At 37.0% G+C, this 72,089-nt stretch overlaps 2 protein-coding genes across 2 annotated transcripts; both read right to left on the bottom strand.

Moving 5' to 3' along the window:
• Positions 1 to 22,237: 22,237 nt before the first annotated feature.
• Positions 22,238 to 24,240, bottom strand: LOC104115601 (transcription factor bHLH118-like). The gene is made up of 3 exons (XM_009626271.4): positions 23,668 to 24,240; positions 23,026 to 23,367; positions 22,238 to 22,795 (listed from the first exon to the last, which is right to left on the bottom strand). Exons 1-3 carry the CDS (start codon positions 24,058 to 24,060, stop codon positions 22,724 to 22,726), a joined length of 807 nt encoding a protein of 268 aa, XP_009624566.1. The 5' UTR covers positions 24,061 to 24,240; the 3' UTR covers positions 22,238 to 22,723.
• An 8,753-nt stretch (positions 24,241 to 32,993) lies between these two features.
• Positions 32,994 to 34,844, bottom strand: LOC104115600 (transcription factor bHLH118-like). The gene is made up of 3 exons (XM_009626270.4): positions 34,266 to 34,844; positions 33,697 to 34,032; positions 32,994 to 33,418 (listed from the first exon to the last, which is right to left on the bottom strand). The coding sequence occupies exons 1-3, from the start codon at positions 34,623 to 34,625 to the stop codon at positions 33,344 to 33,346; spliced, it is 771 nt and encodes a 256-aa protein (XP_009624565.1). The 5' UTR covers positions 34,626 to 34,844; the 3' UTR covers positions 32,994 to 33,343.
• Between the last annotated feature and the right edge of the window lie 37,245 nt (positions 34,845 to 72,089).

Raw genomic sequence — 72,089 nt, 5'->3', positions numbered from 1 at the left:
TAGAGCAATACTGTCATAATTTTTACATCAATATATTATATATTAAATCCGATAGACGCAGATTAATTTCCTTGGATAGAGCACCTAAAAGACAATAATCTCCTTGATTTCATCTTTCTATTTTATTATATTATTTGCTTTCAAACACATTTTTTAAATCATACACCTTATATAGCATTTTAATACAATGATTCAAACCGTTGTAGAAAAAGAAAGCACAAAATAGCGACTACACTATATTTTTCTTCAAAGTCGCAATTCATTGTCGTTGCTTTTAAACTCACGAAGGGAATAACTTTTACCAATATTTCCACCTCAAAGGATGACATGATGAAGTTTATTATATTTCCCCGTAAAAGTTGTCAAAATCTTCGACGGTCCATCCAATTAATTTTAATCAAAACCTATTGGAAGCTTAAAAAGATTTAAGAAATAAAAAATAACAGTGGAAGCTAGTGGTTGGCATACCCTCACCAACCTTAGCGAAAAGTTGAGCCAACTGATTATTTTTTGTTCATTATTATTGATCAAAGTTCTGTTACTCTAACGGCTCATTTTATTTAAACTTTCCTAATCACCATGAATATATATTGCTCTTTAAATGATGCTATATATGCTTATCAATATTGAACATTAATTTGATTCAAGTCGTCATAGCATGCTAATGTCCAATTCGCTAGGGGAACTGTGTTTCTAATTTATTTTGAATAAGATAAAATTCAAGATAGTTGCTTATGGGAATGGCCACATTGCAGGGTATCTTTTTTATATTTTGATATTAAAGATTTCTCATCTTTAGTGTAAATTTTAGCAGGACTAGCGAGTTAATATATGCGGCATTACATACAAGCGGATGCTTAATTTTCTTGCTTATTGAATAATGAAAGTCATTCACTTGTTTTTTATATTCACCTATATTGGGCGCACATACACATCGTAACTAGAAAAAGGAATCATTATATCTTACACTACAATATATAGCGGATGTCAACCGGTAGATCTCAGTAAATTTCAATGATGCAAAATAACTAATTACTTCTTATGTGCCAGAAAAGATTCTGAGCAATAAAATGGAGGAAATGAATTCAACAAAAAAGGAAAGAGAAGTGGACAAATCAATCAAGGAAGATGGCAGAATCAATTAAAAGAGATATTATAGGAAGGATCTAAATCAAAGGAGATTACGGGCACGAAATCATCCGTTAAAGATTCTCCCACATAATGACATCAATCGAAGGCATCAATCATGGGATTTGGCAACAGGAATATTCTCTCATTTAAGAAAGAAATCACTCAAGCCCGCGAGTCAAGACAAGTCAACAGAAGAATCAATTTCGGAAAGAATCAATCTACGAGTCCGCCCGAATAAAACTCCCTTGGGTTCGCAATCTCTCAAAAAGATGTACAAGACTTGAAGGCCTCGAGAAGTATAAATACCTACTGCACTAGCTTTGGAATGATATACTTTGATCAAACCAACTTCAATCTCTTTGTTCTACTTCAAACAAAATATTGTAGTCTGCTTTAGATTCCTTGTGTAACAAAGAAGAGAAGGGAGAGAGAAAAGAACAATGGCGAGGCGTTGTATCAATTATAGAGAGAAGAACGAGTGACATGAGCTATTGGTGCATAACAATATCAACTCATCTATACTAAGCCACTTCATACTTGAAAGAAATCACCCTTGCAACCCAAGGGGACTGGACGTAGGATTCACTCTGAATCCGAACCAGTATAAAAACATACTGTATCATTTACTTTCTGTAATTTATTTTTTACATTCTATTCCTGAAAAGTCCAGTTGACTAGAATTCAAATTAGTTGACTACCTGGAAAATGAAAAGAAAAATTATAATTCACCCCTCACCTCTTGCACTTTCAATTGGTATCAGAGCCGAACTCATACTTGTGCTTAACCATTTGTGAGAAAAAATCATGGCCAATCAAATAACTATTGGAGTACTCTTTCAAGAGGGATCGTCACAATTCAGGCCACTGTACTTCAATGGACAATACTTTTCTCACTGAAAAGTGCGAATTGAAATCTATACAAAATCTTATTATGTGAAAGTATGGCGTGTCATCAAAAAGAGAAACTATCCACTACCAGTAGCAGCTCAAACACCCGCTGATCCTAAAAATATAGATAAAAACACAGACGAACAAATGGAGGTCGTTCAGGTTAATGCTAAGGCCCGAAACCTGTTGTATAACGCTATAAGTAGAGAAGAGTATGAGAAGATTTCAAGTTGTGATACGACTTGTTAGGAATATCATAATAGATAATACATAGGTTTGAATTCAGTTTTATCTTATCAGATATTATAGTTGTGATAGGATAGATACATATCTCTTTGTATTTTATCTCCTAGTCTTGTATAGCTAATACAACTCTAAGCTATAGAATGTATAACTTGTATATAATGAGGGATTCCTCAATGAATGAAAGCAAGCAACCTTTTATCTCAAGATCAATTCCTTACATGGTATCAGGCGACCAAAGACTCACGTCAATACTCATGGCTTCTTCCTCAATAACCAATGTTTCAACCAATCATTCTACCATTAGTTCTCCCTTTTCAACCAATGTTTTACAATCTCATATCATCAAACTAGATTGAAATAATTACGTATTATGGAGATCTCAGGTCCTACCAACATTAAGAGGACATGATCTTGAAGGCTATGTGGATGGATCATGTGAATGCCCACCCAAATTCATCCTGGATAGCAGCAGTGATACAAATACTGTTGAATCTATGATTAACCATCTCTTTCTTGTGTGGAAAAGGCAAGATCAACTACTCCTTAGTTGGCTGCTCTCGTCCCTAACAGAAGGTGTATTAGCCCAAGTTGTAGGCTGCACCACATCTCAAGAAGTTTGGGTCTCTTTAGAGACCATGTTTGCGTCACAATCTCGTGCAAGATTAATGCAGTTGTGATTGCAATTGCAGACAATGAAAAAGGGTTCTTCCACCATGGTTGACTATCTACAGAAGATGGAGACTCTTATAGACAATCTAGCCGTTGCTGCCCAGCCCGTTACAGATGATGACCTAGTTTTATACATTCTAGGAAGACTAGGCCTTGAATATGATGCCTTAATTGTGTCTATTACTTCGATCTGATGGCATCACGTTGGCTGACCTTCATGAACTTCTTCTCAGCCATGAAAACAAACTGGAATAGATGAGTGTCTTGGAATAAGGTTTGGGACAAGTTCATATCACTATTAAGAACAGTAACACTCCAAAGCAAGAGTCTAACTTTAAAAGGAACAATAATCAATCCCAAAATTCTTTTGGAAGGTATGGTCGTAGACGAGGTCGAGGTTCTGGTTATCATTCACACACTTCAGGAACTCAACAAATCACAGGTTCAAATCAGTGTCAAGTTGGTTCAAAGTACGTCCATACTGCTCTAACTTGTTATCACCGGTTTGATCATGCATATCAATCTAATTCTAAGCAAAACATGGTTGCATTGATTATTCAACCATCTTCTGTTATTGATCCTTTGTGGTATCCTGAATCGGGTGCTACGAATCATCTTACAAATGATGTGAGTAATATGGATATTCGAGGTGGCTATAATGGCACTGAGCAGATACATGTGGGAAATGGCACAGGTTTGAAAATTGCTCATGTTGGTTATTCAATTTTACCTTCTTCTGGTAGATTATTACGCTTGTGCAATATTCTCCATGTTCCTGAAATAACTAATAATTTGCTTAGTGTTGTGCAATTTAAATATGATAATAATGTGTTCTTTAAATTTCACCCACGTGATTATTTTGTGAAGGATCACACAAACAGGAAGGTGCTACTGGAAGGGAACTTTGAACATGGCTTGTACAAACTCAAGTCCTTGACATCTTTAAAAAGCAAGCCCAACCATCCTCAAGCTTTTCATGTGTCTAAATCTCGATCTTCATTTGCTATTTGGCATAGCCGCTTAGGGCATGCCTCAATTAATGTAGTCAATAATATCATAAAATCTCTAAATGTGTCAATTTCAGGAGATTCTTATATTTTAGTTTGCTCGTCGTGCCAATATGGCAAGAGTAACAAGTTTCCTTTCCCTAGTTCAAATTCAATTTCCAGTGGTCCTTTAGATTTAATTCACTCTGATGTATGGGGTCCTTCTCCCTATCTTGCTGGAAATAAATTTTATTATTATATTATTTTTATTGATGACTATAGCAGATATACATGGTTATATCCTATGGTCTCAAAACATGAGATGTACACCATCTTCTTATGTTTCAAATCTCAAGTTGAAAATTTCTTGGAACGTAAAATTAAAGTTGTTCAATCCGACTGGAGAGGAGAATATAGGAAGTGTTCTAAGTATTTTGAACAATTTGGAATCATTCATCAATTGTCATGTCCTCGTACCCATGAACAAAATGGGTTTGTTGAACGAAAACATAGACATATTGTTGAAACATGCCTAACTTTACTTGCTCATGCTTCTCTACCTTTAGCATTTTGGGATGAAGCTTTCTCTTCTGTGACTTACTTGATCAGTAGACTTCCTACTCCAGTTCTAAATAACATATCTCCTTTCAAAAAATGTTTTCACAAGTCTCCGGATTACAAATTTCTAAAAGTTTTTAGTTACGCTTGTTATCCGTATCTACACCCTTATGATTCTCATAAGCTTGCTTTTCATTCTACACAATGTATATTCTTGGGGTATAGTAATCACCATAAAGGTTACAAGTGTTGGTATATCTCTTCTGGGAAACCTTACATATCTCGTCATGTCATATTTGATGAAAATTTATTTCCATTTGCAACCTTATCTCAAGTCTCAACCTACCCCAAGTAGTCCTTCTCCATCTAGTGTACCCTCCAATCTCACTGTTATTTCACCTTGTACACAGGCTGCTTCATCAAGTGCTTCATCCTCGCTTTCAAGTCAACCCGGACTCACTCTAACATTGCCTATGGCTAATGAAAATATTTCTGGGCAGCAGCTAAATGGTACTACTCAACCCCCTTATCCAACTTCATCTTTACCTCAACAAACAGAACCTAATTCTAACATTAGCCCCAACTCTCTCCTATCCATTGGCCTTACAGTTAGCCTCCTCCTTTACCTTTTCAATCCACAATTGCTTTATCAAAGTCCATTGACAAGTCTCTATCTAAAACTCCCTATGTTCCTCATCACATGATCACTAGACTAAAATCTAAGTCCTCAACTCCTCAAGCTAATTCAGTCATCGAGTATCCTTTACCAACTAGAACCTTACCTAGTGAACCAAATTGTTTTTTCCAAGCTAATAAAGATGTTAATTGGAAGAAAGCTATGCAAGAGGAGTACAATGCCTTGATTCAAAATGGTACTTGGACCTTGGTACCTTCCGCAAGTGCTAAGAATCTTGTGGGGTGTAAGTAGATTTATAAGTTAAAACTTAATCCAAGTGGAAACATTGAACGTTACAAGGCTCGTTTTGTAGCTAAAGGATTTAGTCAAGAGGTTGGCATAGATTATCATGACACTTTCAGTCTTGTGGTGAAGCCTACCACCATTAGAGTTGTTCTCACTTTGGCACTATCAAAAGGACGGCCTCTTCGCCAATTGGATGTCAAAAATGTATTCCTACATGGTGAAATTCATGAAGAGTTGTATATGACCCAACCTACTGGTTTTGTGGATCCTATATTCCCTCATCACGTTTGCAGGCTTCACAAGGCGTTATATGGCCTTAAGCAAGCTTCGCGAGCTTGGTTCGAGAGACTTAGTTCCAGCTTGTTTGAATTTGAATTTACAGCTTCAAAATCTGACTCTTCTCTTTTTATTCATATACATGGTAATAATCTCATTATTCTTTTAGTGTATGTTGATGATCTTATACTAACAGGCAGCTCCAAGAGCTTTATTGCTAATCTTATTTTGAAGTTATCCTCTACATTTGCACTAAAAGATTTGGGGTCTCTTCATTACTTTCTTGGTATAGAAGTCTCACGGGTGTCTACAAACTTGATTTTATCTCAAACCAAGTATATTCGTGACTTGCTCACTCGTGCAAATATAGATGGTGCTAAGCCATTTTCTACTCCTATGGTGGCTGGTCTTCAATTGTCTCAACATGGTAGTCCCTCATTCTTTGATATTTCTAAGTATAGAAGCCTCACTGGTGCTCTTCAATATATAACTATTACAAGGCCTGATGTTTCTTATGTTGTGAACAAACTATGTCAATTTATGCATGATCCTAGAGAATCTCATTTTCTATCCTTGAAGAGATTACTAAGGTACCTTAAAGGTACAATGGAGCTTGGGTTACACATTTGGCCTTCCTCTTCTTTGGCTATCACAGGGTTCTCTGATGCAGATTGGGCAGGTTGTCCCGATGATAGGAGGTCTACTCATGGCTACTGCATTTTTATTGGTCATAATTTGGTGTCCCGGTGCTCTAAGAAGCAAAAGGTTGTAGCTAGATCAAGCATTGAATCTGAATATCGAGGTCTAGCTGTTGCAACTACTGAAATCACTTGGATTCAACATCTTCTTAGAGAATTAACTATTATTGTTCCTGCTGCCCCAAAACTTTGGTAGGATAATTTATCTACAACTTATCTCACTGCTAATCATATTTTTCATGCTCTCACTAAGCATATCGAGCTTGATTTTAATTTTGTTTGGAAAAAAGTTGCCTCTAAAGACTTGAAAGTGCGATATATCATCTCTACAGATCATATTGCAGCTATTCTAACTAAAAGTTTGTCTACTAGATGGTTTCAGTTTCTAAGGAACAAGCTTACCATGCTTGCACCACAGCTGCGCTTGCGGGAGATGTTAGGAATACCGTAATAGATAATACATAGGTTTAAATTCACTTTTATCTTATCAGATATTATAGTTGTGATAGGATAGATACATATCTCTTTGTATATTATATCCTAGTCTTGTATGACTAATACAACTCTAAGCTATAGAATATATATAACTTGTATATAATGAGGGATTCTTCAATGAATGAAAGCAAGCAGTCTTTTATCTCAAGATCAATTCCTTACACGGCTAAATAAATGCAGGACAAATTGGAGGTCACCTATGAAGGAACCAACAAAGTGAAAGAAACTCAAATAAACATGTTGGTTCATGGCTATGAACTCTTCCAGATGAAAAAAAGGAGAATCTATTGAGGAAATGTTCGCAAGATTCAGCAAAATCATTAGCGATTTGAAAGCTTTTGGTATATTCAAGTAGTGATCAAGTTCAAAAAATCTTAAGGAGTTTACCTACCACTTGGCAAACGAAAGTAGTTGCACTCGAATCTCAAGATCTAAACAAACTTTCATATGATGAACTCAGAGGAGATCTTATAGCATTCGAGAAAACCCTTCTCAAGAAGACAAGTCAAGAAGAAAAGAAAAAAATGGTTGCCTTCAAATATACAACTGAAGGACCTGAAAATGATATTGATGATGATCCAGAAGCCCTTAAAGAAGAAATTGCTATGGTATCAAGAAACATGGATGGGTTAATGATAAGGTATAGAAATACAAGAAGGGGAAGGATGCCATCTAGGCGAACCGGGCAATACAATGAACAAGACAAGAATGATGGAAAGTGTTATGAACGTGGAAGGTATGGGCATATTCAAGCTGAATGCCCAGATCTTAAAAGAAAAGTCTCTAGAGGGTTCAGCAAAAACAAATCCTTCGGAAGTTGGAGTTATGAAGATAGTTCAGAACACGAAGAAATAGCTAATCTATGCTTTATGATCATCCTAGAAAATGACATAAACAAATACACTAGTTGGTGGACTGATGAAGATACATCAGATGATGAATGCAAGGAAAATACTGAAAATTATTTCATGGCACGAGGTGAAACAAGCGAGGTAAGATCTTATAACTGTGATAGATGTAATGAATTGCAGGACATTCTTGACCTTACTCTAAAAAAGTCTCAAAAAATGTTGAATGAATTAAGGAGACCTAATAGGGAAAAGAAAGACTAGGAACTTAAGCTAGAAGTCTGTGAAATCGAAAGAGATTTACTTCAAGATGAAGTTCAGGAATTGCTAATGCAACTAAATAGCATGCGCAAATCCACCGGTCACAGTTCAGTCAAGTCTAACCATGCGACTTACAATTCAACTGGAAAAAGGACTTTCTAGAGCTGAGTCTATGGGTACTAACACTAGTGGTAGATCAAAAACTGGATCAACCCGTACGTGTCATTACTGTAGTAAAATTGGACATAAGTATTCCTTTTGTCGATTTCGTAAATCTAATGTTTCACGATGGATTTGAAAACCCAAAAACAATCATGATCCTAGTAGAACTAACCAACAAGGACCCAAGCAAGCTTGGGTACCTAAAAGAAAGTGATAATTCTTTTTTGCAGGAACACCACAGAAAGAGCTGCAGAAAAATGGTATTTAGACAGTGCGTGTTCCAGTCAAATGACGGGTGACAAAAATCTGTTCAAAGAAGTCATAAAAATAAATTGTGAAAATGTCAAATTTGGTGATGATTCAAAAGGAAAGATAGTTGGTACCAGTACAGTTTCATTCGGAAATAATTGTGATATTACAGAGGTATATCTTATATATTGACTCAACTATTGTAACGACCTGACCGATTATTTTGAATATTATAATCCCGTTCCCCTATTTACTGCTCAAATTATATTTTTCAACTGATTTATAACTTATCGGGTTAGTTGGTTTAGGTCTGGAAGGAATTCGGAATGAAATAAGACACTTAGTCTTATAATTGAAAATTTAAGTTACAAAAATGGACTGGATATGGACCTATGTGTAAACGACCTCGGATTTAAATTTTAATGATTCCAATAGCTCCGTATGGTGATTTTGGGCTTAGGAGCGTGTCCGGAATATTATTTGGAGGTCCATAGTGGAATTAGGCTTGAAATGCCGAAAGTTAAATTTTTGAAAAGTTTGACCGGGGGTTGACTTCTTGATATCGGGGTCATTCTGAAAATTGGAATACCTCTGTTATGTCATTTATGACTTGTGTACAAAATTTGAGGTTAATCGGACGTGATTTGATAGGTTCCGAAGTCGTTTGTAGAAATTGGAAATTTCAAAGTTCATTAGGCTTCAATCTATGTGTGATTCGTGTTTTAGATTTGTTGGATGTGATTTGAAGGCTCAACTAATTTGTATGATGTTTTAGGACTTGTTGGTACATTTGGTTAAGGTCCCGGGGTCTTCGGGTGAGTTTCGGATGGTTAACGGATCAAATTCGAACTTAGAAGAAATAGCTGAAGTTTCTGCCCTCTGCTGCAATCGCACCTGCGGAAATTCCATCGCAGGTGCGAGCTCGCAGAAGCGAGTCTGGCAAGCGCAGATGCGCAAATGGACTGTGGGGCAGTGGTCGCAGGTGCGTGGGAAATTCTGCACCTTCATGAGCGCAGATGTAGAGGGACACGCGTAGAAGCGGCTTGTGCAGGAGCGTAAATAGGCGCGCAGATGCGGGCAAAGGCGCAGATGCGGGACCTTTTCCGCACATGCGGTTGGCGCAGAATCGGCCAAGTTGCCGCAGGTGCAAAAACCTCTGGGCAGTACAAAAACAGAGGGGTTCCTAGCTTTTGCCATTTTTAGGCATTTCAAGCTAGGGTTGGGAGATTTTGAGCAAGGGTTTCATGGAAAAACTTGAGGTAAGTTCCGACTAGATTACATGTTTTTGAGGTGTAAATCGGGGGTTTTGAACTTAGGGATTTGAAATAAGATTTGATGATTTGGAGGTCGAGTTGATGTCCGATTTTGCTAAAATTAGTATGGTTAGACTCGTGGTGGAATGAGCTTTCGGATTTTGTAACTTTTGTCGGGTTCCGAGATGTGGGCCCCACAGGCGATTTTTTAGCTAATTTTTGGATTTTTATGGAAAATCATTATTTTCTTATGGAATTAATTCCAATAAATTTTATTTACTGAAACGAATTATTTGTGACTAGATTCGAGAAATTCGGAGGCCGATTTGCGAGGCAAAGACATAACAGAGTAAAGAATTTCACGCTCTGAGGTAAGTAACAGTTTTAAATCTGGACCTAAGGGTATGAAACCCTGGATTTTGGTATCATGTGATTATTTTGGAGGTGACGCGCATGCTAGGTGACGGGCGTGTGGGCGTGCACCGAAGGGATTGTGACTTCGTCCATCCCGGAAAACTGTAAAGTTGAATAATTTATTGTTAGCTATATGCTCTCTATGTGTTGATAAAATTTGACTGTAAATCATGTTAGAAATCATGCCTAGGCTATGTGATAGTACTATTGGGACCCACAGAGGTCGCGTACTTGTTGAATTGCCTGCTAAATGCTATATGTACTCAGTCTCAGCTTTTACTTGCACATTTTTTCTCAGACTCTATTATTATTATTGATACATCATATCATTGTTGTTTGGGCTGATTTCATGATTATTAAGAGCCCGAGAGACTGGAGAGATTTATGACTGAGTGAGGCCGAGGGCCTGATTGTGAGATATTGATACTATAGCACGTGAGTTATCCGTGCAGCACGTGAGTTGGCCGTGCGAATCCTTATATTATACTATAGCACGTGAGTTGGCCGTGCAACACGTGAGTTGGCCGTGCGGATCCTTATATTATATTATAGCACGTGAGTTGGCCATGCAGCACGTGAGTTGGCCGTGCGGATCCAGATATTTATATTATGGCACGTGAGTTATCCGTGCAGATTATAGCGCTTGGGCTGTAGGAGCCCCTCCGGAGTCTGTACACCCCCAGTGAGCGCGGGTACCCATTGAGAGTGAGTGATGAGGGCTGGGAGCCCAGGGAGTGATAAGGGATGGGAGCCCAATGAGTGGTTGTTGTCCTAAGAGATTGTACTTGATTTTTATTTGTTGTTGCATTTAGTTGCTATCTGTATTTGTTGTGAAATCTCCTTAAGATTGTTGATATATGGATTACATGAACAGGAACTGTATAAAAATTGATTTGACATTAAACTGCCAGATTTGATAGCATGTCTATTCTTTGCTGGAATTACTGGAAATGAACCATAATTGTGTAGCTCGTAACTATCTTCGGTTCCTTATTTATTATTGTTACTTGCTGAGTTAGTTGTACTCATACTACACCCTGCACATCGTGTGCAGATCCAGGTGTTCCCGGACATAGCGGGTATTGATCCTTTCGCACGGTTGATTTTCAGGAGATTTTGAGGTAGCAGTCGTGTTCCGCAGACCTTGTCTCTCTTTCTCTATTTCTTTGTTCACTGTATTTGGCCTTAGACTATTATAGACTATATTTTCCAGGCTTGTATTCATATTAGATGCTCATGTACTCAGTGACACTAGGTTTTGGGGAGTGTTTGTATTGTATTTAAATATTATATTTTCAAACTTGAGAAAAATTGTGGTTTATTGAGATTTTTGACTTGCCTAGTATTGAGATAGGCGCCATCACGACGGGTGAGATTTTGGGTCGTGACAACTACAATACTTTGAGCATAAGTCAGCTATGTGATTCAGGATATGAAGTAAAATTCAAGAAAACAGGATGTGCCATTGATGATGAAATAGGTAAAATTATCCTTCCAGGAAAAAGGTATGGAAATATTTATATTCTTGATGGCATTGAAAATCTAGACATTCATATTTGTCTAGCATCCATTTCTGACGATCCATGGCTTTGGCATAAAAAAACTTGGTCATGCAAGCATGCATCTTATTGAAAAACTGTCCAAGCATGATTTAGTTATTGGTCTTCCCAAACTAAACGTTTCTAGAAATCATGTATGTGATACATGTCAGATTGGTAAATAAACTAGAAACTCTTTAAAAATCAAGGATATTGTGTCTACTACCAAGCCATTGCAATTACTTCATATGGACCTGTTTGGACCCACTAGAATTGCCAGCATTGGAGGTAAACGTTATGCTTTTGTTATTATTGTTGATTACTACTCACGTTTTACATGGGTAATTTTCTTATCTCATAAAGATGAAGCTCTGAAAAATTTTGAGATTTTCTGCCAAAGAATTGAAAGAGAAAAAGGAGATCTGATCACAACCATCCAAAGAGATCATGGAGGAGAGTTTGAAAGCAGGTCCTTTAAAGAATTCTGTAATGATTAAGGGTATGCCCATAACTTCTCATCCCCAAGATAACCCCAAGAAAATAGATTAGTTGAGAGTAAGAATAGAACTCTACAAGATATGGCAAGAACAATGATATTAGAATATTCACTGCCAAATCACTTCTGAGGCAGAAGCAGTCAGCACAACATGTCATATTCTCAACAGGTGCCTCATAAGACCTATTTTGAAGAAGAATCCATATGAATTATGAAAAGATAAGAAGCCAAATATTGGTTACTTTCACCCGTTCGGAAATAAGTGTTTCATTTACAACAATGGTAAGGATAACCTTGGAAAATTTGACCCAAGGAGTGATGAAGGTATTTTTCTTGGTTACTCTATTAAGAGTAGATCATTTAAAGTTTACAATAAACGTACACTATCTGTAGAAGAATCAATGCATTTTATATTCGATGAAAATAACTCTATGGTCGAGAAAGGAATCATTGCAAGTGATGAAAACACCAGCCAAGAAGTATCACAGACAAATAAACCACAGAAGTCAGTTAATATCCCAGCTATAGTCATGGAGTCAACTAATGAACCTCTGATCAATCCTACCGAACAACAAAATGAGTCGACTATTATGCAGTTGGAACCTGACCGAATGAATGGAGAAGTGAACCTGAATATCCTAAAAAATTCATCATAGGGGATCCAAGCGAAGGGATGAAAATCAGAGGGTATCTCAAAAAGAAAGAAAATATTGCACTCATCTCTCAAGTAGAACCAAAGAAAGTTGATGAAGCCCTAAAGGACTCCAGCTGGATACAAGCTATGCAGGACGAACTTGACCAATTCGACAAAAATCAAGTTTGGGAATTAGTTCCTAAACCTACAAACGCTACTGTAGTCGGAACAAAGTCGGTATTTTGAAAGAAGCTAAAAGAAGAAGGAAAGGTAGTAAGAAACAAAGCCAGACTAGTAGCTCAAGGCTACTCACAGTAGGAATGAGTCGACTATGATGAAACCTTTGCACCGGTAGCACGGTTAGAATCAATTTGTATATTGCTTGCCTATGCATATTTCAAAGATTTTAAACTATTTTAAATGGATGTAAAAAGTGCTTTTCTAAATGGTTTTATTGATGCGGAGGTATATGTAAAACAACCTCCTAGTTTTGAAAATTTACAATTTCCTTATCATGTGTACAAGCTAACTAAAGCTTTTTATAAACTCAAACAAGCTCCTCAAGCTTGGTATGAAAGATTGAGTTACTTTTTAACTAATCATGGGTTCACCAGAGGTAAGGTGGATACTACTTTATTTATCAAGAGATCTACTGAAGGTAATCTTATTATTCAAATCTATGTAGATGATATCATATTACTAATCTTCTTTTGTGCAAGGATTTTTCAAATCTCATGCAAAGTGAGTTCGAAATGAGTATGATGGGAGAGCTGATATTTTTCCTTGGACTACAAATCCATCAATCAAAAAGAGGAATATTCATCTTCCAAACCAAGTATACAAAGGAATTGATTCAAAAATTTGGAATGAGCAATGCCAAATAAATTAGAACTCCTATGAGTTCTTCTACAAGTTTAGACAGGGATAAACATGGAAAATCAATAGACGAAACCAAGTATCGTGGAATGATTGGGTCTCTACTATATCTAACGGCTAGTCGACCAGATATCAAGTTCAGTGTTTGTAAATGTGCCAGGTTTCAATCAGTTCCTAAAGAGTCTCACTTAACAGCAGTAAAGCGAATTATTCACTATCCCATTGGAACCACCTCCTACCGACTTTGGTATCCTTACTCTAAAAATTTTAAACTTGAGGGTTTTTCATATGCTGATCTTGCAGGTGACAAGGAGGACAAAAAAAAGCACAAGTGGGACTTGTCAATTACTGGGAAAAGCACTAATCTTCTGGAACAGTAAGAAACAGGGATCAGTGACTCTTTCCATAACTGAAGCAGAGTACATTGCAATTGTACAATGTTGTGCTCAATTGATATGGATGTCTCATTAATTGGGTGATTATGAATTATTTTTTAAGCCTGTTCAAATATTCTATGATAATTCTAGTGTTATTTGTCTATCAAAGAATCATGTGCATCATTCTAGAGCTAAGCATATAGATATTAAGCACCACTTTATTAGAGATCATGTTCTTAAAGGCAACGTAGAATTATTATTTGTAAATTCCACGGATCAATTAGCAGACATTTTTATAAAACCCTTGCTAGAAGATAGATTTTGTGCATTACGAGACTCTCTTGGCATTATTTCCATAAACTCATAACTTAGGGCCTTTGTGGTGTTTTTAATTAGTATTGTATCTTAGTTTAAATATTTCCTTAAGTGTGTAAGATACATTAATTGTGTGTCTATTACTTTTCCTTTTTCACACCTTTTCACACCCTTTCAGACACCGGTCAATCATTGCGTCAAATCTCTCACGCCTTTTCTTTTGTACTCAATCGCCGTTTATCACCTTTTTAAGTTTAAAGCTTATTATGTCTCTATCACATTGTTTGTATCTCCAATTTCCTGTTCCAAACCCTACCATGGCAAAGCACTCCAAAAGTTCATCTGCTTCTGCCCGCAAAAGCACTCGCTCTAGGGCAAAACCCCCTTCTCAACCTCCCGAACCAGTCAATCTAGGATCAGCCACTTCGAGGACTTTGCCTCCTCTCAAGATCTCTCAGATGATGCTCGCAGTCTCAACGAGAAGGCCCTAGGAAAACGACCCATGGCAGACCTTCCTGAAACCTTCACTCCCCAAAAGCCAAAAACAGATCTCTCCAGTTCTCTTGAGTCTGACTTAAATTTCTTGGATACTCCAAATAGGGATGCCTTCATTGCTTTCAAAGACATGCCTATTGCTCATGGAAGAGTTGTCGACTTAAATGTCATGGACAACATCAACTGCAAAGTGCAGGAACTCTTCGACTTCCAGGGTTGGAAATATTCTCTCATTGCCTCCTCCAAAGGTATATGAACCCCTTATTAGAATGTTATATGCTAATCTTCGCTCTAGCAAACCTGATAAATTAGAAACCTTGCTTCTTGGTAAATGTATTGTTCTGGACTATGCTCTGTTTGATACTATTTTTCAATATAGTTGTTCTGGTTTTTCTATGCTCTTTAAGAATACCTGGCCTGAGGATTTTGAAATCTCTTTTGATCAAGCTAAAAGGTGTATAGCTGAACCTCCCTCTGACTCTCTCCCTAGTCAACTAAGACCCAATGATGTTTGTTTTTAAACTCGCGTCTTAGCATATATTGTAGCAACAAATCTTCTTCCAAGAACAAGATCCTTCTCTACCTTCTCCCAGCGTGATACCTTCTTAGTTTACTACCTTCTGACTAAGCACAAGGTCAAGTTGTCCTCTTGGGTCATCAATTTCACGATAGAAAGTGTAACGACTCGATCAATCATTTTAACCTCTAGTGCGTCATTCGGCGGTTTGAGGCCTTGAGTAGCTTCACTTCAGGTATTATGATTTGTACGTATGGTCGAAATTGAATTTCGGGAAGTTCGGAGTTGATTAGGATGGAAAATTCTAAATTCAGAAGCTCTAAGTTGGAAGAGTTGACTAAGGTTTGACTTTTGAGTTAATGACCTCAGAATTGGGATTTGAAGGTTCTAATAGGTTCATATGATGATTTCGGACTTGGGCATATATTTGGGTATCGGGTCGCCCGAGAGCATTTCGGTGCTTATTATGGAAAGTTAGTATTTTGAAAGTTTTAGAATTTCATAAGTTTGGTTTGAGGTGGAATTTGGTGTTATCGATGTCCGTTTAGGGTTCCAAGACTTGGAATAGGTTCGTATCGTGATTTATTACTTGTGCATAACGTTTGGCGTCATTACGAAATGTTTAAATATGAATTGAACGCGTTCGTCGAAGTTTGAAAGTTTAAAGAAAGATTTCGATCATTGATTTGTAGTTTTGATGTTGTTTGGTATGATTTGAGGCCTTGAGCAGGTTTGTGTCATGTATTAGGACTTGTTGGTGTGATTGGACGGGGTCCCAGGGGCCTCGAGTATGTTTCGGAGGGTCTACGGGTCATTTCGCCATGTTGAGCTATCATTTTCTGAGGTCTAGTGCTCCCTTCTTCATGTTCGCAAAGAAAGGATTGTGTTCGCGAAAAAAATAGGGAAAAGGGGTCCGTGAATCGCGTTCGAGGAGGCAGATTCGCGTTCGCGAAGAAGAAATCTTTGTTGCACATGGCTGACTTTGGAAGCTTATAGCTTGCAATTTATAAGGAATATGGAGATGATACAAAAATTAAAGCTGTAGCCTGGCGTCTAGTGTTCGGAAAGTCAAACTATTTATCATTTGGAGTTTTGTAAAAAATGTTATGCCCATTATACTAGAGGTTGTCTGGAGGAGTTGGGCAGCTTACTCTTCGCAATTGCAATTGGTTTTCCGCGATTGCGAAGGGCAATTTTCAGCTGAGAAAAAGTTGTGCTTCACGATCGCAAAGCATTTTTCGCGATCGTGAAGGATTAATACCTGGGCAGAAGCTATATTTCGGGGTTTTGGCTCATTTTAACCTCATTCCATGGGAGCCGACTTTGGGGGGATTTTGGAGTGCCATTTTTATCATCAATATTTAGATAAGTGATTTCTACACCGTGTGAGTTAAATACAAGGTTTATATGTGAATTAAAACATGAATATTTATGAAAATTATGGGATTTTAAGAGAAAAATCTAGAATTTGGTATTTTTGGATGTTTACCACAAAATTGGACATGAAATTGAGAATAAATCATATATTTGAATTCGTAGTGTTATGGGTAAAGTTTATCTTTGAAGATTTTCGAAATCCGGGCACGTGGACCCGAGGGTTGACTTTATTGACTTTTCGAGCGGAGTTGAGAATTGTTTGAATTCATTTATTATGAGTATTAGAGTATATTTGTATTGGTTTACACATTGTTTGACTAGTTTTGGAGCGACGGGCATCGGTTTGAGGTGTTAGAGTGGCGTTGGAGCCGGTTTTAGAACTTCGGAGCGAGGTAAGTCTCATGTCTAACCTTGTGAGGGGAAAACTACCCCCTAGGTGATATAATTTTATGTGATACTAGTTATGGGTGCTACGTACGCACGAGGTGACAAGAGTCCATACGTAGCCAAAACATATTTATGTCAGGGTAGACATAGGACCTTATCCTGTAACAATTGAATCATTTGAACTCATTATGATGGCTTAATTATTTGAACTTATAATTGAAATTTATTTAGAAATAAATATATGTATACTAGGCCAAGCCTTATAACCTGGAGTTGTTGGCTAGTTATTTGAGAAACGGTAAAGATTATATTCTCTTTGTGCTCATGTACTGTATTGTAAGCACATGTCTCGTAATTCAATAACTTCCTTCCTTTCTTGTGGAGCGGACCGAACGCCTCGGTAGTATAATAGATGCATCTATGATTCGTTCTGCTCGACCCTCAGCAGTGTACACATTATTTTGGATCGAGCCGAACGACCTCGGCATAATCATGCATTATATTGCTGGTAGCTCAAATATTCACGAGATTATCTTTTCACTGATGCCCGGCATTTTATATAGTATTCCTTATTCATTTGATATTGGCACTTGACATTTTCTGAGTTGTTAAGGTAGAATATAAGATTGAGAAATTCATACTTTAAAAGAAATATTTAAAAGATTATGTAACTTACAGATTTATCCCATTATTATTGTGTGCTTCATATCTGCTTATAATTTATATATTGCTTTATTGTACCTCTAGTAAGTGTCGATATCGACCCCTCATCACTACTTCTCTGGGGTTTGGCTAGATACTTACTGGATACGCATTGATTTACGTACGCATGTTGCACTTCTACACTAATTGTACAGGATCTGACATGTTCAATTGGCAGTTATTTGGGCGCGTAGGTGCAGCTGTTGAGGAGACTTTATGGTGAGCTGCATTCCAGGCTACGTATCGCAGCCCACAGAGTCTTCATCGTTCTATTTACTCTATTCTGTCTTATTTACATTCTAGACAGGTATTGCATTGTTATTGTACTCCTTAGTAAATGCTCATGCTCTTGTGACACTGGGTTTTAGGATATTCTAGATGTTATGGTGATTTTACTTAACATTTACACACTTTTATTATCTATTCTATTATTCATCTAATAAAATACACGATTTCGAAAATAATAAAATGTGTAATCAAGTTGGTAGTTCACTGTTGGCTTGCCTAACGATGACGTTGAGCGCCATCATAGCCTATAGTGAGTTTTGGGTTGTGACAGAAAGTGTCAATGATCTCACAAGTCTTCCTTATGGTATGGTTATCACCCATCTGCTAGAAGCCAACAACATATCCCTTGTTGACCATCCCTACATCATCGTCACCAAGTCTTACATTTCTAGGGGATTTGCTAGCATGAGTTATATTTCTGTAAAGGGTGCCTGGGTCAAGAAACAAGAAGGTGAAACCAAGAATGTCCCCTCCGATTCCAAGGCAAAAGCTTTGATGTCTCACCCTAGTACAAGTGATTATGACCTCTTAGAAAAGCTTGTCTCCATCAATAAAACATTGTCTGTCATCAATAACTGCTTAACCTCTATGCAAAGCAAGATTGAAGATATTCATGGAATGGCAAAGGAGACAGGGTCCGACGTATCCAAGATTCGAGTACAGATTCTCAAGACTGTAGAAAAAGCAGTAAGGGCCTTCAAAGAGATGCACAACAGAATTGATGGGGGTCTCTGTCACAGTGAATGCTAGCTTTGATCACCTCAAGGAGGCAGTTTGCAACATCCTTACCCACTTTCTGCGTCACTGATGCTTGGTTGTTTAAGACAATGTTCTTTTTGCCTTATATTTGTGACTGATGATTCAGCAATGTGGTGTACTCTTAGGACAAATACTTTTTATTTCCCTTCTTTTATTTTATTTTTGTTGATAACAAAGGGGGAGAAATAGTAAGCAAGCTTAAGGCCTGCGTTTCTATGTATTCCATTCTTCTGTGTTCTATGTTTTATGCTCTATTTCAAACTTGCAGGTACATCATACGGTAAATAACTGAGGGGGAGTCGACTACAAATGAGGGGAATGAGGCACAACAGAATATCCAACTGAGGGGGAGTCGACTAGACAAATCTACTGGGAAACGCGGATTAAAGGAGAGTTGACTACAACACACTCAAGTCGGTTGATGAATAGGGAAGTATTTTGTTATTTTGTCATCGTCAAAAAGGTCGAGATTGTTAGATCTCAGTAAATTTTAATGATGCAAAATAATCAATTACTCCCTATGTGCAGGAAAAGATTCTGAGCAATAAAATTGAGGAAATGAATAAAATGAAAAAGGAAAGAGAAGCGGACAAATGAATCAAGAAAAATGGCAAAATCAATTAAAAGAGATATTATAGGAAGGATCTAAATCAAAGAAGATTATGGGCATAAAATCATTCGCTAAAGATTCTCCCACATAATGACGTCAATCAAAGGCATCAATCAACGGATTTGACAACAGAAATATTCTCTCATTTAAGAAAGAAATCACTCAAGCCCGCAAGTCAAGAGAAGTGAGTAGAAGAATCAATTTCGGAAAGAATCAATCTACAAATCCATCTGAATACAACTCCCTTGGGTTCGCAATCTCTCAAAAAGATGTACAAGACTTGAAGGCCTCGAGAAGTATAAATACCTACTGCACTAGCTTTGGAATGTTATACTTTGATCAAACCAACTTTAATCTCTTTGTTCTACTTCAAACAAAACGATGTAGTCTGCTTTAGATTCCTTGTGTAACAAAGAAGAGAAGAGAGAGAGAAAAGAATACCGGTGAGATATTGTATCAATTATAGAGGGAAGAACGAGTGACATAAGTTGTTGGTGTATAACAACATCAACTCATTTGTACTAAGCCAATTCATACTTGAAAGAGTTCACCCTTGCAACCCAAGGGGACTAGATGTAGGATTCACTTTGAATCCGAACCAGTATAAAAATGTATTATGTCATTTACTTTCTACAATTTATCTTTTACATTCTATTCCTGAAAAGTCCGGTCAACTAGAACTCAAATTAGTCGACTACCTCATAAAAGAAAAGAAAAATTACAATTCATCCCCCTCTTGCACTTTCACCAACCACATTCATGTGGTGGTTTCATGTGATATAATACAACGGATAATATACTTTTCCGAAGTTGGTGTACACACAAAATGATCCCTTATGTTTGGCATAGGTCTAAAATAGTCCATTAAATATATTCTTGAGCAATTTTGGTCCTTTAAAATTATCAAAAGTAAGTACTTTGTTAAATTTTTAATAAACTCTAACTACTAGATTTAACAGGAAGTATATAAAAAAAATCTAAACAGAAAAAACAAAGAAGTCATTAATTTCAGGAACTACAACAGTGAAAACTAAACGAGGAACAAAAAATATACAAAAAATAATAGAAATTAAGCTTTAAAAGATGCGACAAACACCAAAAATAGATTTAAAAACAATAGCATAAACTACAAAACTGCACCTCCAAATATGAGAACTCATTAATATTTTTTCAAAATTCTCGTTAAATCTACCGCCAGAATTCATTAATTAGATATTTGACGAATACCAAGAGTAGTAATTTTTGAAAAACTTGAATAATCAAATCTACTCAAAAATATATTTGACAGATTATTTTAGACCTACCCCGAATATAGGGACCATTTTTATATTTCCTCTCCGAAGTTGCATTTCATAATTATTGTCATTCCTTTTTAAACTGACCAAGAAAACTTTTACCATTTTTCCGACGTCAGGGATGACTTTGACGCTGTTTACATGATAATATATATAAATGCAAAGTGTCAAACGATGAAAAAGAAAACAAAAAGAAGTGTCACTTTATTGGTGCCGTCCAATGATTTGAATCAAAATCGATTGTATTTCTAAAAAAGTTAAGAAAAGGGAAAGAAAGAAAAAAACAGAAGCTATTCTTTATCTTATTCTCCCCAACCTTAAGAGAACATGTGTTATTCATTTGTATTGATCACAATACTGTTTTTCTAACGGCTCAATTTATTTAAATATCCAAATGCCCATGAGTTCAACGTGAAGCATGAGTATACACTGCTTATGACCGCAATTTGATTCAATAGCAAGCTAATTTTCAATTCGCCAATAAGGGAACTGTTGCAAAGCTCTAATTAACCATGAGAGTACAACTCCGATGATTTAATTCTAAATGCATGCTTAAGATAATCTTAATGTAAATATATAGATTTCAAGTACATGAATGCAAAATGGAATTATCAAGTAGTATTTTCATAGTTCATACACATCATCAACTGTATTCACAAGATTTTTACTCTGTAGTATAGCAGTACTAAAGTAACTGAGTAGGGTGAAAATGGACCAAATTAAAATATTATCTCTTTGAAATATTAATTGTTAACTGTAAGATGGACCAAATTCATTTCACTCAAACTGAACTTCATTTATTTGATTCTTACATATATAAAATTTGAACAGAAAGCTGAGTAAAATGAAATCGGGAAAAAAATTACAGGCATATTGCAAATTAACTATGATAACGTTGATTTAATCATCTTCCTTCATGTCTCTCTTCCAACAAATTAATAGCAGTCGATAACCATTAACGTTCTGGTGATATAATTAAGGACTTCACAAATAATTTCCAGCATTATTATATATAAGGGGCAGATAATGAGAAACAAGGTTTTGCTGGCTTGACTGTAAGTTCCAAGAGTTCAAAAGTTCAGTTACAGCTTATTTGGATGGTTGTTATGTATCATTTCATAATGTATCGTACATTGTATTCTACTGTATTGATTTGATGTATACAATATTTGGATAGATTGTATTGTTTGCCGTCGTTTCATGATGTCATGCATGTACCAACAATTTAAAAAATAAACTTGCAATATTATTAAGAAAAAGTAAGCTACTAGGTAGAATTATTATATAAAAAGATAGAGTAAAAGATAAAATATGATTATTTAATAATAAGGAAGGGCAAAATGAGAGAAAAACATAAGGAAACAAGGCGACCATACCAAATCGGTCGTTCCATAAAGTGATATTTTTCGTCGTTACGTAATGACAGATTTAACGATACAATAAAATTTAAATAACAATTAATCAAAACAAACATTATATATGTAAAGTAACAATACGATACAATACAATAGGTAACAATCATCCAAACAAGCTGTTAAGCTAGATGTATTATTGACAGAATATTTTGTGAGACATTGCAACGCTATCGAATTGGGAGCAGAGGTACACAGTAGAGGAACTGCTGATGCTAATGTTTTCTTCTGTCTTGGTCTCTGTACAGTGTTTAATTGATGTGTCTTTTACTGCCTGTTTGTGTTAACAAGAACATATAGCTGAAATGCATACCTGCCTACTATTGCCAGCATCACAACCACAACACAAACGAAGTTGCAGCTAAAACAACCATGAAAAAAAAGTTAGCAGCCAATTTGCTACTTTCCTTTTATACTCATTAGGCAAACATTGAACAGAAATTGCTAAGGTTATAAAAGAAATATGTGGAATATGTCACATTTCAAGAAAACTCTCAGGAAACCTGCAGTCGATATATGAAGAATCCATATCCTAGTGCTGCGCTAAATTAACAAGATCCAACGGAGAGTTACTTGAAGCTTAATTATATCAGTTTGAATTAACCGTAGCTGCCAATTTTTGTTGGAGCTCATAAGCATCAATACTTGAGGGAGAACAAACCTGCAAGAATATTCACAACACAAAATCAAATGAAAAGATCTTTGTTCAATAGAATCCTACTTGTATATTCTAGGGAGGTTAGGTTTCTGTGTCCCCCTCCTTTGTAATTTTAATTGGGATAATAACAAGGTAGGATCAATACCAAACTTCCCACGACCAAGGGTTATGGTCCCCCTCCTTCTATGAGTTGATTTTATCAATTTGCTAGCTAGTTAGGGTTATATATATACCTCAGTTCGGATAGTGTGAAGTAACCTTCCATTAACTTTGTTGCAGCTGCAGCTCACAATACTAAGACCTTCACGAAGTAGTACTTCAAGAACCCTTGATATATAAAACCCTTCGTTCGTAACACTACAATCTGTCAATATTTCCATGCCATCCAAGCATAGCCTTACTGTTATAATAATTGCTGCCGATGACGAGCATCCACTTTTGGGGTGTTCAACATCGCTTGAACTTAATGCCTTCTTTAATTTATCTCTATTATCTTCCATTTTCCTAACTTTTTTCTGCAGGTGTTCTATATAATTCACAGCCTCAAGAATGTGGTCCGATGTGGAACGTTTTCCCTGGAAAAAAATTCCAAAATATTACCTATCTGCTTAGAAAAAGTTGGAAAAAAAAAAGTCAATCCGGTGAACAAGGCATCCCGTGTTTACACATAATTTGAGGAAGGGCCCCACCACAAGAGATGTGACGTAAACAACCTACACTATTGACCTATAGGTAACATGTAGGCAAATTTACGCTCTCCTACCTTAGGGAAAGTTAGTCAGCTTCTAATTAAATAGAATGGCAGCGGGAGATCTGAGTTTTAGAAATGCAAATAGAAGACGATAATAACAAAAAGAAAAGAGTAATATTTGGACCTTGAGATACTCAAGAGGAAGTAGTTGCCGAAGAGAAGCATAAAGATTAGACATTTCTTGTCTTCTTTGCCGTTCGATCTCCCTATGTATTATTTTCTTCTGCTTGCAATCAGCAGTGTTTTCATCAACTTGAAGAGAAACAGCTGATGATGAATTCTGCGACTTTTTGCGTCTCTTGTTAATTTTGTTGGTGTTGTTCAAGTCAACATTGTTTGAGTCCACCTCCAATGAATGGAATGGAGTAAGATCTGTAACCCGATCTTGCAGCTGGGTACTGTTTTCTTGATAATATAGAAAAGAAGAAGAATTGGTGTTTGTTGGTGGATAAAGAAGCTGGTGATGATCATTATCATCATCTTGTTGAAAAGGAACATTTGAGTGGAAATTATCCATAATCAGTGCTTCCACTAATTAATTATGTAGAACCCATTTGAATAAATAAAATAAAATAAAAAGAGAAAGCTGGCAACAACAAGTTGGCAACTTGCAAGCTTGCAAAAATAGCGCATCTCATTGATTAAAGAGGGTTCTCTTCCTAGGAATAGAAGTATGATTTGCTTCTTAGATCAAACACACCAAAAATAAGAGTGATCGTAATAGAGCTTAGAGAGAGTAATATACATATTTTAGTATGTGAGATAAATAAAGAGCGAGAGTAATATTGTTATTTGGTGTTTAAAATAAAGAGTGCTATTTTTTTTTAAGTTGTAATAGTTTCTTGACTCTACCAAGTTGTAATATTACAGTGATATTATATTGCTCTGTTTGGGTATTGTATTTTATCCCGTAAAAAGATTTGATATCGTTGTTATTCTCTTATGTTATTGTTATATACCGTGGATATTATTTTTGGACGGGATATTATTTTTCTAACAAATTATACGTTTCAAGCTTAACAAATACACGCACTAATTAAATGACGGAATTGGTAAAATTTGAAGAAGATAAAAGAGGTTGTTTGCTATGTTGTGACTTGGGAAATCTTGAGGGGAAAGGAGCTATCAAATCAAAGAGAAAAGATACGAATCTTACTAGTAATTTAACCTTCTTCTTTTTTTTTGTGCAGTGCTTTGGTCACTGTACTTGTGTACTGCCTTTAAACCAAATCGGGCTAATTAAGTTCATTCACACAGGTGGACCAAACATCATACCTGGAGTATCTTTTCAACTAATTATCAATATCTTTTCCATAGCACAATGACCAAACACTTTGATTTAATTAATACTGTTACTTGACCAACTACTCCAAGCAGATGTTATATGTAATAAATAGCATATCTTTAGCCTTTAGGTTTGCGATCTGATTACAATGTTGATAGGGATATTGTCTGTATTAATTCTATTAGAAGTTGGTTTGACCAAATAATTGCGTGAAAGTTTATAATTGAGATATCCTTTTCGCACTCTGTGCATGTCACCCCTCAGTTCATGTATATTAAAAATAAATTTTTATTTTTACTTATCACTTTACGCATATAAAGAGAAAAAAAAAAATTGTTGTACCCACAATATTTATTACTCATTTCAAATCCTTTTCTCAAATCCAATAAAATATGCATCAATTAATATGAGTATCATGATAAATTATGCGTTTCATTTATTATTTCTTAAGGGGCATGAAAAGTCAAAACGTGTCAAGTAAAAGTGAACCGAGGGGAGTACTCTTTTAGAATAGTAAGCCTTACTCGAAAATTCGGGCTTAGGATTTCTTTTCATTATCAGTCTTTCTATTATTAGGCACAATCTACTTTTTAATTTTCTGGAAGGGCAAGCATAGAGTAATTTTAACTTGTATTCCTCCAAACAGACATTAAAACAAGAATAAATACGACAATGCAAAAGACATCTATGTTATATGTTTCCAAAATCCTACTTAAGATAGAATCTGTCCTAGAGAAGCAAAACAGCATAGTCCAATTTTAACTTAATAATTTAAAATAAAGTGAATAGCATATTATAACTGGTTAAAATATATTAATTGTATAGAAATATATTACACTATTAGTATGTATAAATTAAAGGAATCTCTACAAAAATAACCGGTAGAGTTTAATAATTACTTTTTCTAACTGGTCGGTATCCATAAATAATGTATTAATTATACATAATTAAATAAAGATTATATCCCCTAGCTTATTTTAGTTAAGCGGTTGCGTGGGGACTATTTGGGTTGATTCTTTTAAATTTAAATTAAAATATAAAGGGTTGCTATATACGATGCCCTTTTGATGGAGGACAGAGGAGAAACAAGAAAAGGTTTGAACGTGTTTGTAGGGTTTAATAGCCTTCACTGGACTGGGTGTCGAATACCTAATACCCTAGCTGTTACTTTACAACAATAAATTATTTAAAAAAGGAAGAAAAAAACATAAAAAATATGAAATCCGGATCTCTTTTAAGTGGGAGCAGATACCATGCTGTTAATGATCTGTTATAAACTACGGAAGAAGCATTGCTTTATCCCTTATTTGATACTTATATTCTTTCATACTAAAACCTTTGGCACGCCAATTTAAATACGTAAACCTGCATTAAAGTTCAGTTGTAAAACTAAAATCATGTAACGCCTACGGCAGGACCTTAACATCCTACATTGGGTAAGATTGCCATAGCCCATTAACAATATTATTTAGTTATATGGCTTTTTTTTTTACAGGAGATAAGTAACTAAAGTACATGATATATTTGTAATGTCAGTTTCTTTTATTCAAATTGTAATTGAGATTATTTTCTCTATAAAAGGGCATCCAAAAATGTATATGGAAATATCTTGACCACTTCACTTCTTTGTCAGAAAATTGGGAAAAGAAAAATTGAAAAAAAAATGATCGGAATTTTTTTTCAACCAAAAGCTATTAGAGAGTTTTCAGCTTTTCTAAAACTTGAACACTACTCTCTAAACGTGTTTGGTTGAAAAGTCTGAAAAGTGAAAAGAAAAATAATCATTATTTTAACACTTTTTTCTTTCACACAAATAACTTAAAAAGCTCTTTATCTTTTTTGGTAGATTGGCCAGAGGGGTTAGAAAAAAAATAATGCAAGCATTAGCTTTGTGCTTGCTTGCTATATTTTTTTAATTATACAAGTAAAATTAATACAAGTATTTGTATAACTAGTACACGTATTAGTTGCACATTCTATTTGATATTATCCAATGTATAACTAATACATAGCAAACTATGGTATTAGCAATGCAAGAATTTTTAATAGTTGCACAAATATAGTTAAAGACATAACTACCCCTCAAATCTCTCAAAATCTATTCCAATTACTTTTCGTCATATTGTGATATTTTAATTAATTTTTTTCCCTTTGGCATTCTACTATAATCAAAATAATATCATATTTAATACTAAGTATGATTTTGAATTCGGTCAAAATATAAACTGAAGTTTTCTTTATTTGTTAAAAATCTACCCATTATTTTAATAATTGGTATTTTGTATTATATGTCATAGCAATTAAGTTTTCTTCTCTTTTACCTTTAATATTCCGATTAATTTTCTATTTTATTTTTGCTCTCCTGTAAAACAATGTTGTGTAGTGTACAAAGTTAAAGAATGTGGAGGGCATTTTTGTAAACAACTTATATTTTAAAAATTATGCAATGCTTTAATACACCAAATCAAACAGTGAATAAGAAATAATCTTGGCATAACTAATGTCAGTATTACTAATACCAGCATTACTAATATATCCGATTCATTTTTTTATATATAATTCACGCCTTTAGGTGGCGCTGGCCTTTATTGCAAACCAAAAGATTATACAAAAACATAGGGGGACTTTTGAGCCAAAACCTCCAGCAAATGCAACTGATTACAAATGGACAACATAGTAGAGACAAGGAAAAGTATATCCTGCTATACATTGTCTTGTAATCTAAGATAGATACAGCAAAAAATACCAGATCACTTAAAGAGGTTTTTCCTTTGTCTATGCCTTATTGACGCAATTTGAGCTTTATCAAGAACATAAGGGCCTATCGCATTCCTGGAAAGATTTTAGGATCATAAAAAAAATGTAACGACGGTCGTTTTGAGCATTTGCATTCCGTTTAGCTATTTAAAATTTTGAGCAGTATCGTATGATGTATTATTATTTGTGTGAATTGCCGGTTTTGATTTTCAGGTTTTCGAAAGTGATTTGGAAGAATGAATTTTATGTTTGAAGCTTTAAGTTGGAAAAGGTTGACCGAATGTTTACTCGTGTGTAAATGGCTCCAGAATGGAGTTTCGATAGTTCTGTTAACTCTGTTGGGTGATTTTGGACTTAGGAGCGTGACCGGATTATGATTTGGAAGTCCGTAGTTAAATTATGCTTGAAAATGCGAAAGTTAAAAATTTAGAAGTTTGACCGAGAGTGGACTTTGTGATTACCGGGCTCGGATTGGGATTCTGGGAGTTGGAATAGATCTGTTGTGTCATTTGTGACTTATGTGCAAAATTTGGGATCAATCGGAAGTGATTTGATAGGTTTCAGCATCGGATGTGAAAGTTAGAAGTTCAAAGTTTATTGATTTTGATTTGAAGTGTGATTCATCGTTTCGATATTGTTATGCGTGATTTGATGCCTCGAGTAGGTCTTTGTTATGATACGAGACTTGTTGGATAGTTCAAACGTGGTTCCGAGGGGCTCGGGCGTGTTTTGGATCAATTTCAGACCATTTCTCCTTCATATCGCATTGTTGGTTTCTGCTGAAGTCTGGTGCACTAAAGGTTCTTCGCGATTGCGGACTTGGAGGTGAGATCGCGTAATGGAAAATTTGAGCACATTATTTCTTCTTCTTCGCGTTCGCGAGTCCTCAGACGCGTTCGCGTAGGCTGCTGTTGTTTGTGCATCACGTTCGCTCAAGAACTCCCGCGTTTACGTAGTGGTTTGGAATGAGCTAGGAAGTGGCTGTTTCTTCTTTGCGTTCACATTGTATTTGTTGCGATCGCATAACTCAGATTAAGGTAACCATAGAGTTCACATGGGCTATTGCGCGATCGCGTAAGGTATTTTGTGAGGCTGCTGAGTTTGTTCTTCGCGATCGCGAAGAATGTCCAGCGATCACGTAAGGTATTCCTGTCCAGTGAATATAAAGTACACTATTACGGGGGTTTCGGCCATTTTTACATATTTGGAGATATGGAGCTCGGATTGAGGCGATTCTTGAAGCAATTTTTACCTTCTAGATTGGGGTAAGAGTTCTCTACTCATTTTTGATTTTATATCATGAATCTACCTTCGATTTTGGTATTTGATCGAGGGTTTCAAAAGAGAAATTGGGGTTTTTTGTCTAAACTTTCCTAAAGTGATTTTTGAGTTTAAAATATCGATTCAGAGTCGGATTTGAGTGAAATTAGTATGGTTGGACCCGTAATTGAATGGGTTGTTGGAATTTGTGAGTTTTTTCGGGTTTCGAGGTGCGGGTCCCTAGTTTGATTTTTTGGTTGACTTTGAGTTAATATGTAAAGATTCGAATTTTATCGATTGGGTTTGATTCCCTTGGCATTATTTGATGATTTTGAGTTATTTTTTTGCTAGCTTCAAGCTGTTCAGAGGATGATTCGAGAGGGATGGCACTTCTAGTATATCGATTTGGCTTGTTTGAAGTAAGTGTCTTGCCTAACTTTGTTGAAGAAATTTTTTTAACTAATTACTATTATTTGCTACATGCAGGGGTGATACATATATGAGGTGACGAGCGTATATGTATGTGCCAGGGTTAATCATGTTCGGGGGTAAATTATACTATAAATTGTGCCATGTAGAATTACGTGACCTTCTTGCTTACTTAACTTCTAGATTACTAAGAATATGGAATTAGATGTTAGGAACCAAGATTTAGTTTATTATTATAACTTGATTAAAATTTGACGGTATTTTGAGAAATATTGATGTGTCTAATTCGGTAATCATTATGCTTAATCACTAATACATTTCTACGACCGTTATTCTTGAGATAATAGATTCTATGCTTGAGTTGTAGATTATTTTTTTTTAGATTTGATGAAATACTTGGACAATAAGGTTCTTGAGGGTTTATTGAACTATTGTTGGCTTGAAAGTTGTGATTGAGGTACATTTGGAATATTCGTATAACCACTCTCCTTGATGTTATTTATGCATCCTACCTTTATTGTCTTTGATATACATATGCTTGGTGAGGAAGAGTGTAAAGCACGAAGGGTGATGCCGTTCCATTACATATATATTATTATGTGAGGGAGAGTGTAAAGCACGAAGGGTGATGCCATGCCATATCATATATTTTATCATATGAAGAAAAGTGTAAAGCACGAAGGGTGATGCCGTGCCATATCATATATTTTATCATGTGAAGAAAAGTGTAAAGCACGAAGGGTGATGCCGTGCTATTTCATTTGAGAGTAAAAGCATGAAGGGTGATGCCGTGCCATTTCATTTATATTATCCTAATCTCATTTACATTATCATGTGAGGATGAGAGTAAAATCACGAAGGGTGATGCTGTGCCATTTTATTTATATCACCATGTCTTTATATTATCATGAGTTCATGGCGCAAATGGTGTTTTCGTGCAGGCGAGGACGAGGGACATGTCATATGTTGTGATATCCTTTCCTTGTGTGTACATTCATGCTTGTACCTAGAGTTATTACTGTTTCACCCATGTTATCTACGTGCATTGTCGTTGTTGTTCTGTCTTTGTCCTCTATCTCGATTGTTGTTGTGATGTCCATGGCTTCTATCTGTTTAACTGCAAATATCATGCCTCATTTTCTACTATTATATCTACATCCATGTCGTTTCTATTTTGTTACACTTTAGTATAAGCCTTCTACCATGTTAGTCATTCATGCATCTATTTTTTTAGCTTATAAAGATCACGCTTTCCCTTCTTATTTGTTATATCTACATCTATGCCTTCTACTATGCTAGTTAGGTGAAATTATGTTCTTCTTTTCTAATTGATATCATCATTCTTATGCCTCCTACCTAGTCTATTACTGTTGTCCATCTGTACTGCCTTGTTCATCATTGCTACCTGTGTATTTCCTACCTTGTCATTATTGTTATTGACATTTCTTTCACCTGGTGGTTCTGTTATACGTATAGTTGGTGAGGATGAAATAAATGTACAAAGGGTATTGCAGTGCCATTTGATTTGTTGGTTATCGCTCTAAGAAGAGGATTGGTAGTGATATTGAGGAATATTAATTGTGGTTCTTCTAGAAATCATCTACCGCTTCACATATTTGTTTCTTGTAATCTATTCTGTTATATTCTAGTATTGTTCTATTGCTAGTCTTCTGCACATGTTATATCAGTGAGTATCTTTTAACTAAAAAGCCTCGTTACTATTTCACCTAAGTTAGTCAAGATACTTACTGAGTATGTATGGTCGGTTGTACTCATACTACACTTCTGCACCTTGTGTGTAAATTTTGGAGCGGAGCTGCGGTGGATGTCGGGGGCTGACTCTGAAGATGTTCGTGCCTTCCAGATGTGGCTACCACTTGTCCCTGGGTAGTTCTAGAGTTGAATTCTGTTTATGTACCTTTCAAACATAAGTTGTATTTATTTCATATCCGTTTTTGCAATAATCCAGTCTTAGTAGCTCATATCTTGTACTACAAGTCCTTGGAATATTGTATGAAAAAAAATTCAAATATATCATTTGTTGATCACCTTTATTTTATTAGAATTGTGTTAATTGTTATTGGCTGACCTAACATATCGGGTTAGGTGCTATCATGACTAGTGAATTTTGGGTCATGACAAAAACCGCTACTATGTCTTCAATATTGTATTTGGCAAGGGCATCGGCAACTTGATTTGCCTCTCTATACCAATGTTGAATAACACAATTAGCCTGCAAAATAATTCTTCTAATCTCCATGATAGTTTCCTGCATTTGCCACACGAATTTTGCATTGCCTTTTATCATATTAACCACACAAATTTTGCATTGCCTTTTATCATATTAAACACTATTCTTATACCCCTACCAAACGACCCCTACATTCTCTACTTGGCACCCCGTCCCTTTAAAAAACTAGATTTGATATCTACTTGGCACCCCGTCCCTTTTTTGCTTAGTCTATTTAAAAAAGAAAAGCATTTTTCTATAATTAGTTAGTTTATCCTTAATGACACATCCTTATAGGAATAACAAAACATGTTTAATACCACATATGATTCAACGGGTACTTCATGCCTAATATGTCTTCTTTTTTTTGTTAAAAAGGAGTAATATATTACTCAAATAACTAGTTATTAAGACTATTACAGACTGAAGTGTTCATGTTACTTAGAGCATAATTGCTTTCAAAGCGGGCCAAAATATTACAAGTACTAGCTGAAATTATTCTAACAAAAGTTGTTCTAATCTTTTCTGCTTCTAAACTAAGATAAATAAAATGAAACTAAGCTAGGGATAAATGTTTAAATATACCATTACTCAAGATAAAGAAAACTTCAAACCAAACATATAGCTGGTTACAAGATAGAATAGAGATAGTAGTATATTTACTATTACTTGCTTAGAAACACACAAGCACAGGGGGAGATTGCTAATGATTGGAGTGCCTTCACTTAATAGTTCTTGTTCCTTTTCTCCTGTCAAAACATACTTTTAAAAAAAAGTCTACTCCTGCATAAACCATGGAATTCATATTGGTGGAAACAGATAAGTTCAACTGTTGAAGTGTGCGTGCTACGGAACAAACACTCCACAGATGTGAACATCGTCGTCCCCCCCCCCCCCCCCCCCAAAAAAAAAACCCCACGCTAGGTTACATTGAAAAGAGCACTAATTATAACTAAAAGCTTTTAAAACCTTTCGTATGTAAAGTATATCAGTATAAGCTAAATCTGATTGGAAAATAAACTTCATTTTCTTGAGCACAATTTTTTGGATTAATTAACCAATCTTCTTCGGATGGTTATGACCAATTATTTGTTAGAAAATCTGTACATCTATTTGCCTCCTTCCAAATGTGTTGAATCGTGGTTGTATTCACATCATACAGATATTTGTGGTCTTCAACAATTGTCCTAAGAGGATTACATTGCATATCTTAGCTTCTTCTTTGACTAGTTTGACATTCAACAATATACATGAGCATCTGCTTATTAGTTAAGTTATACTAATATTTTTTAGAGGAACTTGGAAATCAAAACAAGATTAATTGCTCACTTCATGTCTAAAGAAGATCATGAGCAAATTGGTGAATGGTCAATTGTGACATGAGAACAAAGTACATTTAAGTATCCATTAGCATCTTCTATATATCTGCATACTGATAGATTGCATCAAAAATAGTATAAAGAGCTCAACTGATAGTCAAATTCAGAAGTAAAAGCAGAAAATCTTTTTTTCTCAATGCTTTATTGATCAACTGATTTCCGACTTTTTGTTATAATAGTATAACATGGAAATCAGAATTTGTCTAAACTACAAGAAGATGGATTTTTTTTATTGTCCGTCAAGATATTTTTCCCTTAAAGAAAAGATATATAGAGGAGGGAGGGATTCACCGCATCACACTATTAATTAAAGCTGCAATAATGCATTCTCTACAAACAATACAGTCTTATATGGCAACGGTTCTGAGTATTGAATTCTGACCATGTACGTGTTAAATGCTAAAGCATTGTAAGATGAATGCAGCTGCATGGTTTGTTACTAGTTGTAATAACTCGAGAACTACAAGTCCACATTGATTAAATCAATCACTTTTTGTTGCAATGCCTGGTGATCAATGTTGTTCTTATCGCACACCTGCAGGAGGATATATGCATGATTAATTTATTAAAGAAGGTAATTAGATTACGAAACCAATTTACAAGAAACATATTAAGAAAGCATGAAAGAAAATTTTCTCCAATTATCTGAGTTTATCCTATGCTAATTTATAGGATAAAGAACTTTTACATTATTAAATTTAACCGGTTATTACATATGTTACAGGTTAACCAAACCTGATAGTATAATTCCTTACACCTAATTCACAAAATATGATTAGATCTTTATTTCAATACATATATATACAGTAGTACCTCGATCTGAATTGTGTGCAGTGACCTTTGATTCACTTTTGCAGAGACACAACTGACGACATTAATCCCTTGTTTCAGAAGCTCCCTCAGCACTCTTGAAAGGGGAAAACATTGCGCTTTACAGTCAACGCTGATCAAGATCTCTATGCCACCCTGCAGGCAGGGGCTTACCGTGACACAATCTGGAGAAACTGTGAAATTATTTGATCTTATTGAATTGGGTAAGGACGACTTAATTAGCAAGTCTCTCCGTTTCTCCAATTCCTTCATGTTTGCTTGCATTTCTTTTATATAATTCACAGCTTCATGCATGTGGTCCGATACCGAACGCTTGCCCTATATATATATATATATATATATATAAACACAAATAACTCAGAATAGTTTAACCAATTCCAAGATTAAATTTAATTAATCCCTTAGAGCATACAAGATATCCCAAGGTGGAATTCATCTAGAAGCTAGAACAAATGATATTTTCATTATATTAAGAAGACTAGTTAAGGTTATGATATAGTAACTAACAAGAAAACACCATATATGTGTGTCTGTGTGTTTAATAATATTACCTTGACATATTGCAGAGGAAGAAGAGAACGGAGGGAAGAGTAAAGGGCAGACATTTCTCGTCTTCTTTGACGTTCGATATCTCTATGCATAATTCTTCTAAGCTTGAAATCATCAGGAGTAGCAGCAGCGGCAGCAGTTTCATCTTTCTTATCTGGAATATTATTATCAGTAGTACCTAATATTCTTTTGGGTAGTCTCTTATTGACCTGGGAATTATTGTTAATATAATTTAAAGGATCATGAGTACGTGTCTCCAGAGAAGCATAATCCATAACCAGATCTTGGGAGATCTTGCTTTGTTGGCAAGGATTAGAGAAAATCTGAAACATCAACTCATCACTTTCTTGTAAAGAATACATATTATAACACTATTTATCCTTCTTCTTCTTCTTCTTTCTTCAGTTGAAGAAGTTTTCCAGCTCTTTTCTGCTAGAGGTGATATGTATTTATATATGAAGTAATGGAGATATATATAATTGTAATAATAAAGAAGGGAAGATAGGTTTGTTAGGATTGCGTGATCTTTTAATGGTCCTTAAGAAGCCATGATTGTCTGCCTTGTCTCCATAAACAAGTAGAGGTAAGGACTGACCTCATCAGTACCAAATTTTTATTAAAGCTATATTTTGGTCCTATAGTTTATTTATTTAATCCATACTGTCTACTGTAAATTATTTATAATTGCAACCCCACCATTGTGGTCTCTGTGCACAAATTCAGGAATTGTCTCCAAAGTTAACAAGAAATTGTTTTGTGTCCCAAATGCCCTTGACTAGAAATATATTAACTAATGAAGAGTCTTTTTGTTTTATTGCTAATAAATACTTTTGATCGAGTACGAAGTTTAAGAAAGAATGAAGAATTTTTTAATTTGTGATCTTAAACAAGTCAAAAAAAAAAATTCAGAGTATTTGTGTGGTTATTAAAGTTTCTCATTAATGGTAGAATTGAAAGTTTAAGCTAAATTGTTTCTAAATTTAGAAATGGGTCATTTTTTTTAGATCAGACCAAAAAGAGAATAGGTTCACATAAACTGGAACGGAGGGAGTAGTAATGAAGAGTCGAACAATTCCATTTACAACAAATCTAAATTAATTTAGATGAACTAAATTGGGAACAGTTTTTATTCTAGTATATATGTGGCATATCATAACTTAAGATTTCACATTAGAATGGAAAGTATAATTCTCTAACCGCTAACAGGTGGGATATATACGATGATCATATATATATATATATATATATATATATATATATATATATATATATATATATATATATATGTTCTTTCCAAGAATGAGTGTGTATACTATGCGGATACTTTTACTAAATAATATTATAGTCTTCACATTTTCTACAATATGTAAGTCAAAACAAAGAAATATAAAAGCTTAACGTACTTGAAACACTTTTTTTTTCCAGCCTAGGTAAATTTTCAGAGAGATTATTAATTAGAGCTGCAAAGATATCTAGCTTTTGCTATGGGCTTCTAGCTATGTTTGCATTGAAGCACGTTTTAACCATCAGCGACAGCTTGAAAGTGTCCTTTTAAATGACACTCCTATACTTTTTGTTGTTGTCCTCTTTCCTCAATCAGAAATGTGTACTCAGTCCTTGAAATTTTATATTTTTGATACAGTAATATTTGGAAAGTATCGAACGGTAATGGGTACACGTTTTCAAAGATTAGACCAAACACATGTTTTTACCTAAGGAAGAAGAAAGTATAAAGGGGCATTCTATAGGCATTGCACAATTAATGTTCTACCACATGGCAAACTTTCAGCTTTTAATTTAGTTTAGTGGGCGCATATTTTATTTACCTAAAAATGTTGACAAAAAACTCACAAATCGTTAACAACTAGATTAGGCCCCTTTTTAAGATTAAAATATTTGAATTTAAATACATATTTGATTATTAAGTCTCTGAAATATGAACAGTGGACAATTTATTACTACTATTAATAAGAGAGAAAGAGAGGTGCCTCCGGATAAAAATGAGGTGCATCCGCTGCAATTCGGGTCAGAGGGTATTTTTATAATTATATAAAAATAAAATGATTCGATTGGCTGACAAATATAGTTATTGTAGCTGCCGTTTAAATTTTTGTGTGTGTTGATCAATATGTCTCTGGAATTAACTCTTTGAAAGTAAGGTGTGTCATAGACCAACTTAGCCCTTGATTCTGACACGCGTAAAATTTTTAACTTCTAAGTGGACCCCACTCTTTTCAGTGCTAATAAATGGGCATGCTTTCCTTACAAATTCATTTTGTATTGTGGCTAACGGGGTACTACTAAGGCTTAAAACCAATTAGAAACAACTTTAGGAAATAGGAATCCAAGAAAGCTTTTTGCAGTCTTTTGAGTCAAATTCGTAGTTCAAACTTGGAAATTAAAACATGGAAGCTTTTAAACAAGTCCCAAAATTGTGTGCCAATCTTGACAACCTATAGATTTGACTTCTCCGATTTATTATACAGATATTTTTCTTACTATTCAAATTAAAAAGTAACAAAATCTGGATATGTTACTGGGATAACTATGCAAATACTCATTGGACTTCAAACCAGTTATATATTATTTTAACAAGAATTCCAGTTATATATTCATTTAACAAGAAAATAATAGTATTTGTTAAATGAATGGGATAACTGGTTTCTAATATAAGAAGTTTCTAAACGTAGAAGAAGAAGAAGAACTCTTCAAGATGGATAATTTGTTAGATGTCAATTGTCATGACCTGCAACTAAATAAGAAAAAAGCAGATTCAAAAACTCACGAAAAACACAACATATTGCTGGTAGCCATATTACGCAAAAAGGTACAATGATAAGAAACTTTACAATCATTTGAGCAACATGTGTAGCACACCCTTGCACAGAAAGTTTATGTGTAAAATAAAAAAAAAATCTTAGTTTTACCATAAAACTAAAAGAAAATTTGGTGTAAATGTACAATATGAATAAACTGTTGTAATGCTTTTTTTAATTAAAAAAAATATCTGCTAGCTAAATTTTCTATGCATATATACGTGCAACAAGTATAAAAATGTTTAAGTTAAACTTTAATAGAAATGATACTATGTAAAGATTTGGGGTTGCTAATAGGAATATAGTTTGTAAAGTTGTTAAAAAATAGTTACAATTAAAAAATGCAACAAGGCAATTGAAAATAGGCCACATAAACTCCACAAAATTTTCATTGAAGCGCGCAAATAAAATTTTAGGACAATGTCTTGTGAGAAAAAATTAAAAGAAGTACCGGATTTTCTTAAACTTTTATTGTATTTGTATGGTGGAGGAACATATTCTAAAAGTATCAGATTAAAGTGTTAGAATTGTCTGTACAAAATTTGGAAATCCAATATTCCCTAGCCAAATTAAAATCAAATATGCATAAAATTTTGATGAATGAAAAATGACATTGTATAAAAGGAGGAATTGCCGAAAAATATGACAATCTTAATGTATTAAATGCTCATTTACATTTCTCAGTCATTGCCTACTTGCGTTTAGATAATGATGCTTAGAATTTGCTTCAGTTAATTTGATAAATTGTTATGAATAATTAGTTAATATAAAAAATTATTTCCCTCACCACATTTTACTGAGTAGCTTTAAAAGCCTTTTATATTGTACTAGAGGATTATTAATTATAAACTATTACAGTTAGAATCGAAAGGATAACACAGTGTATAATAAAATAATATAATTTTGTTTACGTTGTGAGTTCGAGTCACCCCAAGAGCAAGGTAGGGAGTTCTTGGAGGGAGGGAGCCGGGGGTCTATCGGAAACAATCTCTCTACCCCAGGGTAGAGGTAAGGTCTGCGTACAAACTACCCTCTCCAGACTCCACTAGTGGGATTATACTGGGTTATTGTTGTTGTTGTTGTTGTTGTATAAATAAAAAATTAAATATTATCTATATATATATATATATATATATATATATATATCTATATTAAAAGCACGAAAGCTCTATCGAAATATCGTTCGCCTTTTATATATATATATATATATATATATATATATATATATATATATATATATATATATATCTATATTAAAAGCACGAAAGCTCTATCGAAATATCGTTCGCCTTTTTTACCCTTTAATATTAAATTTCACGCTAGACAAAATCGTAATTTAATTATTTCTTTAATATTTAGGACTTTAAAATCAAATAAAATTTTGATTTTAAGATCTTTCCTTATTTTAATAAGATTTTACATCCTTTCCTAGAATTTAGGAGTTTAGGAATTTAAAGTTTTATTGCATTTGTCGTAAGCTTTCAAAGTTTATTAGGAGTTTAAATAGGAATTTCATAATTATTAGGACGAAAATATTCTTAATATATAGAGGTACCAAATTACTGCACTTTGGAATATAAAATCCTAATTGGTGTAGATATTTGCTCCAACGTCAAGATTTCAAGTGTTTGTTTTATGTATCGGTTTGGTTATAAGAGAGGATATTTTGATGGCTTCATATTAGTTGGAAGAAAATAAAAGGAGGTGTTAACGATACTTTTTGAAGATTCCATATATATATATATATATGTTAATACTAATAGGTCCAAGAAACATGAATTGGAATTAGATAAGAAATTTAACACCGAATATCAAAGAAGTCTTGCTAAAATTTGTCAATTGTTCATCAAAAACTGCAGGCTAGAAGTTACGACGAAAAGGTCCTGATAAATTGGCTCTTTTGTTGTTCCAAGTATATGAGCATCTAGTAGATTATACAAAAAAATTCTAAATACTGTCTGAAATAAAATAGACAGAATACAAATACAAAAAGAGGCACTAGTTGCTGCAGAACGACTCAGAAAGGCAGCTCACCACTAAGCCTTGAGATAACGTAGGTACGCGCCGGTAGGACCACCTATAGCACCTATCTCAGGTCCTGCACAAAAAGTACAGCAAGCGTAGTATGAGTACGTAAACAATGTGTGCCCAGTAAGTATCAAGTCTAAACTCGAAGAAGTAGTGACGAGAGCTCGACTTTGACACTCACTATGGGTCAATAATATTAAAAATAGAAACATTTAAATAGACATGATTTATATGAACAACAATAATTTTCTTAACAAGCAGAATTAATTAATTCTTTAAATTTCAATAATTTTCAATTTATCGATTAGCTTCACAAGCTGCAACAAAATATCAAGGTATCGTGTAATTATTCTTATTAGGCACGATTTCTTCCGAGGTCGTTCGGCCCAGTCCAGAGTGTCGTGTACACTACCGAGGGACATGTGGCACGATCCATAGATGCATCTATACTTCCGAGGCATTCGGCCCGCTCCACAAGAAAGGAGGACATTATCTTATGAACCTCCGAAATGAGAAGTTATTATAAATCTAACACATAAGGATGTACAATTTCTATTAACAGTTAAATAATTTGCATAAAATTCAAGTATGTAAAATGTCGGTCTTTTACTGTTTCCTCTAACAATTTACAATATAATTCCAGTATTTTAATTAAATAGGGGATACAATTATCACAAGTAATTCATGATTTGAGTCCTAAACTACCCGGACATAGCATAATTAGTAGTTACGCACGGACTCTTGTCACCTTGTGTGTATGTAGTCCCCCATAATTAGCAATAATTATTAATTTAAATCATCTATGGGGTAAATTCCCTCTTACAAGGTTAGACAAGAGATTTACCTTGTCTCAAAGTCATCACAACTTCGCGTTAAAGTCTCAATTCGATGCCGAAAATATGAAATTATCCAAATGTTATGCAAAATAATTAATACATGCTCAATAATTCAAAATTAGACTATTAAATTAATTATCCGACCCAAACTTGTAAAATTCCTAAAATTTACCCCGGACCCACGTTCTCGGATTTCGAAAATTTTCGGAGAAAATCATTACCCATAATCTCAAGAACTCAAATATACAATTTTCATCCAATTCCATAACTATTTTCATGGTTAAAATCTTATTTTTATAAAAATCTAGATTTTTCATCTAAACCCTTGATTTTCGCGATTTACAGGTTATAATATATGCATAGTCTATGTATTTAACTCAAAGTGTGTAGAATTAACTTACCTCCAAGTTGCTAGTTGAAATCCTCTCTCGGAAAGCTCTAAAATAGCCCAAAAACGGAGAAAAATGGGCTAAAATGGTTGTTTTTCCGTTATTTAAACGATCTGTCCAAACAACCCTCTCGCTTTTGTGACTCGTAAGCCATTTCTGCGGCTCCGCATCTGCAGAAATGCCCTCACAGATGCGGCTTTCTCCCTTAGCCGGCTCGCCCGCTTCTGCGGTCAGCAGTTCGCACCTGCGAGACCGCTTCTGCGGTCAAACGCAGCACCTGTGCCCTTCCCCGCTTTTGCGGTCCGTGCCTTCGCACCTGCGCCTTCGCAGATGCGGTTCATGGCTCACTTCTGCGGTGCCCAATGACCCCTCCTCTTCTTCGCACCTGCGACTACCTCTGTACCAGAAGCAGAAAGCTTCAGCTTTTCTCCCAAGTCCAAAATTGGTTCGAGCCTCGTTCGGTTAACACCTGAGGCCCCCGGTGTTATCACCTAGGCTGATGGGCTGTGACGAGTGCCCGAGTGCTACCTATCGAATACCCCTAAGCATATGTCTAAGATATAAACATGAAATAAGTGTAGGTCATGCCTAACGTCTGGAAATAAACTACTGATTCATATGAACAACATACGTGAGAAATAATGCCCAAAAGACATACATACATATATATACGGTAGGGCGAGCCGACAAGGCCACATACTATCTAACTATACATGACTGTCTACAGACCTCTAAACTGTATAGAGGACGGGACTGGACCCCGTCATACCCATATGTATACAAAAGTATCGTACCAAAACTCAATAGCAGCTCCGGATCAAATGGAGCACACCAACTCTCGCTGAGCAATGATCCTAAGATGGAGGACCATCAGCATGTCTACCTACAACTGCAGCATGAAACGCAGACCCCAGGTAATAGGGGCGTCAGTACGAATAATATACCGAGTATATAAGGCATAAAAATTAGTATATAATAGACATGAAAGAAACATGGAGTAAAGAACTCAACCTGTAAGACTGAATAGCTTTGTGAATCATGAAAATATTTATAATGTCATGTGTATGCGTATAAATGTCATATAATGCATAGGTATATGCGTACATAACATCATCAAGCCTCTGAGGGTATCCCATCATATCATCTCAGCCTCTGTAGGCAAAATCATAAACGTTAGGTGGTGGTGGTGCGTATATAACGCCATAACCTTTCTCCATATCCCATATATATATAATATACACGTATATAACACCATGTGATCATGGGTCAATGTACATGTATAAATGAATGCAATGCATAAGGAAGTAAGTCAATAAGATCTCTTGGAATGTCATAAAATCAATATGCCTTCGAATAAACTTTAGCAACTTACGTATTTTTCTGAGACCCATGAATAGAAGATATAATAATATGACACATGGGGAATCAAGAACATAGGTACCCCTAGTATTTCTATGAATAGAGTCATTTATGAAAGTTGTACGTTTGCTCGTTTTGTTTGTATCATATGGATCATGCCAAAAAGAAAGAATGGATAGCCTTAATATACCTCAAGTTGTCAATGCAACTCAACAACAAGCTTACGACAACTAGCGCGCCAACCTTATAACAAAGAAATACATGTACAACTTAGATGGCGGTGGTATATCATGTATCTCAAATGATAACTCGATTCTAAAATAAAACGGGCAGCATTTTCCTGATTTCACTGCTCCCTTAAGCCTACTATAGGCGAGATACAAACACAATACAATAAACAGTTCAAAAACAACCCAACTACAATTCGGGACCTTCAATACAACAAAACCCCCAATTATACCATAACATACCCAATCAATAAGTTATCAATTAACCTGAAATTGCAACAATAAGTGACCAGCCTACTACATGTGGTATTTCTCCACGCCCTTCATCCTTCCAAACTCCATAAATCAGTAGCACAGTAAGCTAACACGAGGGGACTACAAAATAGTCCACTAAAAGTGAAATAAATCGAACTCGCGACTTCTGATCATCGTCCCGCGAGTTCTAAATATTCAGAAAAGAATTTGTCAACCTTCCTTGATATTTAGACACTTAAATACAGAAATTAGAAATTTTATTAACTATTAAATACATTCCAAAACTCAAACTACAAATAAAAAGAGAGGCTATATAGTGATACTTACGTCGTAGGGATCGTTCTGATGTTATCGCTTCTCGATTTCGTACCCGGGATGTTAGTATTCTTTGAAAAACACTACTAGAGAGCTCAAGGACAAGTTCTATGGTCGGGTTCTATGTGAAAATGAAGATAGAGAGGCGAGTTAAGACATATATATCAACTTTTGAAAAGTCAAAGAGGTGCTAGCTTGGCACCCTCTCATTCGCCCATCTTCTGACACTTATATCTTTTTATCCGAATGTTGTATGAAAAAATAGTTAAGAGCGCTGGAAACTAAATTCCAAGACCTTAAATGTGATATATAATATGTCGCAAAAAGACCTCATATAGCACACGAAATTTATTTCTCAAAACGCTGTGTTACAAGGCAAATCCTTAGTCGGTTTTTCCGCAACTTAAATCCGATTTTTCCCAAACTTTATATTTTCTATCCAAACATCATATATAATCATATTATGACTTTAAAATAATTTAAATAATGATTAACAAGTCTCATATTCATTATATGTCACCTTGGGACGCACAGGGTGTAACAATCTTCCCCCCATAGAAACATTCGCCTTCGAATGTTAAACTCCCAGAGATTTAAAGAAATTTTTAGCAGAGTCTCCTCTATAACGGTACTACTACCAACCTGTAAGACAGAAAACCCAACAACACGAAGCCACACAAGGCCACAATCATTAATAACACCAATGGCCTCACATGACCATTGACAATAACTAACATAAGAATCAAGTACCATATACATACATAAAGGTTTTGATGACTCAATCCAATCCTCTTCTGGAAGCGGAAACAAGTGAGGATACCTAGACTTCATATCTTCTTCAACTTCCCAAGTCACCTCCTCCACATTCTTGTTTCTCCAAAGTACTTTAACTGAAACTACGTCCTTAGTTCTTAATCTTTGAACTTGTCTATCTAGTACAACAATGGGAGCTTCCTCATATGATAGTTGCTCTGTGACCTGAACATCGTCAACTGGAATGATTCTAGAAGGATCTCCAATACACTTGCAGAGCATAGACACATGAAAGACTGGATGTACAGACTCCAATTTGGAAGGCAAGTCTAACTCATATGCTACTTGGCCTACTCTGCGTATAATCTTATAAGGTCCAATGTACCGAGGGCTAAGATTTCCTTTCTTACCAAATCGCATAACACCTTTCATCCGTGATACCTTTAGGAATACCCAGATATCTACCTTAAACTCCAAATCTCGGCGTCAATTATCTGCATAGGACTTCTGACGAATCTGAGATATTAATAACCTTTCCATTATAAGCTTAATCTTCTCAATTGCCTGCTGTAGCAACTCTGGTCCTACTAACTTAGTTTCCCCAATCTCGAACCATCCTATAGGAGACCTATACTTCCGTCCGTAAAGAGCTTCATATGGAGCCATCTGAATGCTGGAATGATAACTATTATTATATGCGAACCCAATAAGTGGAATATGATCATCCCAGCTACCCCTGAAGTCCATCACATAAGCCCGTAGCATATCCTCCAGTGTCTGAATAGAACATTCAGCCTGACCGCCTGTCTAGGGATGAAATGATGTACTAAGACTTACCTGAGTTCCCAATCCTTTTTGGAAGGACCTCCAGAAATTAGCTGTAAACTGAGCACCTCTATCTGAGATAATAGATATAGGGACACCATGAAGTCGTACTATCTCCCTAATGTAAAGCCTTGCATAATCCTCTACTGAATACATAGTCCTGATAGACAGAAAATGGGCTGATTTTGTAAGTCTATCTACAATAACCCATATAGAATCGAACTTACGTTGGGTACGAGGTAAGCCTATGATGAAATCCATATTAATCACTTTCCATTTCCATGTCGGAATCTCTATAGCCTGCAATAATCCAACGGGTTTCTGATGCTCAATCTTAACCTGGTGACAATTAGGGCACTAAGAAACAAACTCTGCTATATCCTTCTTTATTCCGTCCCACCAGTATATTCCCCTGATATCATGATACATCTTCGTGTCTCCTGGATGAATAAAATAACGAGAATAGTGAGCTTCTCCCATAACCTGCTAGCGCAACCCTGCCATATCAGGAACACATAATCGACCTTGATATTTGAGGACTCCATCTCTTGTAATCTCAAATGGTGTCTTCTCCTTTTGAGGGGTTGCATCTCTATAGTGAGCTAGTACAGGATCTTCATACTGGCATTCCTTCACTTCAGTTACTAGAAAGGATGTTGTCGTGTCCTGAATAGTAACTCCGGTATCACCTGAGTCCAGTAATCGAACTCCAAGACTAGCTAGCTGATGAATCTCATCGGCTATCCCACACTTCTTTGGCTATAAATATGACAGGCTACCCATAGATCTACGGCTGAGGGCATCGGCTACTACATTCGCCTTCCCCGGATGGTATAAAATATCAACGTCATAGTCTTTCAGTAGCTCCAAACATCTCCTTTGGCGCAAATTCAATTCCTTTTTCTTGAAGATATATTGAAGCCTCTTATGATCCATATAGATATCAACACGAATGCCATACAAATAGTTCCTCCACATCTTTAGTGCATGAATCACCGCGGCTAATCGTGGGTCGGGTAATTCTTCTCGTGGTTTCTTAGTTATCTAGAAGCGTAAATGACAACCTTACCATGCTACATCAATACACAACCCAATCCAACGCCCGAAGCGTCACAATAGATAGCATAACCATCGGTCACTTCTGGAAGTGTCAGAATTGGTGCTGAAGTCAATCTGTCCTTTAATGCCTGGAAACTCCGTTCACAAGCATCAGTCCACTGAAACTTGGTTGCCTTTTGAGTAAACTTTGTCAATGGTGCTGAAAGAGAAGAAAAAACCTCTACAAATCTCCTGTAATAACCTGCCAAACCTAGGTAGCTACGAACCTCTGTCGGTGTCGTGGGTCTAGGCCAAGTCTTATCTACCTCAATCTTCTGTGTATCAACCTGAATACCCTCACCTGAAATGATATGTCCAAGGAAAGCTACAGAATTCACATTTGGAGAATTTTGCGTACAACTTCCTTTCTTGTAGAACTGTGAGCACAGTGCACAAATGATTTTCATACTCAGCCTCTAAACGAGAATAAACCAAAATGTCATCTATAAAAACAATCATAAATAGATCTAGAAAGGGTTTGAACACAAGGTTCATCAAGTCCATGAATACTACTGGGTATTGGTCAAACCGAACGACATAACACGAAACTCAAAATGCCCGTATCTGGTCCTGAATGCTGTCTTCGAAATATCTTTCTCTCTAACCCTTACCTGATGGTACCCCGGCCTCAAGTCTATCTTTGAGAAACACCTGGCTCCTGTAACTGATCAAATAAATCATCAATCCTCGGGAGCGGGTACTTATTCTTGATCGTCGCCTTATTCAACTATCTGTAATCAATACACATCCGCAAGGAACCATCTTTCTTTCTCACAAATAACACAGGTTCTCCCCACGGTGATGTACTGGGTCTGATAAAGCCTTTTTCAAGCAAATCCCTCAGTTGTTCTTTCAACTCTCTCAGCTCTGCAGGTGCCATTCTATAAGGAGGAATAGATATCGGTTGAGTATCTGGTAATATGTCAATAGCAAACTCAATCTCCCTCTCTGGTGGAAGGCCTAGAATCTCATCAGGAAAACATCGAGAAACTCATTAACCACCAGGATAGATTGAAGAGTCGGTGACTCTGCTTTCATATCCTGTACCCGAACTAAGTGATAAATATAGCCCTTTCTGATCATCTTCCTTACCTTGAGATAGGAAATAAACCTACCTCTTGGCGATGCAGTATTACCTTTCCACTCCAGAATTGGCCCCCTTGGAAACTGGAACCGAACCATCTTTGATCTACAATCAATGTTAGCATAACAAGCATAACAAGAAGCCAACCAATCCATACCCATTATAACATCAAATTCCACCATATCTAACTCAATCAGGTCGGCTATTATAGAACATCTTTGAACTACTACTATACAGTGTTTATATACCCGTCTAGCTATCACTGATCCCCAACAGGTGTAGACACCTCAAAAGGTTCAATCAACTCAGGTTTTATCCCAAGCTTACTAGCAACCAACGGAGTGACGTATGATAAGGTGGAACCTGGATCAATTAATGCATATACATCATATGAGGAGACTGATAATATACCTGTAACAATATCAGGTGATGACTCATGATCTCGTTGACCCGCTAAGGCATAAATACGGTTCTGAGGATCGCTCGAGCTAGATGCTCCACTTCTGCCTCTACCACGACCAGCTGGTACCTGTGAACCTTGCCCGGGGGGTGTACTGATGATGACAAACTGGCTACAGATCTCGCTGGCTGAACTATACCTGCACCACCTCTTGTCGGACAATCTCTCATAACGTGGCCTGGATAACCACAAGTATAACAAATACCCAACCCCACAAGACACTACCCGGCATGGTTCTTACCACACTGAGCACATCGTGGAAAGGGTGGCCTCATCTGACTTGACTCACCCCTATATTGAGAACTAGAGGCCCTGGAACTCTGACTGGGCCCTGAATGTGTGGAACGATCAAATCTCCTACCAGGAAACTGAAGGGGTGCACTAGCCGATGGCTGGGCTAGATACCTCGGGTACTGCTGTCTCTGACCACCTCGAAACTCACCAGAAGGACCTGGAAATCTCGCTCTCTTACTCTGGCCCCTATCATGCTCATGATCGGCCCTCTGCTTTTGCATACGATCCTCTACACCCTAAGCATATGCCTGAATACGAGAAATATCAATGCCTGGATGAAGTGAGACCGACATATAGTTATTAAGCAGGTGCGACTCCAACCCCATCACGAACCGGTGAACCCGATCCTCCATCTTAGCTATAATAGTGGGAGCATACCTAGACAAAGAATCAAACTGAAGGATGTACTCCCGAACACTCATATTACCCTATCGAAGGGTTAAGAACCTATCAACTCTGGCTCGTCTAAGCTCTGGTGGCAAATAATGACGAAGAAAAGCCTCTATAAACTCCTGCCATACTGCTGGAAGGGCATCCTCACCACTATACAACTTCCAAGACTCGTACCAATTAACTGCAACATCCCAAAGTCTATAGAAAGCTAGCTCAACTGACTCAGTCACAGTGGCCTTCATTACCTTCAAAGTCCTCTGCATCCTATCGATAAATACCCGAGGGTCCTCATTTGGATCTGCTCCGGTGAATATCGGAGGGTCCAAATTAATGAAATCATGAACCCTCGCACTGATGGCCCTGTCTGCATGACCAATACGTACCTCCTGGCGTCAAGCATGTGCGGCCACTAATCGAGTCAATAGCTGAATAACGTCTCTCATCTCATGACCTGGTGCATCTGGCTGAGGAGCTGGGGGTACTGGAGCTGGTGCCCCTCGGATATCCTCCGGAGAGGGTAGGGTATGTGAAGTCTGAGATGGAGTCTCATTATGTGACTCTCCCTGAGCCCTGGTAACTCGTGGCGCTCAACTTGTTGTCTCATCATCCACGGAATTGCCCTTCTAGGTGGCTGTAGCCTTCTTGGGCATCGCTGAAAATATAACATACCATTAGGAAAATGAATTCTTATATCGCACGATCTAAAATAAGAAGGGGGGTAACATCTTATATGTCCTGCAACCTCCTGTTTATAAGTGTGGTGCACAACACACTCATAAACAAGACTCTACTAGACACGATCTGTAACCCTAGGATGGAACTACTTTGAGACCACTTTTGTCACGACCCAGGCCGATGGGCTGTGACGAGTGCCCGAGTGCTACCCATCTAACACCCCTAATCATATGTCTAAGATAAAAACATGAAAAAGGTGTATGTCATGCCTAGCGTCTGGAAATAAACTACTGATTCATATGAACAACATACATGGGAAACTATGCCCAAAAGACATACATACACTATATATATATATATATATATATATATATATATATATATATATATATATACGGTAGGGCGAGCTGACAAGGCCACATACTATCCAACTATACATGACTGTCTACAGACCTCTAACAGAGTGTACAACTGTACAGAGGATGGGACTGAGCCCCATCATACCCATATGTATACAAAAGTATCGTACTAAAATCCAATAGCAGCTCCGGGTCAAATAGAGCACACCAACTCTCGCTGAGCAAGGATCCTAAGATGGAGGACCATCAGCATGTCTACCTGCACCTGCAGCATGAAACGCAGCCCCCCAGGCAATAGGGGCGTCAGTACGAATAATGTACCGAGTATATAAGGCATAAAAATTAGTATATAATAGACATGAAAGAAACATGGAGTAAAGAACTCAACATGTAAATCTGAATAGATTTGTGAATCATGAAAATATTTATAATACCATGTTTATGCGTATAAATGTCATATCATGCATAGGTATATGCGTACATAACATCATCAAGCCTCTGAAGGCATACCATCATATCATCTCAGCCTCTGTAGGCAAAATCATAAACGGTAGGTAGTGGTGGTGCGTATATAACGCCATAACCTTTCCCCATATCCCATATATATATATAACGCCATAACCTTTTTCCATATCCCATATATATATATAATATACGCGTATATAATGCCATCTGGTCATGGGTCAATGTACATGTATAAATGAATGCAATGCATAAGAAAGTAAGTCAGTAAGATCTCTTGGAATTTCATAAAATCAATATGCCTTCGGATAAACTTTAGCAACTTACATATTTTTCTGAGACCCATGAGTAGAAGATATAATAATAGGACACATGGGGAATTAAGAATATAGGCACCCCTAGTATTTCTATGAATAAAGTCATTTATGAAAGTTGTACGTTTGCTCGTTTTGTTTGTATCATATGGATCATGCCAAAAAGAAAGAATGGATAGCCTTAACATACCTCAAGTCGTCAATGCAACTCAACAACAAGCTTACGACAACTAGCGTGCCAACCGTAAAACAAAGAAATACGTGTACAACTTAGATGGCGGTGGTATATCACGTATCTCAAATGATAACTCGATTCTAAAATAAAACGGGCAGCATTTCCCCTGATTTCACTGCTCCCTCAAGCCTACTATAGGCTAGATACAAACACAATACAATCAACAGGTCAAAAACAACCCAACTATAACTCGGGACCTTCAATACAACAAAACCCCCCAATTATACCATAACATACCCAATCAATAAGTTATCAATTAACCTGAAATTGCAACAACGAGCGACTAGCCTACTACCCTACTACATGTGGCGTTTCTCCATGCCCTCCATCCTTCCAAACTCCATAAATCAGCAGCACAATAATCCAACACTAGTGGACTACAAAACAGTCCACTAAAAGTGAAATAAATAAAACTCGCGGCTTTCGATCATCGTCCCGTGAGTTCTAAATATTAGGAAAAGAATTTATAAACCTTCCTTGATATTTAAACACTTAAATACAGAAATTAAACATTTTATTAACTATTAAATACATTCTAAAACTCAAACTACAAAGAAAAAGAGAGGCGATATAGCGATACTTGCGTCGTAAGGATTGTTCTGATGTTATCACTTCTCGATTTCGTACCCGGGATGTTAGTATTCTTTGAAACACACTATTAGAGAGCTCAAGGACAGGTTATATGGTGTTCTATGGTCGGGTTCTATGTGAAAATGAAGAGAGATGAGTTAAGACATATATATCAACTTTTGAAAAGTCAAAGAGGTGCTAGCTTGGCACCCTCTCATTCGCCCATCTTCCGACGTTTATATCTTTTTATCCGGATGTCGTATGAAAAAATGATTAAGATCATTGGAAACTACATTCCTAGGCCTTAAATTTGGTATATAATATGTCCCAAAAAGACCTCATATAGAATACGAAATGTATTTCTCTAAAAGTTGTGTCACAAGGTAAATCGTTAGTCGGTTTTTTCGCAACTTAAATCCGATTTTTCCCAAACTTTATATTTTCTATCCAAACATAATATATAATAATATTATGACTTTAATATCATTTAAATCATGATTAACAAGTCTCATATTCAATATATGTCACCTTGGGACGCACAAGGTGTAACACCTGGGGCCCACCCGAACATACCAACAAGTTTGAAATTTTAAAACGGACTCGCTCGAACCCTTGGAACGTGTAAAACAACATCAAAACTAAGAATCATACCTCAAAACAAATTGATTCAACTTAGAATTTTCAAATTCTTCAAACTAACTTCGAACGCGCAGAAACATACTTAAACTATTCGGAATGACATGAAATTTTGCGTATAAGTTTTAAATCACCATACGGAGCTATTCCCAAGTTCGAAATTTCAAACGGGGCTCGATTACTCCAAACCTACTCCAAAACAAATTTAAAGAACCTTAAAACATTTAAATAGTTGATTTTCATTATTAAGTGCTGAAACGCTCCCGGATTGTCCAAAACCCGATTCGAACATACACCTAAGTCCAAAATCATCATACGAACCTATTGAAACCGTCAAATCCTGATTTCGAGGTCGTTTTCTAAAAATATTGATCGAAGTCAAACTTGCCCTTTTAAAGCCAAATTGAGGAACTAAGTGTTCCGATTTCAACCCAAACACTTCCAAATTCCGAACCAACCATCCCTGCAAGTCATAAAATAGTAAAAGCACATATGTGGAGTCTTATTTAGAGGAACGGGGTTCTAGAAGGCAAAACGACCGATTAGGTCGTTACATTCTCCACCTCTTAAACAAACGTTCGTCCTCGAACGGGTTTAGAATTATACCTGGAGTGCTGAATAAGTGTGAATATTTGCTCTGTATGTCTTCCTCGGCCTCCCAAGTCGCTTCCTCGATTGGTTGGCCCCTCCACTGGACTTTTACAGCAAAAATCTTCTTGGACCTCAACTGGCGAACCTGTCTATCAATAATGGCAACTAGCTCCTCTTCATAACCCAAGCTCTTATCTAGCTGAACTGTGCTGAAGTCTAACACATGTGACAGGTGGCATGATACTTCCGGAGCATAGATACATGAAAAACCAGATGAACTCCCGATAAACTGGGAGGCAAAGCAAGCTCGTAAGCAATCTCCCCAACTCGTCTCAACACCTCAGGTGGGCCTATAAACCTTGGGCTCAACTTGCCCATTTTCCCAAATCTCATGATTCCCTTCATCGGCGAAACCTTCAAGAGAACTTTTTCACCCACCATAAATTATAATTCATGCGCTTTCTGATCCGCGTAACTCTTCTGCCTGGACTGTGTTGTACGAAGTCGTTCTTGAATTAACTTTACCTTTTCCAAGGCATCTCTCACCAAATCAGTACCATATAACATAGACTCACCGGGCTCAAACCAACCGATGGGCGAACGACATCGCCGACCATATAAAGCCTCAAATGGAGCCATTTCGATGTTGGATTGGTAACTATTTTTATAAGCAAACTCAGCCAAAGGCAAGAAACGATCCCACTGACCTCCAAAGTCAATCACACATGCCCTGAGCATATCCTCCAAGATTTGAACTATCCGCTCCGATTGCCCGTCGGTCTGCGGATAAAAAGCTATGCTGAGCTCTACACGGGTCCCCAATTCACTCTGTACTGCTCTCCAAAAATGTGAAGTAAATTGAGGGCCTCTATCTGATATGATGGAAATTGGCACACCGCGCGGACTATCTCCTAAATATAAATATGGGCCAATCTCTCTAAAGTATACGTAGTCACCACCGGAATGAAGTGTGCCGACTTGGTCAACCTGTCGACAATGACCAAAACTGCATCAAACTTCCGTAAGGTCCGCGACAGCCCAACTACAAAGCCTATAGTAATACGTTCCCATTTTTACTTTGGTATAGTCATCTGTTGAAGTAGGCCACCTGGCCTCTGGTGCTCACTCTTAACTAGCTACATACTCAACTATGTCCTTCTTCATCCGTCGCCACCAATAATGCTGCCTCAGGTCTTGATATATTTTCGTGGCACCCGGATAAATAGAATACCTAGAACTGTGCGCCTCCTCTAGGATCTTTCCCTCAACCCATCCACATTAGAACATATAGATGATCCTGGAGTCGCAGAACACCATCCTTGACAATAGTAACTTCCTTGGCACCACCCCGTAGTACCGTTTCTCGAAGAACCAATAAGTGTGGATCATCAAAATGGCGAGCCTTGATATGCTCAAATAGTGAAGATTGGGCAACAACACATGCAAGAACTCGACTGGATTCTGAAATATCCAACCTCATAAGTCTGTTTGCCAAGGACTGAATATCCAAAGCTAATGGCCTCTCCTCTGCTGAAATAAAAGACAAACTACCCATGCTCTCCGCCTTTCTACTCAAGGCATCTGTAACTACATTTGCTTTGCCTGGATGATGCAGGATAGTAATATCATAATCTTTCAGTAACTCAAGCTATCTGTGCTGAAACCTCAAATTTATATCCCTCTGCTTGAACAAATGTTGTAAACTGCGATGATCAGTGTAAACTTCTCAAGACACCCCATAAAGATAATGCCTCCAAATCTAAAGAGCGTAAACAATCGCAACTAACTCCAAATCATGTACCGGGTAATTTTTCTCGTGGGGCTTCAGCTGATATGAAGCATATGTAATAACTCGCCCCTCCTGCATCAATACACAACCCAAACCAATGCGTGAAGCGTCACAATACACTGTATACATCTCCGAACCGGAAGGCAACACTAACACTGGTGTTATAGTCAATGCTGTCTTGAGGTTCTGAAAGCTCACCTCACAATCATTGGACCATCAGAATGGAGCACCCTTCAGGTTGTGCTGTAATAGATGAAAAGCCCTCCACGAACCGACGATAATAACCTGCTAACCATAGGAAACTCCTCATATCAGTCGCCGAAGTAGGACGATGCCAATTCTGAACTGCCTCGATCTTTTTGGGATCAACTTTAATGCCCTTGACCGATACAATATGCCCCAAAAATGCTACAAAATTTAGCCAAAACTCACATTTGGTGAACTTAGCATATAGCTTTTGTTCCCGCAATGTCTGAAGCACCACTGTCATATTCTGTTCGTGCTCTTCCTTACTGTGCGAGTAAATCAAAATGTCATCAATGAAGACAATGACAAACGAATCAATATATGTCCCGAATACCATGTTCATCAAATCCATAAACTCCGCCAGGGCATTAGTTAAACCGAAAGACATCACCAGAAACTCATAATGACCATATCTAGTCCGGAAAGCAGTCTTCGGAACATCCGAATCCCGAATTTTCAATTGATGGTATCTTGACCTAAAGTTGATCTTAGAAAACACCCTAACATCCTGTAACTGGTCAAATAGATCATCAATACGCGACAACGGGTACTTGTTCTTAATGGTAACTTTGTTCAATTGGCAATAATCAATACACATTCGCATAGTTCCATCCTTTTTCTTCACAAATAGTACCGGTGCATCCCAAGGCGATACACTCGGTCTTACAAACCCTTTGGCTAGTAACTCCTCAAGCTGTTCTTTCAACTCTTTCAATTCTTTTGGAGCCATGCGATACGATGGGATAGATATAGGCTGGGTAGCTGGAGCCAAGTCAATACAGAAATCAATATCACGATCTGATGGCATGCCTGGAAGATCTGAAGTAAATACATCAGAGAACTCTCGGACTACAGGCACTAAATCAATCGCTGGAGTCTCTGTAGTAGTGTCCCGAACATAGGCTAGATAAGCCAAACAACCCTTCTTGACCATGTGTCGAGCTTTTAGAAAGGAAATAACCTGGTTAGTTGTGCTGACAGATAAACCCTTCCACTCCAACCTAGGTAACTACGGCATCGCCAAAGTAACAGTCTTACAATGGCAATCTAGGACGACATGATATGGGGATAGCCAGTCAATGCCCGAGATGATCTCAAAGTCGATCATATCAAGCAGCAGAAGATATGCTCTAGTTTCATAACCACAGAATGTAACAATACAGGACTGATAGATCTGATTCACAATAATAGAATCGCCCACAGGAGTGGACACATAAACATGAGTACTTAAGGACTCACGAGAAACACCCAGAAAATGAGCAAATAGAGATGACACATAGGAATATGTAGACCCTGGATCAAATAATACGGAGGTATCTTTTCTGCAAACAGAAATAATACATGTGATCACGGCATCTGAGGCTTCTACATCCGGTCTGGCCAGAAAAGCATAGAACCGAGCTGGAGCGCCACCTGGCTGGCCTCCACCTCTAGGACGACCCCTACCCACTTTCCCTCCACTTTTGGGTGGCCGAACGACTGGTGGAGAAACTGGTGTGGTAATCATAGGCTGTTGACCCTACTGCACTAGTCTACCCCTGAAGCCTGGGGCAGAATCTCCGCATATGACTGAAATCCCCGCACTCGAAACAACCCCTCGGTACTATGGGCTGCTGGCCTGAAATTTGTCCCTGGTGACCTGAATGCCCACTGGAAGAACCCTGAATAGCCAGTGGGCGATAAGAACTCTTTGGCATAGCACTGAAATAAGGTCGCACTGGAGCACCCCGAGAAGGCGATGGTGCTGGACCTCTGAACTCTCCAGAATACCTAAATCACTTATCTCCTATAACCTTCTCTCAGCTACGCTAACGCACACCCTCAATACTTTGGGCTATCTCCACAACCAACTCATAAGAAGTTCCCATCTCGACCTCTCGGGCCATAGTGGCCTGAATGCCAGTATGCAAACCCGCAACAAACCTCAATACTCTCTCTGCATCAGTAGGGAGTATCATAAGTGCATGGCGAGATAACTCAAAAAAAACCCCGCTTCATAATCGGTCGCTGACATCTGACCCTGCTGGAGCTGCTCAAATTGAAATCGCAACTCTTCCCTCTGGGAGGATGGAATATACCTATCCAGGAAAATACGAGTGAACTTGTCCCAAGTCATGGGAGGAGAATCTGCTGGTTTGCCAAGAAGATAGGACTTCCACCATCTACGGGCCCTGCCCTCCAGCTGAAAGGTAGCAAAGTCTACCCCATGAGACTCCAATATCCTCATGTTGTGTAGTCTGTCCCTGCAACGATCAATGAAGTCCTGGGGATCCTCATATCGCTCTCCCCCAAAGACAGGAGGATGTAGTCTAGTCCATCTGTCAATAGCTTCTGCGGCTCGGCGGCTGCAGCCGGTCTGGACTCAGGTATAGCTGTTGCCACTAGTTGGGCTCCACCTATGGGTAGTGCACCCTGGGTCTCATATACAGCAGTTGCCTACACATGGGCCTGTGCGGTAGGGGTCTGTGCTCCCCCGCCTACCTGAGATGTGGTTGGGTCTGCCGGAAATAAACTGGCCTGAGTCATAGTGTCCATGAACCGTAGCATACGGCCCATGACCTCCTGAAATCCCGGTGCAGATGTGAAAGCCACCGGAGCTGGCTCTGCTACGGGCACCTCGCCCTGCTCCTCGAAGATAGGATCCTCCACTGGATCCACTGGTGGCATAACTGGAACAACTCTGGGACGTCCTCGTCCCCTACCACGGGCTGGATCCCTCCCTCGTCCTCAGCCTCATCTTCAGCCTCTAGCAACTGGGGGAGTAGCTCTTCCCTGGTCTGGAACCTCATTAGAGTGCGTTCTCACCATCTATGAGAGAATGAGAGAAAGATATTTAGTACTACATCAGTTTCACCATGGGAGATGAAGAAAGGTAGTTTCCTAACACCCTATAGCCTCTCGAAGATAAGTACAGACGTCTCTGTACCGATCTGCAAGACTCTATTAGGCCTGCTCATAACTTGTGAGACCTACTTGAACATAGCGCTCTGATACCATGTTGTCACGACCCAATTTCACCTATAGGTAGTGATGGCGCCCAACATCACAGCTAGGTAAGCCAACTAGTGAATTAAACATACATATATTCTTTATTTTTTAAAAAAAATTGAGTAATTAAACTTTTCTTACTTGCAATAATTAAGAAAAATATGCAAGATCTGATTAAATAAAAACCAAAAAAAATAATTAAATCCACAATTCTACTAATGTGTATGCCAAGACCCGGTGTCACAAGTGTATGAGCATCTAGTAGATTATACAAAAAAATTCTAAATACTGTCTGAAATAAAATAGACAGAATAAAAATACAAGAAGAGGCACTAGTTGGTGCAGAACGGCTCAGAAAGGCAGCTCACCACTAAGCCTCGGGATAACGTAGGTGCGCCCGGTAGGACGACTTATAGCACATGTCTCAGGTCCTGCACAAAAAGTGCATCAAGCGTAGCATGAGTACGTAAACAACATGTACCAAGTAAGTATCAAGTTTAATCTCGAAGAAGTGGTGACGAGAGGTCGACTTTGACACTCATTATGGGTCAAGAATATTAAAAATAGAAACATTTAAATAGACATGATTTATATGAACAACAATAATTTTCTAAACAAGCAGAATTAATTAATTCTTTAGATTTCAATAATTTCCAATTTATAGATTAGCTTCACAAGCTGCAATAAAATATCAAGGTATCGTGTAATTATTATTATTAGGCACGTGTAATTATTATTATTAGGCACGATTTCTACCGAGGTCGTTCTGCCTGGTCCAGAGTGTCGTGTATACTGCCGAGGGACATGAGGCACGATCCATAGATGCATCTATACTACCAAGGCGTTTGGCCCGCTCCACAAGAAAGGATGATATTTCCTTATGAACCTACGGAATGAGAAGTTATTATAAAGCTAATACATACGGATGTACATTTCTATTAACAGTTAAATAATTTGCACAAAATTTAAGTATGTAAAATTTTGGTCTTTTACTGTTTCCTCTAACAATTTACAATATAATTTCAGTATTTTAATTAAATAAGGGATACAAATATCACAAGTAATTCTTGATTTGAGTCCTAAACTACCCGGACATAGCATAATTTGTAGCTACGCACGGACTCTCATCACCTTGTGCATATGTAGCCCCCCACAATTAGCAATAATTATTAATTTAAATAACTTATGGGGTAAATTCCCTCTTACAAGGTTAGACAAGAGACTTACCTTGTCTCAAAGTCCACTTCCCGATCACAACGTCGTGTTAAAGTCTCAATTCGATGCCGAAAATCCGAAACTATCCAAATATTATACAAAATAATTAATACATGCTCAATAATTCAAAATTAGACTATTAAATTAATTATCCGACCCAAAATGGTAAAATTTTTAAACTTCACCCCGGGCCCACATGCCCGAATTCCGAAAATGTTCGGAGAAAATCGTTACCCATAATCTCAAGAACTCAAATATACAATTTTCATCCAATTCCATAACCATTTTTGTGGTTAAAATCTCATTTTTATAAAAATCTAGGTTTTTCATCTAAACCCTTGATTTTCACGATTTACAAGTTTTAATCTACCCATAGTCTATGTATTTAACTCAAAGTGTGTAGAATTAACTTACCTTCAAGTTGCTAGTTGAAATCCCATCTCAAAAAACTCCAAAATCACACAAGAATGGAGAAAAATGGGCTAAAATGGATGTTTTCCCGTTATTTAAATATTCTGTCCAAACAGCCCCCTCGCTTCTGCGGCTCTGCATCTGCGAAAATGCCCTCGTAGATGCGGCTTTCTCCCTTAGCCGGCTCTCCCGCTTCTACGGTCAAACGCCGCACATGCGCCCTTCCCCGCTTCTGTGGTCCGTGCCTTCGCAGATGCGGTTCATGGATAGCTTCTGCGCTGCCCAACGACCCCTACTCTTCTTCGCACCTGCGACTGCCCCTGCGCAGGTGCGATCGTACCAGAAGCAGAAAGCTTCAGCCTTTCTCCCAAGTCCAAAATTGGTCCGAGCCTCGTTTGGTTAACACCCGAGGCCCCCGGGGGCCCACCCGAACATACCAACAAGTTTAAAATCATAAAATGGACTCGCTCGAACCCTCGGAACATGTAAAATAATATCAAAACTAAGAATCATACCTCAAACCAAATTGATTCAACTTAGAATTTTCAAATTCTTCAAACTTACTTCGAACGTGTCGAACCATACTTAAACTACTCGGAATGACACCAAATTTTGCGTGCAAGTCTTAAATCACCATACGGAGCTATTCCCAAGCTGGTAATTTTAAACGGGCCTCGATTACCCCAAAACCTACTCCAAACCAAATTTAAAGAACCTTAAAATTTTTAAATAGTTGATTTTCACTATTAAGCGTTGAAACACTCCCGGTTGGTCCAAAATCCGATTCGAACATACGCCCAAGTCCAAAATCATCATACAAACCTATTGGAATCATCAAATCTTGATTTCGGAGTCATTTTCTAAAAATGTTGACCGAAGTCAAGCTTGCCCTTTTTAAAGCCAAACTAAGAAAATAAGTGTTCCGATTTCAGCCCGAACACTTTCAAATCCCGAACCAACCATCCCCGCAAGTCATAAAACAGTAAAAGCACATACAGAGAGTCTTATTTAGGGTAACAAGGTTCTGGAAGGCAAAACGGCCTGTTAGATCGTTACAAATTTCTTGGTACTTGGTAGATATAATTGTTTATATTTTTAGTTAGATAATTTTATTTCAATTTCATTGTCTATTGAATTAACTTGGCATCTTAAAAGCTGATGAAACAATGTAATCACAATATATAACATAGAAGAATAAAAAAGAGTGCAGGATCAAGTTTCCAATTTCGTTTGCTAAGCTGAAAAAATCTTGGCGATAAGAGTATTACTTCTTCAGTATGTGGCATTTATATTGATGCGTCAAATATCAGATATGCATATTTGTTTGTCAAGGTATAATTCTCAAAAATTATTCATCCTAGAATTTGAGATATGAATTTACTTATGTATTAATTCTTTTTTCAAGAGTCAATGAATGAAAGGTACAATTATTACTTCACAATACGCTCCTTTACACTTTTTTTATATATGAAATTGTTGAGTTCCTTAAGTTTAAAGGCCTATTTTTTTTATTGTCACGACCCCAAATTTCCTCCGTAGGATGTCGTGATGGCACCTAGTCTCTAAGACTAGGTAAGCCTATCAATGCGGAATAATAATAAATATCTGAAATAAATAAACTACAATTCAAACAATTTCAACTCCCAAAATCCGGTAGAAATAAGTCGCAAGCTTCTAAGAATTTATTCTCAATGTCTCTATATGTCAAGGTCTAAATAAAATATAAGGAAGCAACATAAAATGATAGAAGGGGACTCCGGAGTCTGCGGACGCTGGCAGATATACCTCGAAGTCTCCATGCGCAGGTAACTCACTGACGTCTAGGCTGGTAAAAATATACCTGGATCTGCACAAAAAGATATGCAGAAGCGTAGTATGAGTACACCACAGCGGTACCCAGTAAGTGCCAAGCCTAACCTCGGTAGAGTAGTGACGAGGCCAGGTGAGGCTCTACTGAAATATAATAATGACATGGTAAAATGTTTATCAATGTAGTAAAACAAAATGAGATTGGAAATGAATCAAATAGTATGTCACATTTAATGACACCAAATAATTGCAAATAATATCTCGTGGAATCAAAACAGAATTTTCTTCAACTTTATGAAAATCACAACAATTAATCGAAAACAACTATGGCCATAAATCAATATCAACAAGGTCACTCCCGGGGTACCGCCTCGTAGTCCCAAATCATAAATAAATTCACAATATCTCATTTCCTTATATCACCGCGGGAGCCTTCACAATTTATTTAAATAAAATATTTTTTTTCCCGAAATAGCATCCCTCATTTTAGCCACCCTTATCACACCGCATGACTTCTAGTAGTTCCCCTACTAGCCACGCGTATCAAGCCACCCTTATCTCACCGCATGCATTTCAACACCCAGACCTTATACCACCGCATACGTATCAATATCACAATATATCACAATTTGCACCTCAAGTGCTCAAATAATTTAACTTGCCAACATAATTCAACAACAATATTTTTCCACAATAAAGAGCTCACGGCTCATGCCAAAATAAATCATCAATAATATTTTTCCACAATAAAGAGCTCACGGCTCCCTCACAATGAGTATAAAAATATTCAGGAGTAAATAATTTAGGAAAATAATATTTTAAAATCTTTACTACGTTGCTTCAATATAAAGTTTAAAAATGTCAAATACTTCATATTAATAATATTTAATTTAAAGAAAATCAACCTTCAAATAATGCACAGAATAAAAGAAATCAAGTTTCAACTAAACAGGTAAAATAATTAGTAAGAAAAGATCAAACAAATTTGAAGTATATATCTTAAATCAATAATGAAGAATATAACAAGAAAAAATAATTTAATAAATGCGCAACATTGATCTACACAATTTAAAAATATAATCTTTCGTAATTTAGACCGTGTACACACTCGTCACCTCGTGTACACGACTTTCAACACATTTCAATAATCACATCAATACCAATCCTCGGAGAAATTTCTCCCACACAAGGTTAGACAAGTCACTTACCTCGACTTGCTCTAATTTAACCAAGTATTATGCTTTTTCCTCGAATTTCCGACTCCGATCGACTCGTATCTAGTCATAATTAATTCGATACAGTCAACAAAAATTATAGTAATCAATTTCATAAGAAAATATTACATTTTCATTTAAAATCCGAAATTAGCTCAAACTTTGTCCGTGGGGCCCACATCTCGGAATCCGGCGAAACTTATAAAATCCGACAACCCATTCAATTACGAGTCCACCCATACCAATTTTACCAAAATCCGATAACAACTCGACCTCCAAATCTTAAATTTTCATTTTTGAAAGATTTTACAAAAATCTTAATTTCTTCCATTTAAATCCTAAATAAATGATGAATATGACCATGAATTTATGAAATATAATCACATTTGGATATAGGATACTTACCCAAGTTGAAGTCTTGAAGAAATCCTCAAAATCGCCCAAGAACCGTGCTCCAAAACTCCAAAATGAAATGAAGGAAATGACCATTTTTGGTCCTTAAGTTTCTGCCCCAAAAATACTATTCCGGTCGCTAAAAGTCCAATAAGTGTCACATCTGGTCGCTAAAGATGCACACCAGGACTATTTACCCCAACAGTTTTATTTCACTAAAAAGGCTCTAACTCCATCATACGAATTCGGAATTCGACGATTCTTGTTCCTATGAGTCACAAATAAAACTACGAACCCATTCTTTCAATCGAAACTCAATTCGGAGCTCATTTGCTCAATATGATACCAATTTTACTCGTTAAACAATTAACTCATATTTCGCGCTTAAAACTCAATCGCGACTTGATGAAATTAGACCAAACTTTCCAGATCACTCCTATAATTCATTATCAAAATGTCGAAAGTCTCGAAATCGAATTTCGATCTTTAGAACTAAAAATGGACTTTTGGATCATTACATGCTTATGTTGAAAACATCAAACTCTTCCTCGACAGCCTGTAGTATATCAATCATAACTTCTTGTACTTAACTCCAACTGCCAAACGGTTTAAAGTTCTGCAAACTAGATACAAAGTACTACAACTTTCATATTTTTTTTATCGCCCAACTCCTTATAGATTGCAAGATATAAGCTCCCAAAATTAGCCCTGTGCAGCAGAAATTTCTGGCGATGCACACTGTTGTAGCCAAAATCTGAAGTACCAGCTTCAGTCAATCGATCATAACATTTTGTATAAATGTCTGAATGATAAATGGTTTATTATTCTGGAAATTAGAATCAAAGGGCTACAAATTTCATGTTTTGATAATGTTCAGATTCCTTATAGATTTCGAGATATAAACTTTCAAAGTCAGCTCTGCGATCGCACCGGTTGCTGTCCAAAAATAGCTTCTGCAGCAGAAATATTCCAGCAATTCCTTTTTGTCCGAAATCCATTCCGTTAACCTTCCGAAATCCACCCGAGGCCCTCGGGACCTTAACCAAATATACTAACATGTCCCAAAATACAATATGAACTTAGTTGAGGCTTCAAACCATGCCAAACAACGCCGAAATTACGAATCGCGCATCGAATCGAATTATGAGTTTTTAAATCTTCCAACTTCTATATTTTGCACCGAAACATATCAAATCAATTCTGATTGACCTTAAATTTTGCACACAAGTCATAAATGACATAACTGAGCTATGAAAATTTTCAGAATCGGATTTCGACCCCAATATCAAAAAGTCAACCCCTCGGTCAAACTTCTCAAAAATTCAACTTTCGGCATTTCAAGCCTAATTCCACTACGGACTTCCAAATAAAATTCTGATCACGCTCCTAAGTCCAAAATCACCATACGGAGCTGTTGGAATCATCAAAATTCTATTCCGGGGTCATTTGCACATAATTCGACATCCGGTCACTATTTGAACTTAAACTTTAAATTTTTCATCAAAATTCCATATCTCGGGCTAGGGACCTCGGAATTTGATTTCGGGTATACGCCTAAGTCCCAAATAACGATACGGACCTATCGGAACTGTCAAAACACTTATCAGAGTCCGTTTGCTCAAAATGTTGACCAAAGTCAACTCAGTTGAGTTTTAAAGCTCTAATTCACATTTTAATCCATTTTTCACCTGAAAACTTTTTCGAAAAATTTTTACGGACTGCACACTCAAATCGAGTAATGGTAAATAGTGCTTAGATCACATAATTAATCATTAAATTTAAAGATAATATTTTGGGTCATTACATTCTCCACCTCTAAAACAAACGTTCGTCCTCGAACGGAGTTAGAAAAAGTACCTGAGCTGGTGAATAAGTTGGATAACAGCTGCATAAATCATTCTCGACCTCCCAAGTCGCCTCCTCGATCGGATGACCCCTCCACCGAACCTTTATAGAAGCAATGTTCTTTGACCTCAGCTTTCGAACCTGCCTATCTAAAATAGCCACTGGTTCCTCAACATAAGATAGATCCTTGTCCAACTGAACCGAACTGAAGTCTAACACATGAGACGGATCGCCGTGATATTTCCAAAGCATAGAAACATGGAATACCGGATGAACCACAGAAAAACTAGGTGTTAGTGCAAGTCTATAAGCCATCTCTCCAACTCTCTCAAGAATCTCAAAAGGCCCAATATACCTAGGGCTCAACTTGCCCTTTTTCCCGAACCTCATCACACCCTTCATAGGCGAAACCCGGAGCAATACCCGCTCACCAACCATGAATGCAACATCATGAACCTTCTGATCCGCATAACTCTTCTATCTAGATTGGGCTGTACGAAGTCGATCCTGAATCAACTTAACCTTTTCCAAGGCATCCTGAACCAAGTCTGTACCCAAAAGTCTAGCCTCGCCTGGTTCGAACCAACCCACTGGAGACCGGCACCGCCTACCATACAAGGCCTCATACGGAGCCATCTGGATGCTTGACTGGTAACTGTTGTTGTAAGCAAACTCCGCAAGTGGTAAGAACTGATCCCAAGCACCCCCAAAATCTATCACACACGCACGAAGCATATCCTCCAGTATCTGAATAGTGCGTTCGGACTGCCCGTCCATCTGAGGGTGAAATGCTGTACTCAACTCTACCCGAGTACCCAACTCACGTTGTACTGCCCTCCAGAACCTTGATGTAAACTGCGTATCCCGGTCAGAGATGATAGATACCAGTATGCCGTGAAATCTGACAATCTCACGAATATAGATTCGAGCCAACTTCTCGGAAGAGTAGGTAGTCATCATAGGATTACAATGAGCTCACTTGGTCAATCTATCCACAATCACCCAAGCTACATTGAACTTCCTCTGAGTCCGTGAGAGCCCAACAACGAAATCCATAGTGATCCTCTCCCATTTCTATTCTGGAATCACTAACTTCTGAAGCAATCCACTCGGTCGTTGATGCTCATATTTCACTTGTTGACAATTTAGACACCGAGCTACATACTCCACTATTTCTTTCTTCATCTTTCTCCACCAATAATGTTGCCTTAATTCCTGCTACATCTTCGCAGCACCCATATATATGGAGTACCGCGAACTGTGAGCCTCATGGAGAATCAATTCACGAAAACCATCTATATTAGGCACACATAGCCTGCCCTGCATCCGTAATACATCGTCATCTCCAATTGCGACTTCTTTGGCATCACCGTGCTGAACTGTATCCTTAAGGACAAGCAAATGGGGGTCATTATATTGACGCTCCCTGATACGATCATAAAGAGAAGACTGAGAAACCACACAAGCCAAAACTCGACTCGGTTCGGAAACATCCAATCTGACAAACTGGTTGGCCAAGGCCTGAATATCCAAGGCCAAAGGCCTCTCTGCTACCGGTAAATATGCTAAGCTGCCCAAACTCTCTGCCTTACGACTCAAGGCATCGGCCACTACATTGGCCTTCCCAAGATGATAGAGAATGGTGATATCATAATCCTTAAGCAACTCCAACCATCTCCGCTGCTGCAAATTAAGATCCTTCTGTTTAAACAGATGTTGTAGACTTCGGTGATCGATGTAGACCTCACAATGGACACCGCACAAATAATGCCGCCAAATTCTTCAAGGCACGAACAATAGCTGCTAACTCAAGGCCGTGGGCCGAATTTTTTTTTTCCTCATGTATTTTAACTGTCTGGACGCGTAGGCAATCACCCTACCGTCTTGCATCAACATCGCGCCGAGACCAATACGCGACGTGTCACAATACACAGTATAAGACCTTGAACATGTAAGTAATACCAACACTTGTGTCGGAGTCAAAGTGATCTTGAGCTTCTAAAACCTTAACTCACACTCGTCTGACCCTGTAAATGGGGCACCCTCTTGGATCAATTTGGTCTTAATAGTTGTTCATAATCAATTACAGAATCGTCATTTAACCTCATGTTAACAAAAATCTCGTTGCAAACCTTCACAATACTGATAACTAGATGTGAGGCATGAAGACTTCGTAATTATTTACCCGAATTAACGAGTCACAGTTAACGCCACCTAGGCGGGCACCTACTTCGTAGGTTAAAAATTAATAATTACAACACGAATTTGACAACTATGCACAGAGAATTTCATATAAAAATTTTCAAATAAGCCTAACAGGCATGACTCCCTATTAGTACTATAGTATAAATTTAATTTCACAAGGGAGAACTTAAACACAAGAATTTTCCTCACAAGGATCTCGTCCTTATATAACTTCCACCGCAGCTCGTAGCCCGGTTTAAATATACCAATTAATATAAAAACGTGAGGATCTCGTCCTCAATTCTGAATCACAAGTAATATGCACATCGTGCCAATTGAAAATTTCCGTTTTCTCCTTTTAAATAATTTCGGTTACACCAAATCACAACACATAATGAACCTCACACCTGTAGGGCATATAAGTCATAATCTGCAATTAATTATTCGGAATTTACATCAAAATTTACTGAAATGAGTAACAGAAAGCCACATTTAGCCTCGCAGCTCTTATTAGTGACCAACACGAAATGATAGGCGTAGTTATCTCCATAAAATCTCCCAACAGGGGTAAACACATAAGTAGATTATAGAATTATGAAGCTCACCGATAAGTGGAGCACAATAGGAAGACTCGTTTCGATATTGAGAACCGAATCAACTTAAGGAAATTATTCCTTTATATTAAATCGAGGTCGTACCTGTAACGACACCATCTGATGTAGCGACCTCCGCCATACCGTAAAACAAATATATCAACGACTGGCTCTCCACCTCTAGGACGCCTTTTACCCGTCTGTCCTCCACCCCTAACTGGTCGTGTGGGTGGTGTAGTAACTGCAGTGAGGCACGTAGCCTGAGTGCTTTGATGAAATAACTCTCTCCCAAGTTTTTGACAATTTTTCTCATGATGTGCCTAGTATCACCGTATTCATAATAACCCTTTTGCGGGTTAGGCTGCTCATATTGAGTCTGTGCTAGATAACTGGAATAACCATTGTAGGAACTCATGTCGGTGATGCATTAAAAAAACTTACTGGAGCACCCCGAGTAATCCGATGTGCGGACTAGGCTGGCCGACTGCCCGAGCCCCCTCCATAATGATTTATACTTGCAGAGTAGAATCCACTGAATTCCCCAGAATCTCGAGACGTCTTGGTCTACTTAGTTTCCTTTTTCCTCACCCCGAACACATTCTAATATCTTGGCAATTTGTACAGCTAGCAGAAATGAAGTATCAGGTTGTAGATCCCGAGTCGTACAAAACTTTACGATCATAATTGACTCATTTAATGAGTCCGTGGACTCGCCCTCTGGCTATAGGAAGCAAAGTAGGGGTATGATGGGCTAACTTATTGAACTTGATGGCATATTATGACACTGTCAATGGTGACCTGACGCAACCGTTCAAACCCTATGCGCCACGCATTACGGAGAGTCCAGGAAACAAACTCTTTCAAAAGCGTTTCTGAGAACTAAGCCTAGTGGGCGGTGTTGCATTGGCTGGTCTGCCCTCTTCATAGGCTTGCCACGAATACCGGTGGAGAATTATCTCTCCCAAGACAAATTTCTTCTTTTGTTATTCTGACTTAACACTGTTGAGCTGACCAATTTCTTAACATACTCTTCGATTCTTCTTTGGGGTAACCCTTACCCCTATTTATACACAACGATCACGAAAGTAGAGCTCCATACAGACAAATCTTATCACGAACCACATAGTCCAGACTCTCGTCAACAAGTGTACTTACTCCAAAGCACCCCAAAATCCGCAACAGTGACGTCCACGCTGAGTAGACCTTCTATAAATTTAGAGTTGTTTCTATAAATCCTTTGGTATTGAAGTATAGGATTATTAAGGAGGCGGACATACCGCAAGTCCCAACCTTATCCTCTACGAAATCTCAGGCCTTAAACATGTGTAAATTTTAGGGAACCTTTCAGTACCACATATATACATTTCAGGCCCAAAACTGATATAATACATGACCCCGCAATCCACCCATTGATAGTGGACGGCGTGAAGTCATAGGTCACAACGTCCGATGATCCACAATAATAACCTTCACAGCTCGTATAAATCAACCAGACGCCAATGTCCGTTGCACCCCGCACATGATTCACTAGGTGATCTCTCAATACGCCCACATCTTCAGTCGGAACCACACGTTAAGGCAATGTTTGAGCATCTCTGGCTCCCTCGTAGTCCATCTGCGGCATCACGAACCGTCGACGCACAACTGATATTGAGTGCGCAATGTCATACACGAGTGGATACAAAGGAATATGAGATATATGTTTCAAGCTAAATCAATGTCGCACGATAAGGAATCAAAGAAGTGAATATTTTCCTAACAGTTCCATAGCCTCCCGAAGATAAGTACAGACGTCTCCGTACCGATCCACAAGACTCTACTAAACCTGCTTGTGACTCATAACACCTATGAACCTAGTGCTCTGATACCAACTTGTCACGACCCCAAATTTCCTCCGTAGGATGTCGTGATGACACCTAGTCTCTAAGACTAGGTAAGCCTATCAATGCGGAATAATAATAAATATCTGAGGCCCAGTAAGTGCCAAGCCTAACCTCGGTAGAGTAGTGACGAGGTCAGGTGAGGCCCTACTGAAATATAATAATGGCATGGTAAAATATTTATCAATGTAGTAAAAAAAATGACATTGGAAATGAATCAAATAGTATGTCACATTTAATGACACCAAATAATTGCAAATAATATCTCGTGGAATCAAAACATAATTTTCTTCACCTTTATGAAAATCACAACAATTAATCGAAAGCAACTATGGCCATAAATCAATATCAACAAGGGCACTCCCGAGGTACCGCCTCGTAGTCCCAAATCATAAATAAATTCACAATATCTCATTTCCTTATATCACCGCGGGAGCCTTCACAATTTATTTAAAGAAAATATTTTTTTTTTCCGAAATAGCATCCCACGTTTTAGCCACCCTTATCATACCGCATGACTTCTAGTAGTTTCCCTACTAGCCACGCGTATCAAGCCACCCTTATCTCACCGCATGCGTTTCAACACCCAGATCTTATACCACCGCATGCGTATCAATATCACAATATATCACAATTTGCACCTCAAGTGCTCAAATAATTTAACTTGCCAAAATAATTCAACAACAATATTTTTCCACAATAAAGATCTCACGGCTCATGCCAAAATAAATCATCAATAATAGTTTTCCACAATAAAGAGCTCACGGCTCCCTCACAATGAGTATAAAAATATTCAGGAGTAAATAATTTAAGAAAATAATATTTTAAAATCTTTACTACGTTGCTTCAATATAAAGTTTAAAAATGTCAAATACTTCATATTAATAATATTTAATTTAAAGAAAATCAACCTTCAAATAATGCACAGAATAAAAGAAATCAAGTTTTAACTAAACAGGTAAAACAATTAGTAAGAAAAGATCAAACAAATTTGAAGTATATATCTTAGATCAATGATGAAGAATATAACAAGATAAAATAATTTAATATATGCGCAACATTGATCCACACAATTTAAAAATATAATCTTTCGCAATTTAGACCGTGTACACACTCGTCACCTCGTGCACACGACTTTCAATACATTTCAATAATTACATCAATACCAATCCTAGGGGAAATTTCCCCCACACAAGGTTAGACAAGTCACTTACCTCAACTTGCTCCAATTTAACCAAGTATTATGCTTTTTTCTCGAATTTTCGACTCCGATCGACTCGTATCTAGTCATAATTAATTCGATACAGTCAACAAAAATTATAGTAATCAATTTCATAAGAAAATATTACATTTTCATTTAAAATCCGAAATTAGCTCAAACTTTGTCCGTGGGGCCCACATCTCGGAATCCGGCGAAACTTATAAAATCCGACAACCCATTCAATTACGAGTCCACCCATACCAATTTTACCAAAATCCGATAACAACTCGACCTCCAAATCTTAAATTTTCGTTTTTGAAAGATTTTACAAAAATCTTAATTTCTTCCATTTAAATCCTAAATAAATGATGAATATGACCATGAATTTATGAAATATAATCACATTTGGATATAGGATACTTACCCAAGTTGAAGTCTTGAAGAAATCCTCAAAATCGCCCAAGAACCGTGCTCCAAAACTCCAAAATGAAATGAAGGAAATGACCATTTTTGGTCCTTAAGTTTCTGCCCCAAAAACACTATTCCGGTCGCTAAAAGTCCAATAAGTGTCACATCTGGTCGCTAAAGGTGCACACCAGGACTATTTACCCCAGCAGTTTTATTTCACTAAAAAGGCTCTAACTCCATCATACGAATTCGGAATTCGACGATTCTTGTTCCTATGAGTCACAAATAAAACTACGAACCCATTCGTTCAATCGAAACTCAATTCGGAGCTCATTTGCTCAATATGATACCAATTTTACTCGTTAAACAATTAACTCATATTTCGCGCTTAAAACTCAATCGCGACTTGATGAAATTAGACCAAACTTTCCAGATCACTCCTATAATTCATTATCAAAATGTCGAAAGTCTCGAAATCAAATTTCGATCTCTAGAACTAAAAATGGACTTTTGGATCATTACATGCTTATGTTGAAAATATCAAACTCTTCCTCGACAGCCTGTAGTATATCAATCATAACTTCTTGTACTTAACTCCAACTGCCAAACGGTTTAAAGTTCTGCAAACTAGATACAAAGTACTACAACTTTCATATTTTTTTTATCGCCCAACTCCTTATAGATTGCAAGATATAAGCTCCCAAAATTAGCCCTGTGCAGCAGAAATTTCTGGCGATGCACACTGTTGTAGCCAAAATCTGAAGTACCAGCTTCAGTCAATCGATCATAACATTTTGTATAAATGTCTGAATGATAAATGGTTTATTATTCTGGAAATTAGAATCAAAGGGCTACAAATTTCATGTTTTGATAATGTTCAGATTCCTTATAGATTTCGAGATATAAACTTTCAAAGTCAACTCTGCGATTGCACCGGTTGCTGTCCAAAAATAGCTTCTACAGCAGAAATATTCCAGCAATTCCTTTTTGTCCGAAATCCATTCCGTTAATCTTCCGAAATCCACCCGAGGCCCTCGGGACCTTAACCAAATATACCAACATGTCCCAAAATATAATATGAACTTAGTTGAGGCTTCAAACCATGCCAAACAACGCCGAAATTACGAATCGCGCATCGAATCGAATTATGAGTTTTCAAATCTTCCAACTTCTATATTTTGCACCGAAACATATCAAATCAATTCCGATTGACCTCAAATTTTGCACACAAGTCATAAATAACATAACTGAGCTATAAAAATTTTCAGAATCGGATTTCGACCCCGATATCAAAAAGTCAACCCCTCGGTCAAACTTCTCAAAAATTCAACTTTCGGCATTTCAAGCTTAATTTCACTACGGACTTTCAAATAAAATTCTGATCACGCTCCTAAGTCCAAAATTACCATACGGAGCTGTTGAAATCATCAAAATTCTATTTCGGGGTCATTTGCACATAATTCGACATCCGGTCACTATTTAAACTTAAACTTTAAATTTTTCATCAAAATTCCATATCTCGGGCTAGGGACCTCGGAATTTGATTCCGGATATACGCCTAAGTCCCAAATAACGATACGGATCTACCGGAACTATCAAAATACTTATCCGAGTCCGTTTGCTCAAAATATTGATCAAAGTCAACTTAGTTGAGTTTTAAAGCTCTAATTCACATTTTAATCCATTTTTCACCTCAAAACTTTTTCGAAAAATTTTTACGGACTACACACTCAAGTCGAGTAATGGTAAATAGTGCTTAGATCACATAATTAATTATTAAATTTAAAGATGATATTTTGGATCATCACATTTATGGAGAAATTAAGGTGATCATTTCGGTGGACAGTTATTGGCAAGAGATTAAAAAATATGTCAAAGTGTGTTATGCGATTAGGTAATTTTTTCTCATGACTTTACACACATGGAGTTATTTTGTTCAAGGCCAGACACGTTCTTTTTCTCCTTTAGGGTTCAAAATTTTCAATTGTATTTTGCATAGACTTTATTATTTTGGTAATATAGATTATAAAATCAAGAAACTCAAATAAAATATTAATTAATATTTTTATTCTTTAAAAATAGATTACACATTGAATATTCTTATATAGTTATATTGGTAATATCTTGAAGAGTTAGAAAAAATATTTTTTAGGACTCAATGACAAGAAACTCTCGATCCCTACTTTCTTGATTCTTTATTTTTAATTTTCTTCTAATATATATTTTATAATTAAAATATATTTTAATAATATTTGTTTATATGATTTGTAAAAAAAGTATGGGGTACACGCGCAACGCGCGTATCCTTAGACTAGTTATTATAAAAATACGAATATTTCGTGTTAAATGTAGAGTGACTAAAATATTCCTAAAATATTAATCGACTTTTATACCCTTAACTATTTATATTAATTTTGACAAGAACTTATAATGAAAGGATACAACTAGAAATAGACAGTTTATAAGATGAAGAGTTGTAGTAGAATAGGAACTTAATAGCGGAAGTAGTAGAATTATGAATGAATAAGAAAAAGTAAATCCTATAACTAAATATTCTAAACTTTCCTCTAGCTAAACGTGGAACAAATACGTTGAATTGAAGGAAGTTATAGTTCAATTGTATATAGTCAGATTTTTCGACATATTAAAATTAAAATAATTAATTTATAAAATTGA

The sequence above is a fragment of the Nicotiana tomentosiformis genome, chromosome 3 (assembly GCF_000390325.3).
Source record: "Nicotiana tomentosiformis chromosome 3, ASM39032v3, whole genome shotgun sequence".
NCBI classification, from domain to species: Eukaryota; Viridiplantae; Streptophyta; class Magnoliopsida; order Solanales; family Solanaceae; genus Nicotiana; species Nicotiana tomentosiformis.
The sequence above is the reverse complement of the archived record's forward strand: the minus strand, read 5'-3'. Positions and strand labels throughout refer to the sequence as shown.

What these genes read in the sequence shown, in the direction of transcription:
- LOC104115601 (XM_009626271.4), bottom strand. Translation starts at nt 24,060, where the DNA reads ATGGATAATTTCCACTCAAATGTTCCTTTTCAACAAGATGATGATAAT. An exon ending in TTCCTCTTGAGTATCTCAAG is followed by an intron (nt 23,368 to 23,667) that starts GTCCAAATATTA and finishes ATTTTTTTCCAG; the next exon opens with GGAAAACGTTCCACATCGGA. An exon ending in TTCACACTATCCGAACTGAG is followed by an intron (nt 22,796 to 23,025) that starts GTATATATATAA and finishes ATATTCTTGCAG; the next exon opens with GTTTGTTCTCCCTCAAGTAT.
- LOC104115600 (XM_009626270.4), bottom strand. Translation starts at nt 34,625, where the DNA reads ATGTATTCTTTACAAGAAAGTGATGAGTTGATGTTTCAGATTTTCTCT. An exon ending in TTCCTCTGCAATATGTCAAG is followed by an intron (nt 34,033 to 34,265) that starts GTAATATTATTA and finishes ATATATATATAG; the next exon opens with GGCAAGCGTTCGGTATCGGA. An exon ending in TGCACACAATTCAGATCGAG is followed by an intron (nt 33,419 to 33,696) that starts GTACTACTGTAT and finishes ATCCTCCTGCAG; the next exon opens with GTGTGCGATAAGAACAACAT.